Source organism: Myotis myotis, unplaced genomic scaffold (genome assembly GCF_014108235.1).
Source record: "Myotis myotis isolate mMyoMyo1 unplaced genomic scaffold, mMyoMyo1.p scaffold_m19_p_4, whole genome shotgun sequence".
NCBI classification, from domain to species: Eukaryota; Metazoa; Chordata; class Mammalia; order Chiroptera; family Vespertilionidae; genus Myotis; species Myotis myotis.
Window position 1 is genome coordinate 3,924,031 of NW_023416346.1, and position 72,089 is coordinate 3,996,119.

General features: G+C 39.6%; 1 protein-coding gene across 1 annotated transcript; it reads right to left on the minus strand.

Annotated features, from left to right (window-relative positions):
- Positions 1–1,807: 1,807 nt before the first annotated feature.
- On the minus strand, positions 1,808–29,018 carry LOC118654132 (norrin cystine knot growth factor NDP). Its single transcript, XM_036305401.1, has 3 exons — positions 28,691–29,018; positions 14,149–14,529; positions 1,808–3,031 (listed from the first exon to the last, which is right to left on the minus strand). Exons 2-3 carry the CDS (start codon positions 14,320–14,322, stop codon positions 2,804–2,806), a joined length of 402 nt encoding a protein of 133 aa, XP_036161294.1. The 5' UTR covers positions 14,323–14,529; positions 28,691–29,018; the 3' UTR covers positions 1,808–2,803.
- Positions 29,019–72,089: the final 43,071 nt, after the last annotated feature.

Consider the following 72,089-nt stretch of genomic DNA (forward strand, 5'->3'; position numbering starts at 1 on the left):
TATGGATTATCATACAGACTTTTAGGATGTAAGCTACTAAGATTATAACATATTTCAGTCTGCCTTTACTCATGCATAACAAATGGGAAAGACGGGTGAACATTCCTTACACATTCCAGCAGTAGTGTTTTTAACCAATCAATGTTTTCATTTGGTTCTCTTTCAATCCCTTAAGGGTAGACATTAAAATAAGGCTAAATATGTTTAATTTTTGAAAGATATAATACAAATTCCATAGTAAGCTAAAATCCAATCATGTCTAAATTTTTTCAGTTCCCAGGGTTATTTTTAGGTCTTTGGGGAAAATATAAGGTTTTTTTCTCTCTTTCTCAGCCTTGAAGTGCCCCATTTAAACATGACTGTCTCGTCGCACCCTTTTCCAGCCCATTCACCATAGTCAGCATCCAAGATCCTGGAAAGAGTGAGACTCCTTTCACTGGTGGGGGGAAGAGAAGCAGCATGCTGTGGAGATGGAAATCTGGGTTCTAGTTCCAAATCCACAACTACTAGTAAGTCTGGTACTTTGGGCAAGTTCCTGGCTTTCTGCAGGCCTTCATTTGCTCATCAACTTAGGGAGGAAAGAGAATGGCTGCTTTTTAATGGCCCTCCCAATGCCACTGTCCTATGATTATCGAATATTCCAAGCATATTCTGCTTTGACAATAGACCATGTAATGGGATTTGAAACGAATATTTTGTATGGCTTCCTGGGAATTTGGAAAATCTGAGTCATATAACTACCCCCTCCAGTCTCAAAATGGAGGTAAGGAAATAAATACTGGAATTTGGGCCATGTGACTCTTAAAGCAAATTGAGTTTTCAAAGCCAGAAAGATATATTTTAAGGCTACAGTATTATTTCCCCTTTTTGATTAGTGACATGAAAGAATAGCTGTAAATGTGACCAGCGGTTAATACTTTCATTATCAGTTAAGAATTATAACCATTTAACTGTCGGTATTAAATTTAATTCTTTTTTATGACAAAAATTTTCTTCATATAATGGTCCAAATTACCATTTCACATTTGCCTTCAGAGTGAGACAACCGCCAATTTAGTGGACTGCCTGGCTCTGTCACAATGAAGGTTAAGATTAAGGTCAAGGCTTAATAGCATTAGATTTTTTCTGTTCCAAAGTCGCAAATACAAATTTAACCCTGCTGGATTTTTTTAAAAAATGTGTGAAAGCTATGCCAACGAGTTTATAAAACCATCATCTCTACAGGAAAAGTAATTCACAGGTTGGCTGTACTAACAGTGGGGTGCATTGGCATTTCTGGTGAGCCAAGACAGCATGGTGTCAAGGTTGCCCTGGAAACTGAATTGCCAGTCTGGGTTAGTGTTGAGATGCCTAAAGCAGACATAGCACTGTGCTGGCACTGGGAATGTTCTGGTAATGCTCAGGAGATCATTGGACCTATAGCACTGGATGGTCAATGACACAGAAACCATAGCAGTGAACAATTTATCTTCTTTCTGGTTCTTCGGACTTCATTTATGAATACTTATTCTCTTCTGAGTAAAAGGAAGAGATTAAATAGGCGATAACTTTTCTATTGTATTTCGTAGTGCCTATTGTATTTCGGAAGCCAGAATGCATTAGATTTTGTGCTCATTCAATAAACTCAATTCTGAGGCTAAAAGCCAAATTTAAAAATGCCCCACAGTGCATTCTGGAACCCTATATCCCTCTTTTTCTGGACTTCCCACCACCACCACCACCACAATGCACACACCATAGGGATGCATCAGAGTAAGATATTTAGTAGGAAAAAACAATGCTTACACAGTCAGAATTTTGACGTTACTCTCTTTTTATTTCACAACATGGGAATAACTCAAATTTGGAGCCTCAAAGACCAAAATATATTTAAACCAAATGTTTAGAAGATGAGCCAGGCCACCATTTTGGCAGCAAACTTCACATGGCCCGGTGGGTGTCGGAGAAAAATGACTGCAGCATGGCAAAAGCTATAGCACACCCACAAATAGCTTCATGCTTGGTTGTCTAATTTGCATGCATGAGTATAGTGCATTCTCCATGCCACTAGTACACATATGCCTTTTTCAAAGTCAGTGCAGAATCCGTATTTGTGCAGGTCTTTATAAGTCTGCTCCCTTACAAAGTTTTACCATAATTTATCTGAGAGAACCTTCAAGTGACAAATTCTTATACCACTTTTATTTTCCAAAAGTCATTTCTGAATAGTAATTACAGGTATCAGGAGTCCCAGCATTGTATAGGAGAATCTGTTTAATTATTTGAATGTCAGCTGGCTGTGACTGAACTTGAATAAACATACCCACATGCTTGGTGCCTGGAATTTCAAATTGGGAACCTTTAGCAGCAATGGCAACTTTAGACCGAATGACAAGATAAATAAAAATTAGCTGATGTCCCAGAAAGAATCGGGCATTCCTGCTTTCCAAAGTGAATGCTTCCCTAATTTGCACCAAACAGTGCCAGTCTGACCCACCCTTGCCTGGGGGCCCACTTTTTCCACTAATGCTGAATTGTTGGAAACCCAAACAACATTCAGCACCAAAGGGGAAGATGCCTGAATCTGAGAAGGAAGCAAAAGAAATTGTACCAGGGAAAGGAGACAGGAATTGACAACAGGTTCCCGGAGTATCTCTGTCAACAAGCATGTAAAGTCTTTATTACTGGAATATGCAGAATCCCATGGGAATTGCTGCATCTTTTTTTGCCTTAACTTCTTTCTTGCCAGTCGGTCCATGACTGATTGAATTGTCTCACTGATGGGGGGAGGTTGTCCCATCCAAAAGCCACTCAACAGCAGGTCTCAGGAGCCACATTCCTCGCAGTGACAGGAGAGGATGTACCGGTAGGTGGCCGTGAGTCGCATGCCCCCTGAGCAGCGCAGTCGCAATGCTTTCAGCTTGGAGGTCTGGGGACGACAGCAGTGACAGGAAGAGCGGAAGGGCTGCTTGAGGACAGTGCTGAAGGACACCAAGGGCTCGGAGCGTGATGCCTGGCTGCAGTGTCCCTCGCACCTGGCCAGAAGCACCATCTGGGGAGAGAAGAGAGGTGGTTACCTTGTGGAGATGCCAAACCCCAGCCAGGTTGCACAGCATCCTTTACAAGGACCTAATACTCTTTGCCAATTCCTGCTGGATTAGATCAGTGACTCTTAACTCTGGTTGCATGTTGGAATCATGTGGTAAAACTTGTTTTTAAAATGTCCACACCCAGGTCTTGTCAGACCAGTTGAGTTAATATCCTCGAAGACAGAGGGAGACTTCTGTGGTTTTCAAAGCTCCTTCAGTGATTCTTAAGTGCACTCACAGTTTAGAACAACTGAATAAGGCCTACCACCATGATGTGCAAATAAAAAGCAAAGAACAAAAGAAATATCCTCAGACAGGTGGCAGTCTTCCATTGGCTCGAAGTCAACTTTATGAGTCTTAAAATGCAGAAAGTCATTCCAAATTAAAGTCAGGGGGCAAAGAATAACTACAGAAAAAAATTTATTCAAGGAAGGGAATTTCTAAACAAAAGGAATATGGTTTCTGAAGAAGAAGAAAAAAGAATAATCTGAGTGATACTTAGGAAAAATAATTCTAGGTAATACAACTTGAAACAAGAGCATGAAATAGAAACAAGGTACATTTGGGGCCTTGGAATGACACTTCTGGGTTTATACATTGAGGGAGCCTAAGATTTGTGTAATCACATCTTCAGGTCATTTGGGGAAAATAATTCATCCTAACCATCTCCATTTCTAAAGGTAGGTTAGCATGGAAATAAGACTTGGGCTGAAGTAACAGAGGATGTGTATTCTTTATAATGTCTCTTCATGTGGCTTTAGTAAACAGACTTCTTTAAGCATCTGATGCAAACTACAAAAGTTATCCCCCCAGAACAATGACATAAGCACACACTCAATATTGTGCATAAAGATTAAGAAGATGGAGCTGAGGCTCATTTATGTATCTCATATATAAATCCTGGTGTCCTGAAAGTGGCAGCCATGGGTGGGGTGGGGTGGGCTGCTTGATTCATTAAGCTATATAATCCTATTTAGTGGGAACAGAGGATGAAGGGAGCCTGAGTCCACATTAATGTGGGAGGATTTTGCTTGTTGAATTTCATATTAAGTGATAGAAAAAAGTTGCCCTATTATTCCAGACCTATCAATAAGAACATAAAAAGTGGAACTGTTTAAATAAAAAGAATAAAAGATACATAGATACATGAAACCATTTGACATTTACTTCATGGTATTTAGGAGTTAACAGCTGATATTAAAATCACACCAAATCTTAACTATTGTAAATTGCCCAAGGGCTCAGCAGCAGATGAGTGGATAAAAAAGCTACAGTATATGCACACTATGGAATACTATGCATCTGTATAAAAGAAGGATTTCTTACCCTTTGAGACAACATAGATGGACCTGGATATTATTGTGCTAAATGAAATTAACCAGTCAGAGAAAGACAAGTATCACATGATTTCACTCATACGTGGAATCAAATGAACAAAATAAATGATGAACAAAATAGATCCGGCCCTAGCCAGTTTTGTTCAGTGGATAGAGTATCAGCCTGCAGACTGAAGGGCCCCAGGTTCGATTCCAATCAAGGGCACATGCCCGGTTTGCGGGCTCAATCCCCAGTAGGGGGCATGCAGGAGGCAGCCGATCAATGATTCTCTCTCATCATTGATGTTTCTATCTCTCTCTCTCTCCCTCTCCCTTTCTGTCTAAAATCAATAAAAATATATTTTAAAAATTAATAATAATTAACAAAATAGACCCAGAGACATAGAACTATAGAACAGACTGTGGAATCTCAGAGGGAAGGCGGGGGGGGGGGGGGTAGGTGGGTGGGTGGGAAGAGATCAACCAAAGAACTTGAATGCACATATGCATAGCCCATGGACACAGACAATAGGGTGGCGAAAGGCCTGGGAGGTGTGGGTGCTGGGAGGAGGTCAATGAGAAAAAAACAAACAAAGGGGACATTTGTAATAGTATCCACAATAAAGATAAATTTTTTAAAAAGACTTGTGATAAAGGTAGTTTTGTAGGTTTAAATATTATCTTTAGAAATAAAAAATATAAGAAGAACAAAAAAACTCCACCAGCTATTATCTTTGACCTTATCCTATAGGACAGAATTAAACACCCAAGGATTCAAAGGAGGAAATGGCCTGCCCATCTTTCCAACAGGAAGAGAAGCTGACTTCTAATAATTATAGATCATTACCTGAGAAGATGTTGGGCAGAATCCAACAGTCTCTGAGCAACCAAGAGAATATGAGATACTAGGAAACAGCCAGCAGTGCTTGGTGAAGATAAACTGAACGAGACCTATTGATTTATTTTCTCTGAAAGATCAGAGGTAGAGAGAAAATGGCAGCTGTAACCTGTTTGGGTTTTATTAAAACTTTGATTCTATACTGCCTGCTCTTCACATTGATAGTTGAAACTAACATGATCTGAAATAGGTTTTGAGAGATTATGCCATAGGTCAGTAGTACCTTGGCCAATCCTATCCCCCTAATGAAAGAGAGTCCAAGGTCTTCCCCAGTCCCTTCTTCACACACCCTCCAGTACATGGGAAGAGCTCTTTGACATCTCATTTTGAAGAAGTAGTGTTCAATTTACTCATCTCTACTGCAGATCATCTATTAGGCAGATTAAGCAGTTATTCATAGAATAACCTCCTAAAATGGAGTCTGGATGGATACAGTGAACCTATACCAACAGACTTAATTCAGAAGCAAAGACATGGTGGGGCATCATCCCCAAAGGACACACATACAGGGGAACCAAATGTAGACCTTGAATGACCAGGCAATTAGCCTTGGTCTGTAAAATGACAAAGTCAGCAGTGTAGGGCCATTTGTATAAAAATTAAACTGGTAGTAATTTCACTAAAAGTTTTCAGGGTCTTTAAGCTCTACCTTCAGCTCATTCTGAAGGACAAGATCTCCAACACTGACGACCGTGGGGCCATCTCCAATGGGCCCCTCTTTCTGGGCAAAGAGAATGCACAGACATACAATAAACACCTTCAGTGGCTGCTCCCAGCCTTCAGAATAAAATTTAAAATCCTGAACAGGGACTAAGGCCCTCTATGACATGGATTGCACATATCTTTCCAGTCTTTCTTACAACTGTTTTCATTCACATCACCCACTCCCTATTCTGATCAAGGTTAATTACTTAGGAGTTCATGGAACTATACTGAATTTCCCTGCCTCTTACTTTTGCTCATGTCTTTACTCTTTTAGGAATACCCTTTTCTCCTAGCTCTGCTTAATGAAATGTCAACTACCCTTCATTGCCAAATTAAAATACTCTTTCCTTGAAGAAGAGACTATGAAACAATTATTGGGCCCTTGATGTCCTCAACACACACATATGTGCACACAAGCACAAATCCACTCTCTTAGAGATTACCAGTATATAGATATTATCTGAAAGCTGAAAACTATGTTAAAATCTGGGTGTGTTTTGTGTATGTTGGATAGGTGAAGTGGGGAGTGTGTAAGATAAGATCCATAATGTGTGTCGTTAAGGAATGAAAGGGGTAAATATCTGCTCTCCAGGTTCATTCTTGATATTCCACATTTTAGTCTCTGCCATGCCTCACCTGTGTTACAGATTTAATAAATGTCTTCTGACCCCTTTTAGACCAGAGCTTCTTAAACTATAAAATGCATGTAAATAATATGTCGTTAAAATGTATAATGTGATTGAGTAGTTCTTAATGAGACCAGAGATTCTGCATTTCTCATAAGATTTTGGTGTATGTGAGCACTGCAGTGCTAACCTCCACACTTTGACTAGCAAGGCCCAGATAGTGACCATTTAATTCATAATAACAATAGCACTAAAATTTATTGACTGCTTACAACATTTAATCTCATTTAATCATCGTAACAATCCTATGCTAAAAAGTAAATCTGTAGTATTGTTACAGATAAGGTAAATGAAGACTTAGAAAGTTTAAGTAACTTGCTCAAACTCATATATCTGATAAAAGGCATAGCTGGAGTCAAACTCAGGTCTGTCTAAAACCAAACCCCTTGTCTAAATCACTATAATATCCTGCCTCCTGATAAAGGGTGTCCTAAAATTCACACAAGAAGTAATTTTGATAGAAAACACAGGTTTATAATTAAAAATTATAAATTTTTTATTGATTCATAAAGTATACAGTACAGGGTTATGTATGGAATAGCAAACTGGATTATCATGTTGCAATAGTGAGCACCATTAACTGTTATTGCCTGAGCAGCCGCATCGAAGCAGTTCGTGAGAGTGTTGCTGAGAGTCCAGGGACATCAATTCGGCACCGTGGTCAAGAATTGGACATTTAGAGAAGTTCTCTACAGCATATTCTCATGAAAGATTTGCATCTTCATGCTTACAAAGTTCAATTGACTCAAGAATTGAAACCTACTGACCATGCACAGCGAATAGAGTTCATTGAATGGATTATGGAACAACAACAAGTGGATGCTGATTTTTAGAACAAACTCATCTTCAGAGATGAGGCTCATTTTCATCTTGATGGCTTGGTTAATCGACAAAATTGTCGCATTTGGGGTTCAGAAAATCCACGAGTGATTGTTGAGAAACAAATGCATCCACAACGTGTCACTGTTTGGTGCAGATTTTGGGCTGGAGGCATCATCGGACCATTCTTCTTCGAAACTGCAGCTGCTCAGGCAGTAACAGTTAATGGTGCTCACTATCGCGACATGATAATACAGTTTCCTATTCCATACATAACCCTATTCTATATACTTTATGGATCAATAAAAAATTTACAATTTTTAATTATAAACCTGTGGTTTCTATCAAAATTACTTCTTGTGTGAATTTTGGGACACCCTTTATTAAGGTGTTTTCCTGAGGTATGAAACCAATTCACCATTCTCTAATCTACTTTGACCTGCCTCTAGGAGCCCAAACTATATATCATTTCCATACAAGTCTGACCCTTGTCTTATGGGCCTCTTGGGACACATCCTTACCATCTCCAAGGGTACACAGAGCTTAATCTTCTAAGATCCATGGCAGTCCTAAATAATACCTTCTTCACTGTCAAGATCCTCACTCAGCTCTATCCCCCAGTGATTTGGGGACTCCCAGAAATCCTCTGGATAGTACCACACACTCTCTAACTCCTAACCAATTCCTCCTTCAGTTCAATAAACATTTGACACCTTCAAACATCAGGTCACCTGCTAAGACACGGTGGCCCCCAATTTGTGGTTGACATATATTCCTCATGCTTGGATGACTTCTCACAGCCCGGGTGAGTGACAGACACATGTTATATGCTTTGGATCCAGTTTAGTTTTTATTATCTTATGTTTCCCAAACAAGTGGCCTGATGCTAGGAAGCTAGGCAACCTCTCCAGTAGCTCCCTTGTATTCCCCAACCTTGTCACTTGGCTCCAGCTGGATCTGAAAGTCAGTTTCTTCCAATATGAAGGTTCAGAGCATTTGCTCAAGAACAGGCTCCTTCATGCTCCTATCTTATTTCCATATGCTGAGGCTAAGAGTAATAGAAAGGTCCGTGGGTAATAAAAAGAATAGTAAGGATGATGATTTATAACATGTATTTAATGTGTACCAGATCCCAGGCACTGTGCCAAGCCCTTCATATGCAACTTAGTTCTTAATAATCATTTCAGAAGGTAAACTCTCCCTATTTTACAAATTAAGGAATTAAAAGGCAGAGGATAAGCTGCCAGCCTGAAGTCATATAGCTGTACAATGGAGAGTCAGGCTTATGAAGCAACACAGCCTAAGTCCTGAACCTTTTCTCCTAAATGCTGTTAGGCCATGACAGTCAGCCTGTCAAGCCCTCAGTTTTCATAAGACGTTCAAGTTCATCATGGACAAGTTCAAGTGACATTGTGATGGTTATAGCCTGCAGTGATTCCTGGGTCCAGACCAAAGAATGCACTGGAGACCTCGGGCCTCCGCGCCCTCTGGTGACCCTATCATAGTTCTTAGACAGTTATATCTTTTCTGCAATACACAACTCTCTTCTGAATGAGAGAAATCCCAAACACAGATGGCTTTCATCACCCTTTGTTGAAAGATTATTACCATCCCTAAAGTCACTTTCCTCTTCTGTCACGTGGAGCCCCCGTGAATCCTGGCTCAGGCCATGACTGACTAGATGTCTCCATCAGTGTAAGAATACAGATACACCTGTCCCATTCAAGAACAGAGTTTGGGCTCTTTTTTTACCTCAATTGAGTGAAAAACATATTTTGCCTTTTTCTCAGTAGTAAACACTGTACACCTTACATTCCATGACACCCTATGAGGCACCCCTTTTTCCTCAGGAACAAGATTTACACATGTTTCTCCTAAACCTTCTCTTACCAACACCTTCAACAAATGACTGTTCAACTCGTTTCCAGGGACCTAGATAGACCTTTAGACCTTTGCAGGGGTCCTCAAACTACAGCCAGCGGGCCACATGCAAATACAAATATTGTGTTTGTTCCCGTTTTGTTTTTTTTACTTCAAAATAAGATATGTGCAGTGTGCTTAGGAATTTGTTCATAGTTTTTTTTTTAAACTATAGTCCTGCCCTCCAACGGTCTGAGGGACAGTGAACTGGCCCCCTGTTTAAAAAGTTTGAGGACCCCATCTAAAGTGTCCCTGCCAGGCTCAGGGCATCAGCAAAATTTCAACCAAAGGAAGGAAACAGTATTTATTGGGGATGTGGTGGTAGTGATGAGAGCTTTGACAGGGTGGGTGTGAACTTTGCAAACTCCAACTGAAATCTGGTCCTTTCACTCTGGTAAAAACTCAATCGGACATTAGGCCTTCGCACACATAACACTTCCCTTCCCTTTCTCCTCCATTTACTTGTAAACATGAGAGCTAAAACTTTGTCTTTTTTTTTCTATTTTTGTGCCTCTGGAACCTACCACAATGCCTGCACATAGTAAGCATTCAGTATACATTCAGTTACTTTTTTAAAAAAAAAAAAAAAAGTCGTATCTCCCAGATAGTTAATTGTGTTATAAACTCAATATTCCCGACTTCCTCCCAACCCCAAGGCTCAGTCCTTGGCATGCCAGGTCCTTTGTACTCTGGGAATTCTCCCAGGATTTGTCTCCTGAATCCTCCTCCCCCGTCTCTTTTGTTGCAGCTCCTGTGGGCCCTTCAGAGTTCAGACAACCTTATGTCATGGTTCCACATCCCTGTCCTAGGGCCACCGTCTCTCACTACTCACCCAACTCAGATTTCACAGAACTGTCTTACCAGCTTGCTTTCCCGATATCAGTTCCTGAATACCTCTCCCTGGACTGAATCCAAAAGTGACCCCCCTCCAGCCCCTCTTTCCTCTACTCACCTGGGAAGGGAGGTCAGACAGCAGAATCTGTTTCTCTTTGACTTTATCCCTCCATGCTCCCCCCATCACTGCCAAATTTCTCTGTTCAGCATGAACTACAGTGAGGTTTATTTTCCTAATCCTTTAAGGCTATAGGAGATCCCAACAATTATTGAGGTCACAGTAGTGACAGAAATAGAAAAGTGAGCTTAAACACCTGTCAAGTTTATAACTTCATCATCAAGATCATAATATCATTTATTAATATCTATCATGCCAGACACTGTGCTGGATGCTTTATAAATATTATCACCAATATTCATGCCCACACATTTAGGTAGATAGCAATAGCTCCATTCAACAAAGAAACAGAGGCACCAAATAATTGCTTCTTTCCACAGTTGGCAAACTGTGGACCTTGAATTTGAAGCCAGGTCTCTCTCATTTAAAAGTATGGAATGCCTCAATTCCTTTAAAGATGCCCCAGACAGCTCGTTTCCACTAACTACTGGCCTTTTGCCTGCTTATTCTATAGCCTTCACTCACTTAGAATTTCAGGCAAGATTGTAAATGAACCTGCCACTCTGCCACTCCCAGAATTTTTTGTACCCAATCGTAGGAGGTGTCACCACTAAATGCCACCAGGCACATCACAATCTGTGGCCACTCTGACCTCCTTGGTGGACCAATGTAGCCAGTCTTTTTTGCCTGAATCCATTTCAGCTCTTTCCTAAGTTGCTGTGAGTGGGGCAACAGACCCTTGGGGCTGGCCAGCTGCAAGTTTAGAGCTAGGGGAACAGGCAGTTTCTGGAATGCTCCCTGAAAAGCTTTCACTACTAGTTCCAGTTCTAGAAAGATTACTGAGTATAAGTCATAATTTCCAGCAGATCAGAAGTTAAGCCTGGATTTCTAAGTACTAGCTTCTGCATTCTGTTTGCTTTCCTCCAATATGAAGCCAAGTTGCTAGATGAATGCTCCGAGGCAAACATTGCTACTCCTGGGCTATATAACACTGAGCAATGGACGTAACACTTCTTCCAGATTTCAGTTTTTCTTGCCAGTAAGATGGGAATGATAATGCTTTCCAACACAGGTTTGTCAGCAATGATTAGATTATTTATTATACAGTGCCTGGCATATATTAGCTGTTCAAGCAGGTGCCCTCTCTTCGATAAGCCTGGGTAACAAGCTCCCCTTCATCTGTCTTCCTAAGGGCACATATTGGATAAATGTAAGTCAGGAGGGATTAACAATCAAGAAGCAAATAGTAGGCATGTATTTAGTAAATAATGGCATTTGAATATCATGTTGAGAGAAATTTTGCAGAGAGGAAAAATCTACCCTAGTCTCCTCTTTGTAAAAACCCCTGTTGGCTATCTTCTAAAGAGAGGTTAAATGCTTTATCCCAAGTCTAGAAAGATAAACAGTTTTGTTAAGTGAGACCCATTATAGAGAAGACCAACCTGAGTCTGTGAAAGTTAAAAATTAGAAAATAATTCAGAAAGAAAACTAGTTTTTGTTCCTGGATACATAAAGAAAATCAAATACAGGTAAGGTCTGGGTAGTTGAGATTCTGCCAGGCATATTTTATGGCCAAAGAAGAAAGGTTGCTAATTATAAGCACCATATACATAAAACTATTGCTATATTTGAGATAGTTTGGGATGTTTGAGAACAGATTGTTTCCATGAAATCACAAACATTTCTCTTACTATCACAATTTTGCACTATTTACATAGCATTCTGGAAGAAACAGAGGTGAACAAAGGTAGACTAAAGTCTGTTTCTAAGATTCATGCTCAAACACTGTGAGTTTGTTGGGTTGGAGTTAGTGACATCTCTTCTTTGACCTTCCCTTAATGAATGTGACCATTGCTAAGGCACTCCTCCATCCCTTCACAAAATATTTCCAGATTGTTCTTTTGTTTTTGAAGATGATCCTGTTTCTCTGTTCCTTCTTATTATCACATTGACACTTTCTTTGAAATTATTTTAATTCATTTTTTAAAAAAGAATTATGATTATGAAGGACAACTCAACAGAGGGAGAAATCACCCATGGAATAAGAAACACTTAATCCTAGCCAGTGCTGCGTGGGCGTGGGGGAAGAGAAGCTAATAATTGTTTCAGTCCATTTCTGAGCACAGTTGTAAAAACATATCCCATCTTTATTTTTCAATTTGTTTTAGTTTTATTTCCTAAGAAGGGACTGTGGTCTTGCAAAATTTTAAGTTTATTCATTTTTTAGCTCTACAAGTACAAATAAGAGACAGAAAGTTTTTGTTAGGTACAAGCAGGACTTTGGGACAAATATCCTTTGTGCTGTTTGGTAACACAACTCTTTTATTTGTTGCAATCTTTCTCCTTATGTCTAATTTTTCCCACAGTCGTAGATCTTACTAATATAATGGTTAAAATGATTTAACTCAAATTTTTATTCCCCCCAAACTTAAACAAGCCATCATCATTGAGCTATAATCAGACAAGTTATGGAAATTTTAAAGGCAGACAGAAGTTGTAATGTTTTTAGATAGAGGGTAGGGAGACTTACTTATATGTTCTTACTTCTAAGGGTTGATATTACAAAAACTTCTTAATTATACTGGTAATTTAAACAATATTTGCCATATGAGAATATTTAAGTGGTTTTAGTTCCAGGATTAAAAGTGAAAATCTCTGAGGTTGACCTAAACAAATTCTTATTAACCAAATGTGGGCAAATTTCTTTCATGTGACTGTTTGGGGCAGTGACGGCCATGAGAATTCTCATTCTAAGTCTGCTCTTCTCTACTACGAGCTTCCCTTCTGGGTGGTCCATGTGGCTGGTCACTCTTAGTGATTTTTGAAGCATGGTATTCCTTCCCACAACTTGTCTCAATACTCAGACATCAGTTGCATAGGTTGCCTGTGCAAAAATCATACAATATGCTCCAAACAAGAGTGATTTGGATAATCAATGTAAAAATGACAACTGATCAAATTGCCATTTATCTTCTGAAAGCATCTCTATATATAAAAGCCTAAGTGACCAGCCGACCAACCAACTGGCCAACTGACCAGTAGCTATGACACGCACTGACCACCAGAGGGGCAGATGCTCAACGCAGGAGCTGCTGAAAGACAGCAACTTTGCAGAGTGCCCTCTTGCACTCCGGGACCTCTCGGGGGATGTTAGACTGCCGGTTTCAGCCTGATCCCTGCAGGCCAGGCTGAGGGACCCTGCCAGTGCATGAATCCGTGCACTGGGCCTCTAGTTTTTACATAAACATAGAAGATGAAGAAAGACTTGGACCACAAGGCCAATGACCAACGATTTCATCAGGAAACTGTGAAGAGCCCCTCAAGGAGTACATTTCACTGCTCAACCGTATTTCTTACATTGCCTCATTCCTTTCTTCTTTATTACTGGCGGAGGTACAAAGTGTTAAAATAACTTGTAGACTCCATTTTTCTTTCTTGAAAAAGGACACTACCCCTCATAAATTTCACAACCAAGGATGAAACACACCCCTCCTATCTTTTGTTTAACAACAATTTTATTGTGAGAACCTTCCAGCCTTTCCTATTGACTTTAAGCAGCCTGAAAAGAGAGAAGCTGGCTGCATCTACACATGCTTAATTAGACAGCTTTACTGACAAAAGTGCAAAGCATGGTGAGAAACCGTAAGCGCACGATCCTCCCAAAAGCTCTGTGGGACAGCTCTGGTTTGAGCTATCATCATAGTTCTCCATCCCCTGACAAAGGAATCTGGTTTCTCTCCTGTTTCTAGAAGTAATGCTACCCTCACAGAGATCTTGGTCTTACCTTTGAGCTACACTTGTACAGTGGGTGACTGATAGAATCGACATAGTGGTGCCTCATGCAACGCCGAGGGTCTGAGTCCATCATGAAGGAGCTGTCCGTTTTGCTGTCTGTATCTCCCATTAGTGCCAGCAGGGAGAGCATAGAAAAGGATGCAGCTAGTACATGATTTCTCATTGTTGTAAAGAAAAACTTCTCAAGAGGAACAGCAGAGGGAGGCAGAGGACTAAAAATCGGAAATGCCTTCACCTCCTAGGATCCAGTTCCTTCCAAGGAAAGGGCAGGATCTGGCTGGAGCTTTCTGGTTGTCATTGTCCTTTGTATGCCAGAGTTTTGTCTTACTCTTTGCACTTGCAATCCATCATCACTCTATCTGCTGCACAGCTGGAATGAAAACAGAAATTATTTTCCCCAGAAACATTTACTGAGAAAAACTAACGGAACCCAGGAGGTACTGAGTAGAATTTTTCCATGTCATTTCAAGTAGAGAATACTGGTTTCTAGAGTGTCATTAGCATAAACTGTCATCCTTTCCACACCCCTTCCATAGCTTGTGCTACATGTTTATAACCTTTTGGAAGTGGAAACAGTGGCTTAATGGAAGTACATGTTGACTTTAATTGCTGGAGTCCATGTTCCTACAAGCAAGAATAGTTTGAACCCATGGTAAAAATGAAACATGTGGTTCTGGCCACAACATAACTGAATAGGGTGGTCTCATCCTTATTCCTGGTTGCTGGAATCTATTCAGTTTCTCAGTAAGCTTTTTGTCAATGTCAGCTTCCAAGGACAGAAAGGAGAAAGGTCAACACTAATGAACACAGACCATGTCCCATGTGAAGGAAATACATTTTCCACTTCTAAGTCCATACCCAGCCACCCACCTAGTTTTCCAGTTCTGTGATCTAGGCTCATCCTGTTTTTGTTTTAAGCCCCGTGGCACCCAGTATCAATGACAAACTGCATCTGATATACACATTATGCCAACTGGCCTCCAGTGTGGTCATAACAATATGTGTATTTGCCAATACAGTCACACATTTCTGCAGTCTCTGTAGCCTGAGCACGCGGCATAATTTGAAAAAAATAAGTGGTCATTGGAATGGAAAATTACCATTAAAATGGGATCATGCTATACCAGTTTTCCTGATATTTGCTTTGTTCTTTTAACCATTTACCTCTTGGACTAAGGACTGGGGTCCAGAAATCCCCCCAAATCACTTCAATAACCCACAAGGCATAGCCAACATGGATGCTTTTTATCACAACAGAAGACATAGAGTATAAAAAATATTTTCAAGCCGAAACCGGTTTGGCTCAGTGGATAGAGCGTCGGCCTGCGGACTGAAAGGTCCCGGGTTCGATTCCGGTCAAGGGCATGTACCTGGGTTGCGGGCACATCCCCAGTAGGAGATGTGCAGGAGGCAGCTGATCGATGTTTCTCTCTCATCGATGTTTCCAATTCTCTATCTCTCTCCCTTCTCTGTAAAAAAATCAATAGAATATATATTTTTTTAAAAAAATTTCAAGCATTTAGGAAAATTGGGGGCAATCTAACATTACATCCAAAACAAAAGGAACATGATAATCAAAGCTTCAACAAAAAACTTCCAAACAAATTTCAGATAAAAGATTGATTTTTGCTCATAGTAGAATATTTTTTAAAACTTCTTACTCATAGACCATCTAAATAAACAGGACAAAGTATTGATAAGATCAAGATTAGACTTCAAGCTCATATAAGTCAATTAGTTTTGCTCTAATAGAGTGACCCCAGACCCACTTAGCCTGTTAGCTGCCTTGCGAATGTGGGGCAGAGGATCCCAAGCAGGAAAGTGTGTTCCATAGGGCTATTTTAGAGCACCACATCCTTGGCAATGACAAAACCTCAGCGTGTGTTTCACAGTTCTTTAAATTGAAGAAAGGGTAAGGATCAGTAACAAGGGGACCCACCTGGATTCTAGCACTGTCATTAATTATCTGGGGGACCTTGCACAGCTCATTTAAACTGTACCAGCCCCAGTTTCCTCACCTGTAGTGTAGAGAAGTTGGAAAAGATGGCAAATGAAGTTCCCTCTTGCTCTAAAATGTCACTACCTGATACTTATAGATTCAATCACCACCGTCTTCATATGCAGAAGAAACCCTAAAGTTGAGGAGACCATCTTTTCATACAACTTTATGCCATTTTCTTTTATGTGCATGCTAATGGAAACATCTTATTAAATTTGATCAAGACTAAGCCTAAAGCTCCACATCAGCAAAGGATAAGAAGAGCATTTTTTGTTTTCATTTCAAAAGTCTAGGTTTTCCTATGCACATTACACTGAAATTCACCAAGACTTCAGTTCAAAGAGCCAGTGTTTGGCGGGGGGGGGGGGGGGGGTGTTCGATGTTCAGAAGCTGCATTAATACTGACCATTTCCTGAGTTTAAATATGACTATGTTATCCCAAGTGGGTTATCTGTCTCTTTGAAGCCTTAATTAGTCTCAGAAAGAGAATTTATTAGATTTCTCCTTTCACCACTCCAGTTTACAGATATTTCCCCCAGCAGTCAATGGCAAGGGGATAAAGGAAAAAGCAGACATTCTAGTCCTGCCCCTCCCTTCCCACTGCCAGATCCTTCTCTTCAGAGCCATGACCAGCAGATATGGTCAAATGAGCAAAACAAATGAAAGAAAAACATGGATAGCATGATAATAAAAAACAAGCAACATCAACAACAAAAGTCCATATATAGTTGTATTTGTTGGCGTTTGCATTTTCTCCACAGAGAAGAACATATAAAGATATAAATAGTCTTTAAACATAGAAGATGGGTATGCTCACTCATCTGGAAGAAATGAAAATTAAAAGTACTTTGGGATATTTTGTTCAACAAATCAGATTTAGAAAGATCCCAAAGTCTGATCATGCACCCTGTTAGCAAGGCTATGGGAAAGAGACCCATTTTAGAGATAGTGAAGTATAAATTTATACAAATTCTGTAGAAGCCCATTTGGCAATATCGATTAAAATTACAAGTCTATATAACTTAGGCCCAGAAATTCCACTTCTGAGAATTAGCCTACACGTGAGAACATGCAAGCATATGGTTATTCACTATAGCATTGGTTGCCATAGCATAAAATAGAGGCCAAAATGTCCATCGGTAGAAAACTGGTTAAATACATTATACAACATTCATACAATTGAATACTATGCAACTACATAAAAAATAATGCAGAAACTCTACAGATTTGTATTGTTAAAACAAGGAGGGACAAGAATATATATATATTTGTGTCTATTTGTATTTGCACAGAGAAGCTCTGGAAGGGTACCTAAGAAACTATATAATTAGTTAGTTACCTATGGAGGTTGGAGGACAGGCATGGGAGAAAAACTTTACTGTGTACCCTTTTGTTAATCTGTAGATTTTTGAACCTGTGAATATATACCTATCCAAAATTTTATTTAAAAGTAATACTTTCTATTTTAAAAGCTAGGTTTAAAATAATAATTAAGTTAGTGGATGTTTAAATCTGTCACTATTATTTAATAGTATCATATTTTTATTTCTTATAAATATAGGAAGACCTGCTAGTCTTTTCTTCGTTCTTATGCACTACTGCCACCTAGTAGCAACATCCTGAATTGCAAGTACAGTTTTTTGTGGGTTTTTTTTTCTGAAAGTATAAAAGAAATGACAGAGGAAATGTTGCTTCACCACTAATAATAGGTTTTTCATTTCAACACATTCACAAAGCATGATACTTTTGTTCAGTTTTTATATTGACTTCTGAAATAAAATTGCAAGTAGCAATATAAATGTGCCACAGAATTCATAGAACCTCAAAGCAGAAAGGTAAGATTCTTGCAGCATAACATTGGGATTTTTGCTTTAAGTGTTCAAATTGAATGATTCAACATGTTGTGCTAAAGAGGGAATAAACATAATTCTCAAGAAAATAGGTATGTTAAGTCAAGTTGTCCAAACATTGTGTTGGTTGGGGTGTATATAGGTGCGAATGTGCAGAGTGCTGAGGGAAATACAAAGAAGAAAATGGAAAATGAAGGGAATTTACATCACTCAATATTCCGACTTTATGGAAGTCTAGGGATATCTATGTTTGTCTTGTAGGAGCTTCTGTCATTTTTCTCAAAATTAAATCAATTCCAATTTGGTTCATTTTTTTTTAAAGCCACACAGCATAAAATCAAATGCTGCCTATCAAGACTTAGAACCTTTGCCCAGCCAAAGATGGATTGAATAAGAGAATTACTCTCCTGCTGAACTCAGTTGCCCCAAGGGCTGCTCTGTGCTCTGGGTACAGTCTCTGAGACATGGACTTGGCCAGTGTACAGAGCCCACATACTAATAGTTTCAATGCGGACCTCTTGCCGACAGGAGAGGCACGTAGGATGGCGTGCCCGGCTTTGGAGCTACCCTTCAAATGATACCAGTGGAAAAGAACAACTGGTGCCCAGATTTTCCCACCTGTCATCCTCAGCGAAATAATATAGCAGAGCTTACAGTGGGCCCAGCCTCCTGGGTGAGAGATGGTGTTATGTCTACACATCAGCTCCCTCTTGGGCTGACCTTCTGCCTGGCAGAGGGTAAAGTGCTGGTTTCTTGCAAAGTTATTCCAGCAACAGGCTAAGACAAGTGGCATGTGCCAAGAATGGCCTTAATCTTGCCATGCTTGCCAGGTAAGTGGGTGGTGCTCTAGTAGTCAGACCTTTCCCCCACCTGCCCAGGCTTTTTTCAGTGCTAATATATGCAGACATTGCCTCCTGTGGTTTCTTTCAAGAAGTATTTACTCAACACACTCGTTGCGCACCTACTATTTGTCTGCTTGTGTTCTAGAAGATAAAAGTTAAGGGTCAGGGTTAAAAAGAAATCCTATTTTAATTCCCTCTTTCAGCTCATTGCATCTACCAGCAAAGAGTCTTGGCCTGTTGTTATCCTGGTTTATTCTTTGGACACATTGATAAACTCCCTTAACATCTAATTTGTGTCCAACATGCACTGCATCATTTCTAAGAATATCAAATTAAGCAGATAAAATATAATAACACTGGAATGGCGTCAGTGTAACAGACAGAATTATTTGATATTGACTATAATTTAAAACAATCATATCAGGCATGAGTAAAGATGACAGAATGTAGAGCCTCTCTCAAAGAAATTGCCAAAAAAAAAAAAATTCCAAGATTTAAGTGTGAAAGAAAGGTTGCCACTAGATAACTCTCCATACTAATATTAGAAAAGCAAGAAACTCAAGGTCTAATCAGGGATTGTGAAATGCTAAGTAGCCCCTTCCCAGGAACTCAAAGAATTCCAATTGGATCTAGTCAACTAGATGCCTTGGATAATAAGTCAGAAGTCTCTTCCCACTTAATTTATAAACTGTAAACAACATGTTGGACTCTATAAAGCATCCCGTGCACTCAATGAATGAGTTTTGACATTATTTTTATCGGACAGCACATCAGTAGCAGCCAAGAAGCCAAGCCTGGGCTGAGCCAGAGGCAGTAGTACTGACAATGAATGCTGCCAGGCCTCCAGCCTGCCAGCCCCAGGTAGCTCCAAGGATGGGGAGCCACAAGGTCGGTGTGTGTGGGGGGGGCAGGGGGAAGCTGCTCCTGCCCCTGCTGTCTTATGGTGTCTCCACTACAATCAGAAGTGAAGGAGCATGTGAGGCAGTACCTACCCTAGTTAAGAGCAGTCCTCCAGTCTGGTATAGGACCCCCTGTTCTCCCAACCTGCATTACTAGCCAAACATGGCTAACCTTAACAGTGATGATGAAGAAAAATGATGGGAGAAACAAAAGGAAAGGAGAAATATAGCTCAGAAAAGAAGTAGTAAATTATAATCCTGGGATAAATAGGGGTGCAAAAAAGGACTGGTACTAAAAGTAATTTCTGGTGATGATCCTTGGATTGAATCAATTTACTGTCTGGGAAGGAACTGGTGTGGGAGGACTCAACCTTGAGATGCCTGAAACTTAAAATTCTGATTTTCAAGAAATCCAGAGGAACATTTCATTATTATTTAAATTCTTACTTATCTACAGCTTTCATCTTTCTCTCCCCAAACCGATTTCTAGATGACATTGTTAGTATCCCATCTGCCAGTGTTTTACACTCATTTGTCAGAAATATTAGATAACTATTTCACTACATTCTGAAACCTAAAGAGCACTCTACTGTTACATGATTTGAGGAGCCTCGAGCCTTGAGTCCTCCTTTCCATCATTGACTTCACAATCTTCAACAAATCACTTGACTTCTCTGGGATTTGGGTTCCTTGTCTACAAAATGAATGGAAAGGTCATGCTTCTATAGTTCTATACATTTCTAATATTCTCTAACTATATCTAAGCTTCTCAGAGTATAGCACCTGCTTTGTGGCTATATAGTCTCCAAATCAATGCTACAGAAAGAGTTCCTACCTTACTTAAGAAGTTAATGATTGTAAAAAAGTCCAAACAGGTTCTAATGCAGTGCCTGAGGCAACACTGAAGGCCAAGCTATAAGAATTTGCCCCTTGGTGAGATCATATTAGTGGCCTGAAATAAAAATAGCACTTAAAACCAATATGATTCATAAATTAATATGTGGCTAATAACAGGAAGCAGTTAGTGAAGATATTTCACCAGTTCCCATTTCTCTTAAAGCTGTCTTAAAATGTGTAGTGCTTTTTCCAGTATCTACCAAATGGAGAGAGAAGAAAGACAAATAGTAGTCAATCATGCTAGAATTAAACTTTTTTCATTTGATGATGATGATATATAGGCTGAGTTCAACACTCTTGTACCTTTCCTATGAATGAATCATATTTCTAGACTGAGCTTGAGACACAAGTCATCATCTGTGATGCTCTGCTTCAGGATAGAAGAGAAAATTGGTTGGAGTTGTCTTCTTTGCAGATGTAGAATGAATAAGGAGCTAGTGGTCAAGAGCAAGGCACTCTGCTGGGTGTGGAACCTTTGTGCTAGGGGGGTACATTCATGAAATCCTGGGCTGGAACTTAGGTCTATAAGAGTTCCCATTTTGTATGGCACTTGGATCTTGTGCTGGGCTTTTGTGGGCTTTTATAGTTTCTAAGGAAAGACTCTGAGTTCTTAACAGTTGGCATAACTAACAGACTTTTAGAATGCAAACCTTTTATAAGTTGGAAATGACCAGGTCTGGTTGCACATGTGTCAAAAAGCATGATACAGTTAAAGACTTTTCCTCCAGGAGTTTAGCTTAGTTTTGTAAATCTGTAAGCCCACTAAAAACTGTGACTGATATGATGACACACTGTCAGGAAATGCTTAAGGGTGGCCTTTCTACAATGTCACAAATCAACAATAGCACTAAGTAATAAATAATAAATATCCTTTCGTTTCATCAATAAATAATAAAAATAGGGAAGGGGGAAGCCACAGAAGAAACAGAAGGGAAGGAGGAAAGATTATTTTTATAAAAAAATGTTTGTATTGATTTTTTTTAGAGAGAGAGGAAAGAAGGAGAAGGAAGAGATAGATAGAAACATCGATGTGATGTAAGAGCAGCACACCAATCAACTGCCTCCTGCATGCCCCTGGGCACGTGCCCTGACCAAGAATCAAACCAGCAACCTCTTGGTTCATGGGTCAATGCTCATCCACTTAGCCACACCGGCCAGGCAGAAAGATTATATTTGATGTTCAAAATCTGCCACTGCACTTTCAATGATTTGAAATATACAATTTCAGATAGAAAACGTTTCCTTTATTTCACCCACTTCCTCCTAGGAAGGGGGTTTCACATGAGGAATGAGAAACATTTTAACCACTCCTCTCTGTATAAAAACAATTTGGAGGAAAGAAAAGAGGAGAGTTCTGAGAACCCAAGCCAGGGACTCAGTCCTGCTGAAACACATGAATACAGTATCTCCCTGTGGAAAATAAAAGGTAGCCCAGTGTTCTGGGTACCCTGGCCTGATGTGATTTGACACTGGTTCTGCTACTGGACTGCTGGCTGTGGTATGGCCTTAGGAGAAGAGAGGTGACCAGTGTTAGCTCAGGGAACAAGCTCCCATTTACCATGGAGCCAAATGAGTATGTTGGCTTTTCTTCAAAGTCTCCAGCAAAGTGTTTCCAAAGCTTCATTTGAATCTCCTCACCCATAACAACATTGTGGAATAATGAGTAGTGATCTCACTTAACAGCTGTAGAGCCCTTAGTAAGAAATGGGGCATAAACAATAGGACCAATGCAGTCTTTCCATTTCCCATTCAATTTGCTTTTCTTCCCAATGGTAGGATTTGAATACTGAACTCAATCTTATTGCAATCAGGAACAGTTGTGGATGCAGACCTATGTCCAAGGAGTAAGGTTAAAATAATATCACATAAAAATATGTATCCCTATATTGCTAATAACTCTGAACTTCTTAGGTTGTTGGTTTTCTGTTTATATCTTGCTTTGCTTAAACCATGCACATTAAAGCTATCTGTTCTGCTGCCTTTAGATTTCAAACCTCAAAAAATTTTAAATTCTGAAAAGGAGTAATTTGTCATAATTCGGGGGGAAATCATAAACTGTATCAGGTCCTAAAACATTGCCTTGTGTTTGAAAGAAAAATTGAACTTTGATTAAGGATTTGATTTCTTTGATTCTTCCCATCCATTAAATGGAGGATATCTTTTTCACTTGAGGAGTCAAGTAAGAAGGCAACTTCAGAGTTCAAACTCTTCCTGGGAGGGAGTACATGAAGTTAAGGGAAGCTTTCCTTTCTGAAATTGTGCTATTTGAAAATCTGTAGTGGAAAAGTTTGAACATCAAAAATAATCTTTTCCCTGTTTTGTTACTTCTCCCATGACCTGCTTTCTTATTTTTATTCCCTATTGATGAAAGAAGGGAAAGAGACTCCATGTTTAAGGCTATTGTTGGTTTGTGACCCTGCAGAAAGGTCACCCCTGAGCATTTTCTGACAGCTCATCAACTTTCTTCAATGTATTAACCTGCTGCCCTTTCATTTTTGAAGGATATTGCAATTGGTTGGATCACAGCTTAAAAGAAAAAGTTGGGATTGAGCCAGTCCCCTTGGAAGAGAGAAAATTACATGAAAAATTCGTAGCTTTTGTAGAAAAACAAAAAGGAAAACATATCTAAATTGTATAGAACTGAGTTTAATGTTCATGTGCAGATTTGGACATGAGGGTGAAGTGGACCCCGATTGGATGAATTCCTGATTATAAGCACTGGGGATATATCGTCAACTGAAGCTACCCACTTTTTGAATTTTCTGAGTCAGCACTCTTTCTAACAAGAAAGCAGTTGTTCCAGACTTTGAACCCTATCCAGGGTGTTAGGTTCTGGCTATTGAAAATGGGTCTAGGGGGTGTGACTCTCAGCAATATATCCTCATCCATCAGACTCCGATGAAGGGGACAGTAAGCATGAATGCTACTAAGAAAACTATTGGTAGGCGCGCACGCGCGCACACACACACACACACACACACACACACACACAAAAGCTTTGCAGACGTGAGGGCAGTTGGCACCACAAAATAATGCCTTCGGCACAATCTTCCTGAAAAACTCAAATGTGTGGGCATGTGAATTTGCCACGTGCAACCTGCACAGACAAACCAGCATTCATTTCAGTAACAGCTTCTCCCACCCTGCTGTACACACATAGGGGTCTCAGAAGGATTCCCCACTCTTTCTTTTCTGTTGGAATAAAACATAGAAGTTCATGTTTGCTGATCTGATGGGTGAGGAGTGGGTACTACCAGCTGGAATGTTGCCACTGGCAGGGGCAGACAGGAAAATAAGAATGCTCTTAATGTCCTCCCAAAGAAAACCTTTGATGGACAAAAGAGTGGTTGTATTTTTACCCTCTCTCTTCATGCTGCCAGGCGTCTTTAAATAGATCCTCTAGCCTAGGGACTTGTATGGAATAATTCATATTAAAACCCAAGAAGTGGCAGAGGAGGGGAGTTGGTTCTCTTTTCTCTTTCTTTTCTTTCCTCCCCCCCTCCCTTCTTGTCAAGCTAACAGGAAAAGACTCATTTTAATTCAGCTGTGTTAATTTTTTCTTTTGGGTCTTTTAATGAACTTTAGCTAATTCAGAAAGACTACCAAAGCCCCCAGGAAAAGAAAAGGAATAGGAAGCTGCATTGTAGATTGCTGTTTAATACCTTTTGGTACCAAGGACATTAGCAGCATCTTTTAAGGATGCTGCACAGAGGGGGTTACTTGAGGCTCTTAAATTGGAATGTCTAATTGAAAAGTCCAGTTTTTTTCCATTTGCAACTCATAAACCCATCTGTTGTTCTGTGTTAAGAGAAGGGACAAACAAAACAAAACAGAAAAAGTCCTCCATCTCCACAATCCCATGCATTTTTAGTTTGGCTCAACCCAGGATTCATTCCTCCTTCTCCCTTTCACCAAATGGGTTTCATAAAGACATTCAGGCCCATGCTAACTAAATTAAAAGTCCTGTCTCTCCTTCTTTTTCCTTGGGATGAGGAGAATGTGGGAAGGACAGAGAAAGGGGGGCAAGGCAGGGCAGGGCCCAAGAATCCAGGGAGCTTTGTTTCAAGTCACTTGTCTCTCCCTCTGAAAGAGAGAATAACCACATTTCTCTTACTGTAGGCCGAAGTGCACCCAGGCGTTCCCATAGCACTCCCTCCCATAGCACTCCCACCCCCAGCCCTTTGCCAGAGATGTGGGGGTCACTGTGATGGTATGCTTCTCCCTGCCAGCCCGGGTCACTCTAGCCCTGCTCTCAGCAGCCTATAGGGCAGCCGAGCCATGTGGCTGCTCCTCTCCGTGAGTGGGTTCAGGCTCCAGGCTCCAAAAGCCCCCCAGTGGTATCAGCCCTGCAGAGCTGCTGCCAAGAATGACATCCTGGGAATACTATGGAGATGGGGAGACCTCAAGGAACAGGACCCAGGCTGTCAGGAAGGGCAGAGCAAAGGGCAAGCTTACAATGGAAGGAGCTCAGGCAAAGGGAAAAGGGGGCGGGGCGGGAGTGGTGGAGAGCAAAAGAACAGAAAAGCCACATGCCACCCAGGAAGATTCCAGGGAGGGCGGGAGAAGGTGGTGGAGGAAGCACTTGCAGGAAACAAGTACCCAGACATGGCACTGCCAGTCTAGCTGGATTCTTTTCTGAATTAGATGATGCGAAAGAAAGAGAGGAAATATATAGCCTGCCAGCTGTTCAAAGGCTTACAACCTTGCTTTTATTGTCCGGGTAAGTTGGTGAGGTGGGGCATCAGAGGAATTCCAAACATACCATCCCAGAGAAATTTTAATATGTTGCACAGTGTCATACACGAAGAGGAAATGACAGCTGATCACGGCCACGGCAGGCCACAGAAATCTGGGTCCTGGAGCTCACCCACCCTCGCCTTGCCCACCTTCCTTCAGCTTTAGCACTTCTCAGTCCTCCCACCTGCCTCCCCATCCCTTCAGCTCCCACTGGCCCAGCCAGGGGGTCTGGACAAAAGTAGCACTAACTGGTTCATGGGAAGAGGTGAGGATGGGCTGGAAGGCTGCTGGCCAAGAAGCGGAGGGCTGGCTAGGGTGAGTCAGGCACCCCAGGGAGTCAGAGGCATTTAATCCAATCACAGGGGTGGGGATGATGATCTGCTGATAAGGCCCAAATCAAGGACCCTGGTGATGCTGTCCTCCGGGTTTTCTCCCAGTAACCTACCCATGTCAGAAAGCATGAGAGTGGATTCTTTAAAAGCAACACTGCGTGGGTTGGGAGTACAACTTCTGGCAATTTCTTCCCAGGGGCCTCTTGAATTTAGGCGAGGCCCAGAGGTCATTGGTTTGGATCCTGGGGTAGGACAAAGTGACTGCATCTTCTTCTGTACATGTTTCTTATTCAGAAGCAGCCCTCATGTCAGCTTCTGAGTAGGTGATGCACAACTATCTGAGATAAACACAGCATGTGGTCCTTTATATAAACAGTCATCAAGGGAGCAGAGAAAGGTTTAACTGCCCTTTTCCCAGGTTTCTTGTACCGAGGCAGGAAAGATACAGGCCATGACAGCTATGCAAGTGACGTGAACCCAGAATCCAGTGAAAGGCCTAACAGGAACGCCTTAATCATAAATGGTAGGAAAACTCATTGATAAGCGGCAATCATTTCAAGTAAATCTGAATAGTAGCAGATTTTTCAAATGATTCCTTGTAATAAGGAATCATTGCCCAGTTTACCCACTGGCAAAGTCCATTTCAATTCCAAAATCTAACTGGTGATAACATACAGACCAAGAATGAGGGCGTGGGATAATGTCTCATCCACCTTTACATTCATCAGGACTAGCATCATTCATTAGAAGAATTATGGAATGAATAATCTATAATAATAAAAGCATAATATGCTAATTAGACTGGACAGCTGGACATCCTTCTGGACCAAGCTGGGACTGTGAGGGCTGAGGCAAGCCACTATGGCTGCGAGGGCCGAGCCCCTTGCACGAATTTCGTGCATTGGGCCTCTAGTTAACCAATAAGAATAATAGTACTTGAATTGTGAGTTACTGAAATGGAGGAAAATTGCCAGCTGCCATTGGTGGCCATAATTCTGAGAAGCTCACCACATTTTTCAAGGACCCAGGAAAATAAAAGAGTTGGAAATTGTTAACTGTATTGAAAAATTATTAATTTTCCCCTTGTCATTGGAACTCAAATTAAAATTGAAAACTACAAAGGCATGTTTCCATCTGTGGGTGTCAACTGCTCAGTACAGAGTCATCAAGAAGGCCTCAATCAGTTTTCCCTTTACCTGAACTAAATGTACTTTAAAGTATATACTCAAAACATTGCTTTCTTTTCAGACACTCTTATGTAACAATCTGAATAATAGCTTAAGAAAATTGTTGTGATTCGGCTAAATTCCTTGTTAACAGCAGCAGTTCTTAAAAATCACCAGTAAAGTGTATAGCAATAGAATCCATGCCATGTTTAAAGGCTTTCTCAAGCAGACAGCATCCCAAACTTGTAAGTTAACTCATTGAAAAGCCAGATTTTCTTTTAATAATACCTGATAGGCTAGTTATTAGAGAACATTAGAAAGCTCCCAATGTCTGTGCTCCACAATGAAAACTGGTCGGTAGAATCCTAAAGTTACTTTCAGAAGCCAAACTGGTGAGAAGAAAATGGGCAGATATTTGCATTTGATCTAAAGACACAATCAAGAAACATTCTGTAGTCCCCCCCCCCCCCGCTATATTTGGTTGACACCCACAACCAACCCTGCATTTTAGGCACCTCTATGTTTTCAAATCCACCTGGTATTTAATATTATGTGTTGGAGCAATTAAAATTAAATTGAATTGTAATTAAAATTCACTAATATAAGGAATGAAAAGAGACATGTTTCATAGCATCCATATTTGTTATGAATGACAGCAGCAAAGAATAGAACGCAGGACTCTCATCTTGCCAAATAGCTCCCTGTCCTGCACCTGAATCTCAGTAGAGAGGGGAGTCTGCCTCTTTCATGCAGGTTTATCTGGGCTTCTTGATTACAATGAGCTTCATTTACAGGGCATTTCTGAGTCATTAACATTCTGTACACAGTCAAACTTCCCGTCCCCCAAGAAAGAGTTATGCACAGGCCTACTGCAGCCCAATTGTTCACTTAAACAGAGAACTTGTATTCAGGAGATTGAAAAAAAAACAACCTTCAAATATTCCTCAGGTGAGTCATTGCTATAGGTCCTGGTCCCTACGCTGGTGAGAGCATCCTTTCTCAGTCACTGCTTAGACTGTGTAGCATTGGTCCTGCTGCAGGGACAAGCAGACTACTAAAAATAACCCTTTGCAATAAGGCCAAGTCAAACAGCGTGCATTTCCTCAGCATTTTTGCCCAATCAAAATCATATAGTAAATCCATCCTTTCTCCACAGTGCTCCTGACGGCATCGATGGGAGCAAAGTCTTTGCAGTTTGGGAGAAGAGTGCAAAGGAACAGATTCCTGCAAGATCATGACACAGAAAGCTAGAAATAAATGTTGCCTATTGTTTGAAGTCATTCTAAGCACTCCGGCAGAGCCCTGGCAGGAGATCAGCAGCATACATAAGTAGTAATAAAAGTAAACAGTGCACTTTTAAACTCGAAGGCTTGCCTTCCTTAATAGTGCCCCATTGTAAGGGGGATGAGGGTAATGGGGAAGATACTGGGGAATCCGGAATCCATGTCTGCGACTGGCTGCTTCTCAGTCTCCTTTCCCGGGGTCAAACAGAAAAACCATTACAAAGTTCCATCCAACTACGCAGAGAGTTTGAGAATTAAATCTATTTAAGTCAAAGCAAAAGAGATTTTCCAGCCTCTCTGTGAGCCTTCCCTGTTCTGTCACAGACTTCAAAGACCCGTTTATTTAAAACACACACACACACACACACACACACAATGCTAGCATGCTACAGAATAATGCAAATTAAATGAATGCAAATTTCAGTGGTATTTAAAGGTTGTCTCTTTGTCTGCGAGGAGGATGAAATGCTCGGTTTGGAAAGAGTCATTTTCTAGGCAAGCCGTCAGCGCTTGTTTTCCTGCTTACCTTGGGGGAAACGCAGGGCTCCCTTCTTCTCAGACTTTTCTGAGAGCTAGAAAGAGGTCCTGTTACTTCCAAATGCTTTTGTTCTTCTGTCCCTCTGTCACATGGCTTGCCTTTTATATTTGCAACACACAAAAGTTAGGACTGTTGTTTAAGCGACACGGGGAGAGGGAGAGAGGGAGAGAGAGAGAGAGAAAGAGAGAGAGAGAATGTCAAATGGAAAAGTGCCATTGCAGTCATATATCAATCAGGCGTGCGGCCGCAGCAGCGCACTAGCAAATGGAAATGCCAGGGAAATGTGAGGCGCTCGTTATCTGGGACTCAGCCGCTGCCCACCGCTCGGCTCTCTTCCACGGAGCATCTTGCGATGGGAACAACAGACAAGAAGAAGGGCAAGGAAGTTTCCCCCTTTGGAGGGGGAGGGAGGCATTATGGAAATATTATGGGGATAAATGAATATTCTGGATTTAATTCATTGGAGAGAATGTGTCTGCAATAAAGATGTGCAGTCTGCAATAGAGACACATAGGTTCAGAAACACAAAGGCAGAATGGCATTCTGTTTAACGATTCCGCAGCTGATTAGGATCAAGTTGAAATTCTAAGTGAGAGAGAAGGATGGGAAGGAGAACTACTTCTCAGGCGATACTGTTGAAGCAAGTGCAAAACTCTGCCCTATTTTATCCTGATGTGTGTGGGTGGTGAAAGCTGTTCATCCATTAAATGATTTTTAGCAGTGCATCCATTATTAACTCCACAATGGCACTTTAATAAGCGCCTTCATTTGCATCATCTAGAATAAAACTTTAGATCCGATTTAGAAACAATGAGAAAGTGTAATCTTTGACTCCTTGAGATATGGGAGTGTGAGACTCACAGGTAAGGCTAACTGACTACACCACAATTAGTAGAAAAATGGCAAAGGTGACTGTGTGTGTGGGCTCAGCACTTGCTAGCTGGGTAATAGCTATGAGCTGTGGGAATACAAAGAGAAATATTTCACAATTCTTTCCCTTAAAAAGCTTAAAATTAAGACAAAAAAATCAGCAATTTTTGTGGAAAACACAAAGTACCATTAAACCATTTATAAATTCTTATGTCAAATGAATCCAGCTCCAGAATAATGTTTTTATTAAGTCCAATGAAAAATTAAACTGAGACTATTAAAAATGGTATTTCAGTGGATAGTAAATACCATAACACTTAAAAACAAATTTCTCTTGGGAGTCCCATATAATTGTTGATGCTGAAACATTCATGTTTGGCTGTATCACATCATTTATTATTCATTAATCGGTATATAATCACATTATACTTTTCTGCAGAATCTTTACTCCAAGCAGTCACTAATGTTTAGGGTTGCCTCCACCCTTTAATAAGAAGCCCCTTTTCTTTTGCTCTACCAGTGAAACCCTGTCTACTTGTGACCAGCCAATCACAAACAGAATCCACTTACATGGGATAAGGAATAAAAGACAAATTCAAAGCCTTGAAAGAAAACCTGGCACTTGGCCCATAATGATACTGGCTAAATGTCTTAAAAGAAGAAGATCAGAAAGCAAATGGAAATTCAGCCTTAAAAATGGAAATCATCGGAAAGGGGAAATGACTTGTAGCTGAGTAAGAGCCATGGAAATAGTCATGAACACATTTTCTGGCTCAATATTGTGGTTCAGATTGGGAGAGAGGATAAACTCTTTGGCCACCAACATTTTCAAATATCAGAGCTTGACATCCACCCACCTTTTCATTCTTTCTACTAAATATTTTGCGACTTTCTCAATACATGCTCACCACTCTACCCTGCTACCTTTTGCCTTTGGGTTCTCAGAGTCACTCTATCTGCTCTGCAGTCACATGACAAGGTATGATTCTTCCTGGTTGGGATTTTCCAGCCTCCTACAATCTGAGCTTCTGCAAGAGCACCACAGAAAGTGTAAAGATTGCAAACACATTGACTGCTTGGCTACAGAAGACAGGCTCTCTCCCAGATGGAGCCCCACTGCTTCCTCCAGCCGTTATTCTGTCAGGGGGGGCAAAGAATACCATCTGCTGCCCCTTTCAAGAGGGGGGTTTTGACTCCACCCATTGGGCTCCAAAAGACCCATTTCTGAGCGTAGCAATAGGTATCTGGCAGCAGCAACTCTTTTCATCACATTATCATGCTTTATAGAAAGGTCACTGAGCCCTGTGTGGTTACTTTACTGGCCATCATTAATGTCTCTGAGAAAGAAGGGCTCTCTTGGAAGTTCTATCTACACAGAAAGGGATGGAAATGCTACTGCTGTTATTTTATATGCACTCAGAGTGGGAAAAGTCTGGAGAAGGAGATGTCTGTTATCTGGTACAGTTTTAAAGTTGCCTCTCTCTTTCTTGGTGGCTGTACTGATTATTTACAAGAAGGATGGGTAATCCCAAGGCAGGTGGGAGCAGATTTTTCCTCTCCCCTCCTCAAAGCAGCTGGGGAGAGAGGTGTAACCAAGCCTGGCTCACCATATAAGCCATCCAGGAGAAGTGGCCAAGGCATGCAGACATTCAGAGGTTATATCCTATAGTCACACTGGAACGCTGAGCCCGGGGGTTATAGCAGCCAGTGCTGGAGGCAACAGAGCCCACTCCTGTGACAGTGGGCGATCTGGAAACACAGGCTCTAGTTATGACAGCATCCTTAGTAATGTGATCATTTTGACTGCATCTGTGTTTGCTATAATTTTATGAGACTGGAACGCTAGCTTTCCTGGTAATTCTGTGAACTGCCCCCATCACCACACCTACCCAAATCCTGCCAATTAATTCATGTCTGCTTTAATTAGCTAGAGGGAGTTTTGGAGGTTGGCAGCCAGGAGTTCTGACCTGAACATTGGATTTTCTAAAGCTAGGCAAACTAAAATCATTAGCATACAAATGGAAAGCTAGCCTAGCCTCTACTTCCTCCTAGCTACTTTCTCAAACAGATGGTTTCAGATTCATTGCCAGTTTGTTATTGTCTCTGCTATAACATTTGAAAGTAGAGAATTCCTATGTAAATATATGACAATATCCATATATATACTATATATTTATATATATATTTATTTATTTATCAGGATTACTCATTAAAAGCCAATAACATTTGCCACCATATCTACATGGATACAGTAGTGTTTGTGTGTGTGTGTGTGTGTGTGTGTGTGTGTGTAAAATCCCAACATACCATCATGGTCTGCTGAGCATGATTTATAATTATCTTTGAGAATTCGAATCATTATCATCAACATAAATATGATAGTATTAATTCAAAAATACCAGCTATTTAATATGTGTTTACTAATAATAGCAGCTATTTAATATGTGTTTACTCTCTGCTGAGCTCTGTGGCAAATACTCTATATACATTATCTCTTTTAGAGACAGACACAATAGTCCTACTTATAAGATAGGTACTATTTATTATTCTCTATTATATAAAAAGAGAAACTGGGGCTCTGAGAAGATAGGTGATTTCCCTGTGGTTGACAGCAAGAAAATAGCAAATATGAGCTCTGAATTTCCTGTTTCCAAAAGGCCATGGCTTAGCCACTATACTTTGCTGCCCTCATTCAACAAAAATTCACTGAGCAATGCTTTTATAATAATGCTGCTATTTGCGAGGAATACAAACAAAAGTAGGACTTAGATGAGACTATGCTCCACATCATATGTCATCAGGGAAATGCAAATGAAAATAACAATGAGGTACCACTACACACCTGTTAGAATGGTCACAATCCAGAACACTGAAAACTCCAAATACTGGCAATGATGTGGAGCAACAAGAACTCTCACCCATTATGAGTGGGAATGGAAAAAGGAACAGCCACTCTGGAAGACAATGTGTTAGTTTCTTACAAAACTAAATATAGTCTACTCTACCATATTACCCAGAAATTATCCTCCTTGCTATTTACCTAACAGAGCTGAAAATTATGTCCACACAAAATCCTGCACATAAGTGTTTAAAGCAGCTTTATTTTTTAAATTTTTTGTTAATCCTCTCCCAAGGATATTTTTTTCCATTGATTTTTAGAGAGAGAGGAAGGGAGGGAGAGAGAAAAAAAGAGAAGCATTGATGTGAGAGAGACACATGTGATTGGTTGCCTCCCAGACAGAGCCTGCAATGGAGGTACATGCCCTTGACTGTAATTGAACCTACTACCCTTCAGTCTGCAGGCTAACACTCTACCCATTGAGCCAAACTGGCTAGGGCTATAGCAGCTTTATTAGAAATCTTGGAGACACCCAAGGTTTCCTTTAGTAGATTAATGGATAAATAAACTGTGGTACATCCAAACAATGGAACATTATTAAGCCCTAAAAAGAGCTATCAAGCCATGAAAAGACATAGAGGACTCTTAAGTGCACATTACTTGTATATAGGGTGGAGCAAAAGTAGGTTTACAGTTGTTGAGTATGAGAAACACAGTTTATTCTTGTTATTTGTTAATTATTGTATTATTTTCCATATGAACAACTATAAACCTACTTTTGCCCCCACCCTATATGCCAATTATACTTCAATAAAGCTGAATTTTTAAGTGAATATTACAAAGTAAAAGAAGCCAATCTGAAAAGAGTATATACTGTATGATTCTCACTATATAAAATTCTTGTAAAGGCAAAACTATGCAGACAGTAAAAAAAAATTAGGGGTTGCCAAGGGTTGGGGTGGATGGAGAACAGATGAGTAGACACAGCACAGAGGATTTTTAGGGCAGTGAAACTACTCTGTTTGATACTATAATGATAGATTCATGTCATTATACATTTGTCCAAACCCATAGAATGTACCATACCAAGAGTGAATCCTAATGTAAACTATGGACTTCGGGCAAAAATGGTGTCAGTATTAGTTCATTAATTGTGATCACTTTGATGCAGGATGTTGAAGTTAGGGGATACTGTGCATGTGCTGAAATAGGCAAAATATGGGAACTCTATACTTTCCATTCAATTTTTCAGTGAACCTAAAATTTCTTTAAAAAATAAAGTCTAGTTTTAACAACAACAACATGGCACACTCCCTTCTCCTCACCCCCAAAATATTACCTGACTCAGGAGACAGCCTCAGGAAAAAAACAAAAACAAAAACATCTCCCCAGGCAAATCCAAAGCATAGCTAGAGTTAAGAATACATATTTAGCTATTAAAAAACTATCTGGTCAATCAATTCAAGAAATAATTTCATAATGTAAATTCAAGCTAATTAACTACTAGATATGTGCTAATTTTAGTGAATAATATTTTTGGCAACTTTTCCACCATTTTATGAGCATCTTCAAAGTATTGAGAGAACATCTTTGTCTTACAACATACTGTACATCTCATCAAAGGCATAAATCAGTACAATCTCTGGTTCATAAAAAAAAGATGATGAAAGAAAAGAGACTCTCAGCTCTAAATTTAAGCACCTTTTGAACTTTATAAAAACCACTTTAAGAGCAAAATTGTTAGTATAGTAGAAAAATTAAGATTTTTATCTGGCCCTTTTAAAAAAAATACATTCTTCTGTGCATGAGTTACTGCATAAAGATAATGAAAAATTATTTTATACACAAAATTAAAAATACAAGGATTTAAAGCAATCTGAAGAACATTTGAGAAAAAATAACATATTTAAGGAGGTAACAAATCCTCTAACAATATGTGTCATCTTGCCTCTAAACTTAACCCTTCCTCAATTAGGTGAGAAAAAGGGCTATTAAAATCATCACTTGGTACTCTGCCAAACTTCTAGGGATGCTCCATGCTAGAGGTAAGGGCCCCAGTGTTCATTTTATTTCAAAGGTCTTATTCCTTACTCCACGGGACATCTCAATAGTATCCGACATAAATGAGTAACTCTTCCTTAAAAATTCTTTCTTCCTTTAGTGTTCATTATGTTTTAGAATCCAGTCTTAGCCTGGCATTCTTTCCCTCACGGCCTCAATTGTCTTCTCCACTAACAACTACCTGAGTGATTTATCTAGTTCAGGGTTCAAATGTTACCTTATGGTCAATTTCTGTTCTTGGCATACTTTCTGAACTTCAGAGCAAGAGTTTCCACTTATTCCAGAAAGACCAAAAATATCCCATCGGCACTTCTCACTTGGGTACCAAATACAACTGATTGTCTTTGCCTCTAATGCTGCTCCATATTTTGCACCCTTAACTCAATTTCACCACAGTTTCCCCAGCCTGGAAAATGGTTTTAGCTCTATAATTTTGGTAAAATTAACTTCTCTTTTAAAAAATATATATATATGTTTTTATTGATTTTTCAAAGAGAGGAAGAGGAGAAAGAGAGAGAGAGAGAGAGAGATCAGTTGCCCACCATATGCACCCCAACGGGGGACCAAACCAACCTGGACATGTTGGAATCAAATTGGTGACTTTTGGTGTATGGCCAGATGATCAATCAACTGAACCACACTGGCCAGGGCTGTTAACTTCTTACAACCTCGGTTACTTCATCTGTTTTATGTGTAAAAAAAAAAAAAAAAAAACCAACAAGTTAAGGGGTTTGGAGTGAAGGTAATTTGAGACATTGAACTGACATTGCTTTAGATTTCAAAGAAGAACGCCCTGTGTTGTTGTTAGACATGGTCCTGCTGGAGGAGACCTAAGGAAATGGTGAACTGGGCCTTGGCTATAAACAGGACCTGAGGCTTTGACTCCCATATTATGATGCCTATAAAACTACTGGCAGGCTAGGAAGTAATAACTTTCTCCATAGAATGAAACAGAATGGTTTCAGTTAGATTTAACTTTTAATTTCTTATGTTCATGCTATGAAATAATAGATTATATTGTTAAATCTCATTTCTCAAGTTCTTGTATCTCACAGTATTAAGAAATATTCACTTCCTTTAAATGTGACATTCATTTAAAAAAATATTTTTAAGCCCAGCTGGCATGGTTCAGTGGTTGAGCATCAACCTATGAAACAGGAGATCATGGTTCAATTCCTGGTCAGGGCACATGCCCGGGTTGCCGGCTCAATCTCCAGTAGGGGGCATGCAGGAGGCAGCCAATCAATGATTCTCTCTCATCATTGATGTTTCTATCCCTCTGTCCCTCTCCCTTCTGCTCTCTGAAATCAATAAAAACATAAAAAAGAAAAAAATTACCAAACATAATTAACTTTGCATGTCTCAATGATCATGTACAAACTACATTCACTAGTAGCTCTACAAATTCATGTTAGGTCTGTTTCAATCCTACTTAAGGTCAATTTTACACATAAAGAATTATTGTAAGAGTTTGTACTGACAGCTTGTAATTAATGTACACTTTTGAAAGGATGACTAGTCATTGACTAAATATTCAAAGAAAAACTATATTTCTTGATCTCCTCCATACAGAAAAAAATGATACTCTTCATCATATTTGACACTCCTTTGTTTTTCCCAGAAGAATTTTTTTACACATTGAAAAGTTTGCCCCCAAATTTTTCAATAAAACTTAATTTTACAAATCATTTTTCTAGTTTGAGTCAAAATAACAGGCTTAGAGGAATTCCATAATTGTTTTGTGTGATAAATAAAGGCAGCTTCGTTTTATCTATTTGCTTATTTAATCTGCATTTATTGAACACCTATTGAGTGCAGATAACCTTACCTTTTCTTACTAAATTGATGAATAATATATTTTCAGAAACATCCCCTGATTTTCCCAGATGTCTGAGAAATTATTTTCATATTTTTTCAGTCTTATTCATTTATTCAACAAATAATTTTTGAACGGTGCCAAGCCCTGTTTTAGACCTTGGAGAGAGACAAGATAGACAAGGTCCCAGTTCTCATGAAGCTGAAATTTCATTAGAAAGGCAGGCAACAATCTCATAAATAAATATAAAATACACTTTCAGGTGATGCTAAGTGTATTACAAAAGTAAAACAGGTGTAAGGGGATCCAGAGCGAAGAAGAATGCTGTTTTAGATTGTGTGATTGGAAATGCACCCAGGATGAAGTGGTATATGAACAGAGTTAGGGGTGAAGTGAGGAAAAGTTGTGGAAGGGCTGGGAAAAGACAATTCCAGTCAGAGAGAATAGCCTTGAGGTGACAGCAAGATTAGCATGTCCACACGAAGAAAGGATGCAACTGTGGCTTGCAGCAGGGTGAATAAGCAAGAGTGGAAGAAAATGAAGCAAAGGCCAAATCATGTAGAACCTTGTAGTCTAATGTGATGGGAAGCCACTGGGGAGATTCAAACTACAGGGTGACATGAACTGAATCATGATTATAAAAGATGACCATGGGCTTTTGTGGAAATAGGCAATCCGGTTAGAGAGCTAATGCAGTAAAACATGGTAGTATTCTGACCATATTTTGAAAGTAGAGCTCTTGTGGAACTTGCTGATGGGTTGGATTTATGGTGTGGATGAAGAAGGGGAATTGGCAATGACGCTTTTAAGTTTTTTGTACGAACAACTGGTGATGGATGAGTGTTCCTATTTAACTGAAATAGGGAAGGCTAGAGGATAATTACAATGAATGGGGGAGGCAGAACTGAGAGTTCTGATTTGGACATAGTAGAGCACCTATTGTGCAACAAGGAACAAATGCTCTGCTGCCACATAGACCAGACCTTGGGACATCATTTATTGGGAAAAACTCATGGAAACAAGATCAGGGCAGATATGTGAGTTCTCCACTGCTCCTTACACTCTGGGGTAGCTTCATTTCAAATGTCAGATGTGGGAGAGGGATATCACTTTTAGAGGTGAGGCTTTTAAGATGAATGGTTAGGAAAGAGTCAGACTTTCCCTGATATAGTGAGGGGCCAGGGTGTAATAACAATGTGATGCAGTAGAACCACACTTGATCCCTATACTGCCAGTCCTTCCTCTGGGTGACCAGGGACCAGAAACTAATAACAATTGGATATAACAGAACCTTGTCCCATCCGTGTCCTGCAGTTTCTCTTCTAGTTTTATGGAAATGGGAGGAGGATCCAAGCAACCTGCTAGAGCTATATGACAAAAAAAGTTAATATCAGAGTTTGCTTTATCAATACTCATGACTGGATAAGCACCAGTCCCTATCAGGGCATGCTTGGAGAGCTGAGGTCCAGACCTCCTGGTTAATCGGGATTTGTTGTTTTAATTGCTAGCTTTCTCTACAGGGGATAATTCGTGGACAAATTAAATACCTCTTAGCAAAACTGAGCTGGTTTGAGAATCCAAGAGTCAAGTGAGGCTGAACAGGTCCTATGATGAGGTACTGGCGATAGACATCAAAATCCACTCAGACTCTTCTGTCACTTGTGTTTGAGCTAGAGTTTACTGAGTCCTTAGTCCCAATGTGGGCTCAGTCTTTCATTACTGACTTGATTTCTTGATTGAGTCCCCACTTTATAAAAAGTCTCTTAAATCACAGATACATGATATATATTCTCTACTTTTCAAACTATTCCCCACTTCCTGGTGTCTCTCAAACTTATAGGTCACTGCCTAATCCTGGTGAAATGCATGCATGAAGGAGTGTGGCCACCAAGTCAGCACTTGGCATAAGGAAAGTAAACAGAACGACTGTGACCCCATGGTCATGTATGGATGGAAGTTTGCACCTGGGAGTTTCTCTAAATAAATTCCATTCTCTTCATGCCCCCACAGTCATCCATTAATCATGCAAGCTCAGTCAATCAATTACATACCCCCCTCTTTCTGTCAGTGAGGACTTACCACCTCATTTTGCTATGAGGTCTAATTCCCAGTCATCCCATGAAGCTGCTATCCAGCTGTTGGGCAGACAGACATTTAATTTGGCTCTACTAGTGTCCTCTGACACAGAGCAAGATTTTATTCGTACCACCAAGTTCCAAAAATGTTATTTGATTAGCAGCAAATGTCCACCATGTTGTTACTTCAAAATTGATGTTATTGAAGTTTCCATCACATGTCAAACTGATCATTCAATAAATAAATTAAAAAACATTGGTCCTTTAAAACTATAGATTTTTTTTATTTCTGTATTTGCAGTGCAAAGATGAGACTAAAATGACTTCAAGACATTCATTTTAGTTAAACCAAAGCTCATTTTTCAAATAATCTAGTGAAAGTCATTTTTCTTTTCAAAGAGGTTGAACAGAAAGTAATTCTTCAAAAAAAAAAAAAAGAAAGAAAAGAGATCCAAGAATGTTATGAATTCGCAATGAAATTTAAAATGTAATACTGCAGCCCTAGCTGGTTTGGTTCAACGGATAGAGCATTGGCCTGTGGACTGAAGGGTACCATGTTCGATTCTGGCCAAGGGCACATGTCTGGGTTGCAGACTCGATCCCCAGGAGGGGGTATGCAGGAGGCAGCCAATCAATGATTCTCTCTCATCATTGATGTTTCTATCTCTCTCTCCCTTCCTCTCTGAAACCAATAAAATATATTTAAAAAATAAAATAAAATGTAATCCTGCGGATTTATTTTCTGCTAATCCTTTTTTTTTGAGAGCCCCTCTAGCATGTTAATTAATAAATAATGGTTAAGCACAGCTCATAGAACAGAATAAAGTAAGTCTGATTTTGAATACACTATCCTGCCAGTTTGTAATAGGATACTAGTATTATTACTCATTTCTTTTCATTTGCATGCTTAGTAAGAGCCAAATAACCCCCACCCTTAGGTATATAGTTATGGGTTCAGAGCCCCAGGGACCAGTACCCATGAAAGGTGGTTCTAGGTCAGTGATCGCTTCCCAACATTTCCCCTTTCATTGTCCACTCCTACAATCTCTATTGTACTATTATATGTCAAGTTGTATTGAGAAGTCAATAGTTTTGAAATATTAGAGAATGTTACTTGATGCACTCCCAACACCAACACATGAGAACATTCCAACTAACACAATAGCTTTTTCTCAATAGATATTTAATTTTACTTCCTTACAGCTTTTCCTTAATATTTATTATTGAGAGTATTACAGATGTCTCCCCCTTTTTCTTCCTTGCCCCCCAAACCCCCCTGGTTCCTACCCCACCCCAGGTCTTCACAACCCTATTGTCTGTGTCCATGCACAATGCATATATGCATATAAGTTCTTTGGATAATTTCTTCCCAGTACCCCCTCTCCTTTTCCCTCTGAGATTCATCAGTCTGTTCCCTGTTTCCATGCCTCTGGTCCTATTTTAGTCATCATTTTATTGTGTTTATTAGATTCCACATATACGTAAGATCATGTGATATTTATCTTTCTCTGAGTGGGTTATTTCACTTAGCATAATATTCTCCAGGTCTCATTTTAATACAGCTTTCCACTTATTCCTTGAAATCATCTCCTCCCACAGCTTCTGTAACACCACATTATGGCACCAATATTTTTATAACTACAAGCATCTCTTTCATGACCTCACCTTGTATATTCCCATCTCTGTGATTTAACATGGAATTCATTAGATGTTTCTTTCCACTGATTTACATATTACAATCAATGCCCCTGTCCTTTTTGAAAACTCCTGAAGCCATCCCATATAGATTAAACTATATAGTCAAGTCTGACTATATAGTATTTGCATCATTTTGGTCAATAACCAAATATAGCTCTGTGACATCTCTTGTAATGTAGCTCTATTTTAGTTATTTCTTACACTCTGAGAGAGAGAGAGAGAGAGAGAGAGAGAGAGAGAGAGAGAGAGAGAAGTTAATAATTTGAAACAGGACCTGAGGGTCCTCCTGTTTGCCCTTCTTTGTATACATTGCCTGTCTCTTACTTCCAGTCCCAGGCATCATCAACTCAGGGAAGAAATAATTGTTAGAGCAGAGTAAAGGGGGGAAATGCACTTAGTGTTGCTTTTTAAATATAGGCTTTTGAAACTGTGGCAGAGACAATAGTTTGAGAACAAAGGATTTGAGTTCCGAAGAAATAGTCTCTTAGAGTTTTATATATATATATATATATATATATATATATATATATATATATATATTTGATTTTTTACAGAGAGGAAGGGAGAGTGATAGAGAGTTAGAAACATCGATGAGAGAGAAACATTGATTCAGCTGCCTCCTGCACACTCCCTACTGGGTATGTGTCTGCAACCAAGGTACATACCCTTGACCGGAATTGAACCTGGGACCCTTGAGTCCGCAGGCCAACGCTCTATCCAGTGAGCCAAATCGGTTAGGGCAGTTTTGTCATTTCTTAAACAAATATTTGAAATCTGAGAAAAATGAGTTTTTAAAAATATGATAGGAATAAATTTTAGTGCATTAAAATAATGTTTAATATGAAAGCTTCCTAATACTTGATTATATTTTTAAGGTTGAAACTGGTTATATGTATTTGTGACATGTTTCTTTGTCTGCACATCTTGGCTGCTTCCCTGTGTTTGTCTCTATTAAGTAGAGCTGCTATGTCTCCTTGAATTGGTAGGGTGGCCTAGTGTAGTAGGTGTCCTGTAAGGCCCAGTGGCTCAGCCTCCCCAGTGATCTGAGATGGACACTCTAGGTGCACCCCTGTGTGGGCTGTGTGTAGAGTCTTGTAGCTGAGCCTTGTTTGCTGTTGGTGTCAGATAATTGATCAATCTGAGGAAAACCACATACATCTGGTGTCAGAAATATTCAGTGTGAGAATAAGGAAAAATAGGGAGTTTTTCCTGGAAACATGGATTCTTATTGTATTCAGTGGGCTATAATCTGTTGTTATTGTTGTTTATCCTAAGCTCAAATTGTCTCAGATTAGTCAGTGGTAGCCCCTTCAAGGTGGCTTTTGTGTCCTTTTAACATGTCTCCGTAATTCTTTGAGTTTGTGGCTTTCCATCATAATGAGATGTTCCAGGCTCATCTTGTACTTTCTCTGCCCCAACCCTGGAATTACTCCTTACTTCCTAAGGAGTCCAGATTTCTTCCTTGGAGATAGAAACCAAATTTAAGTGCAAGGTATGCTCAGTCGCTACTAGGATGTCATTGCTTCTAGGTCTTCTAACAGGACAGAGGTAGCAAATAGATATATGCATATACATATACACATACATATAGGCACATATAACAGAATTTTTTGAGGGTGGACAATGCACAGAAGAAAAGAAAAAAATGACTGAGGTAGGAAGAAAATGGTCTCCCAAAAGATGTCCATGTCTTAATCCCCAGAAACTATAAATATCTTGGGTCACATGGAAAAGAATTAAAATTACAAATTGAATTAAGGTTGCTAATCAGCTGGCCTTGAGATGGGGAGAAGGAGCTGTATTATCCAGGTGAGCCCAGTGTAATCACAAGGGTCCTTTAGAGCGAGAGGGAGGTGGAGGAGAGAAGGCGGCATGAGCAGCATTTAGCTTGACATTGCTAGCTTTGAAGATGAAGGAAGTGTCCCACAAACAGCAGCAACAGCAAAACAAACAAACAAAAAAAGCCAAGAGTCTCTAGATGCTGGAAAAGCAAGGAAACAGATTCTCCTCTAGAGCCCCCCAGAGAAGAATACATCTCTTCCAACATCATTATTTTACCCCATTGAGACCCACATCAGATTTCTAAACTGCATAACTGTAAGCTAATAAATGTGTGCTGCTTTCAACCACTATTTGTGGTAATTTGTTACAATAGCTATAGAACACTAATGGTGACAGAAACTTTGTTGTCAAAGCAGAGCCTACAAAAACTAAAGTTATCTCTGGGCAAAGCAGATAAAATCACAATTATTTTGACTTGAAAAAGCCTCAACCAACATCTCTGGTGAATTATTCAGTAGTGTTTAGGGCTTGGAAAATGAGACACATAATAATAGTAGAGAAAGTTGTATCTATTTAAGCGCACAGGAAACTCTCTGAGAAACCATCAGTGACCCAGGCTCCTTCTATATTGTTGCCTCATTGCAGGATTCGAGACATCTCACCACCATATCCTCATTCCAGCCAATGGACAGGTAAAACAGTGACAGGTGTAACTCTTCCCTTTGAAAGCGTCCACACATCACTCCAATTCACATGCTATTGGCTAGAACTGAGTCACATGGCTACCCCTGTATGCAACTGAAGCTGTATAGCCCTGTGCCAGCATAAATATCTACTAGGATGGAAAAAGAGGAAACAAATATGGGAGACAACTAGCCATTGCTTCCATACTGTGTAACTGGCACTCCTCAGTTATGCTGATTCATCTATTTTACACTTGTAAAAGTATATTGTTTCTGTCTTGTGTAAATCTTTGGAAAGAGAGTTATTAAAGTCAGGGCTACTTTTATGCTATATGGTGACTCTTTTGGGGGGGTAAGCATAAATTATTTTATTTCTTTCTATTTTTATTATTTATTTATTTACTTATTTATTTTAAATATTTATTGTTTAAAGTATTACACATGTGCCTCCCCCCCCCCCCCCGCCATTGACCTCTTCTAGACTGCTCCTGCTCCCCAAGGGTCACCTGTATGACTCTCTCCCATTGGCATTCCTCCCTCCCAGGGTAGCTTTTCCCCCTTCATTCAAGAAAGCTCATTGTGTAATTGGTTTAGAGTAACATTATTATAAGCATAACCTGGATTCTGCACTGGTTTATTTTAAATAAGCTACGAATTCACAAGTGTCAGCACTTTATTATTCATAATGAATTATTTGCACCATATCTTAAACGGATCACTGTATACCAGAATGGCCCCAAAGGGTGGTAGAGAACCATATGAGACTTGGGGTAAAATTTCATAAGGCAAATGGTTCATCTTACCCCAAGCACAATTAACACAGGGGGAGCAAGAATAGACTATAATCCAAATACGTTTTCTTTTTTTAGCAAAAATGTATCTTTTTATGAAAATATGAAGTAGAAATATTTAAGTATTAACTTGAACCATATGAAATCTCCATCAACATTTTCATATGGTTCAACCTGCCACTAATTATGAACATTGAAAATGTTATAGATTTTATAGGTACAATATAGATTTACAAAGGCCCTGCCTCACTCTTAACCTTGGTCAGATACCTTCTCAAATAAACTGCACATAATCTCAAACACTCTTATCCAGGAATGTTCACTCCAGCACTAAGTAAATGGATCGCAATCATTTTCATAGATCCCAGGCCTTCCTGGAAATTGCAGTGAGCCCCAGTCTTTCTTCACCCCTCAGGCACCACCTCACTACTAATGCCTTACTACTCACCTGGGAATGAGATTACAGGACATTTCTCAGCATTCCCTGGTATTAGCCTCTATTCAACACTTTCCCTCTACTTATTTTGGTGGTGACCTTGTGAGATGAGCATCAGGCACAAGACAGAAGACCTACCCGTGAACCATGTTCCGACTCTCTGAGTATAGATTTCTCTTAAAAAAACCCTTCCCAATTTGAATGTACATGTTATCTTATTCTTTTAATTAATGGCTTAAATCTCCATTGTATTTCCTTCCTTCAGATTGACAGAAAGAAACTATTACCTTTCAGCATAATTGATTTTCAAGTTATTTTCAATACTAAAAGTAGGAACAACAACAACAAAAAAAGATAACCCTAGCCGGTTTGGCTCAGTGGATAGAGTGTCAGCCTGGGGACTGAAGGGCCCCAAGTTTGACTCTGGTCAAGAATATGTGCCCAGGTTGTGGGCTCAACCCCAGTGGGGGGCATGCAGGAGGCATCTGATCAATGATTCTCTCTCATCATTGATGTTTCTCTCTCTCTCTCCCTCTCCCTTCCTCTCTGAAATCAATAAAAAAAGGCAAGATAAAGCAAAGCTGTTGGGTGCCTATCCTCAAGATGGTATATTCAAATAGCTATATATTTATTTATGACTGTTATGAAAAGAGATGGCTTTAAGTATTGGTTGTATTCCCAATGTTGTACACAGCATTGTATTATTTTATCTCTCTGAGAGGTCACCAACTAATTCCATACTCCAGTGTCTGTAAAGTAGGGAGAAAATGTGTCCCTACTCATTTTCCTTCAGGAGATTTGCTCTGTTGTGGTTGCCCGACTTAACTCAAATGATGCTTTGAGTCAAGTTGCTTTTTCCTTAACTGAGAAACCAAAGACAGACCACAGTTAACAATAGTCTTAAAAATAACTTCTTGGGAATAATCATCACATGTTTCTTTATTACAGGAAATGCATACCAAATGTCGCCTTGTGTTTAAACCTGAAAAGTGGGCAGAGTGTGGGCAGACAATTACACTAAAAGCTATTTAAGGAGGGCAGGTTTTCCATGACTGGCAACGGTTGGCCTTAGAACTCCATCTGTTCCTAACTTAATTCACATGTAACTATTAGCACAGGTGCCATTGGTTAATATTATAGAAGCAAAAGTGATTGTCATGTAAGCTTTAGAATGTGAGTGGCTAATTCAAATCCCTCTGGCCTGACCACATGTCCAGTATGGATGAGGAGCAAAAATAAAGAACAAAGTTTTGTGGTTTTCTTAGTCCTTGGAACCAGAGACATGAATTTAATTTCAAGGCCCCATGAACACAGAGGCCCTTTGACAATTCTCCACTTCCCTGAAATGCATGCTAGCCAAATGCTGTAAGGGACATTAGAGCCAGCGACACAATTTGTGGGGCCCAGTGTGAAATGAAAATGCAGAGCCCCTTGTTCACAAAGCGGGGGAAAGGTGCCTTTAAAGGTACTAAAATATAAAGCTTTTTTATTTCTTCTGTAGTTCCTCTCTTGCTTTGTCATTAAGTTTTTTACTTGTTATTTAATGTCATTTTAAGTAAAGAAAAATTAAAATTTTAAATTATTAGCATGAGTTTACCACTCTTCTTCCATTGCGTGATGCCAGTAATCAATGCAAATATAAGAATATTTAACTAAAATGTGGAATTAATGATATTACTCAATTCAGATTTCCTAGCTCATACATAGATATGTATGTTTTCTTACCAGAAGAGTAGAACTACTGCACAAAACCAACTTACCTGTTTTGACTTTGCTTCTTCATAGGAATATATTCTATCAGCACTCTTTATCTTTGGTTTACAGTAAGTAAATAAGGCCTGGAAAAAAAAGGAATTATGGTTTCCCTATATCTCTCTTTCCTTCTATCTTTTCCTCTTTTCCTTTTCTATGTGAGTGGTTGACTACTACAGGGAAGTAATAAAAGCAACAACATGATAGGGTTCCTTGTTCCTTTATGTTTCTTAGAACATCACTGCCTCCATTCTGCAATTGAAGCAAATTCTGGCTCAAATGGAAAGCATCACCCTATAGAGCTGTAAGCTACCCACTTACTCAAATGTAGATGGGACACACTTTGAGTCTCTCTGATTCACATCATGGGTCCACTGAAATTCTGTATTCATGGAGCATCACGAATACTATTCATTAAAGGAGTGACAAGGAACAGTGAACACTTATATCACTAATATTTTCTCTACTTACACTCATGCTCCATTGTTCCATTAGATTCACTAACAAAACACAGGTTCAAAGGTAAAATTATCAAGAAAGTAACAACAGGGCTTTAAACCAAAGTGCGAGACATTTCTGAGTATGGGCCTCTATGTACATAATTACCAGATTGCACACCCTTGAAGCCAGCCCTAGGGGACATTTCTTTTCATACTTTAACATTTATTGAGCATCCAGTATGTGTGCAAAGAATGAATAAGACAGACAGACAATGTGCTATCTTTTAAGTCTTTGAGTGGCTGTTCGGGTGATTGCTGTGTTCATGTTTTCAATAGAACAGTTCCTTGGTTAGCTCCTAAGATGATGCTAAAAGTGGCAAAAGAATATCTAGCACTCCCGGGATAAGACTTATTCCCAAAATTGCAATCCCTTGAGATAAACAGGGGAAAATAAAATATCAGTACAGCTGAGACTTACACCAAACTTATGAACTCAGAATGAATTTAAGAATATAATGGCCAGGTATCTCATTGTAAACAGATTACAGACAATAAGGTGACCAGGCACAGCTCCCAGAACTTTGCCTAAACAGCAAGCTAGTGAGCCCCTGCTGCAGAATTGTTGAACTTGAAGCAGTCCAAAAATATATTTTACAGTTTTATTTTTTTAATTGTGATAAAAGACACAAAACATAAAACATCATCTTAACCATTTTAAGTGTACAGTTCAGTAGTGTTAACTATATTCACATTGTTGTGCAACCAATATCTAGAACTTTTTGTTGTTTTATTGTTAATCCTCACCCAAGGATATTTTTCCATTGATTTTTAGAGAGAGTGGAAGGGAGAGGGTGAGACAGAGAGAAACAGTGATGTGAGAGAGACACACCCATCGATTGGTTGTCCCCTGCACACACCCCAACCGGGGCCGGGGAACCTGCAACCAAGGTACCTGTCCTTGACTGGAATTGAACCTGGGAACCTGCAATCTGTGGGCCGATGGTCTATCCATTGAGCCAAACCAGCTAGGGCATATCCAGAACTTTTTAGTCTTTTGTGACTGGTTTATTTTGCTTAATATAATGTCCTCAAGGTTTGTTTATGCTACAGCATGTGCCAGAATTTCCTTTCTTTTTAAGGCTGAATAACATTCCATTGTATGGCTATACCACACTTTGTTTATCCATTCATCCACTGATGAACATTTAGATCAGTGGTTCTCAACCTTCCTAGTGCCGCGACCCTTCAATACAGGTCCTCATGTTGTGGTGACCCCCGACCATAAAATTATTTTCGTTGCTACTTCATAACTGTAATTTTGCTACTGTTATGAATCATAATGTAAATATCTGATATGCAGGATGTATTTTCATTGTTACAAATTGAACATAATTAAAGCATAGTGATTAATCACAAAAACAATATGTAATTATATATGTGTTTTCCGATGGTCTTAGGAGACTCCTGTGAAAGGGTTGTTCGACCCCCAAAGGGGTCACAACCCACAGGTTGAGAACCGCTGATTTAGATGACTTTTACCTTTTGGCTATTGTGAATAAAGCTGCTATGAACATGGGTGTACAATATCTCTTCAAGACCCTGCTTGCAATTCTTTTGGATACATAAACAGAAGTGGAATTGATGGTGAAAAAAATTCTGTTAAATCACACTTACAGGTGCATTTTGGGAGATAACATGATGTTTGAAATTGTCAGGAGACTACCTTGATAGTTTGAGGGGTAAGAGAATTAACATGGAAGTATCAAGTTTGAAAAACTATGAGCATATCCCATGTAGCTATTCAAAAGTGTGGCCTTTCCTACTAGACAGACAAAATCACTGGCTAAAATAAGCATCAGACAAATACTCAAACCAGAAACTTTGGATTGGAACCAAGTGAAACTAAAATAAGTACACTGAAGATGTGTAGAAGAAATGCTCGTTGACCATCCAATTGTTCTTGGAAAGATAAACATTTTAAAACAGTGCTTATGGGTTTGTAATACAACATTTGGAACAATGCAAAAGGACTCACTGTGGCAAAATACCAATCTTCAGGCAAAAAAACAATGTCCCCAGTGAGTATCTCTGCAACATCCTAAAGTAATCTCACTGAAAATACATCTGTGTTTAACACTTAGACAGTTAATACCCTAGCAGGCTTACCCAGTGGATTTTAAAATTATAGAACCTTCAAGCTTGTAAAGATGTTAGACATCATCTAGTGCAACTCTCCTGGTTTTAAAAATAAAAAACCAAGTCTGAGAGAGGTGAAGGTACTCTCCTGGGACCACAAAGCTACTTGGTGACAGAGGGAGGGCTGAATTCCTCAATTCTAGTGGTGAATCTGTTAATATTCTTAAGACCACCCTTATGACAGCAACCTCACAAGTATCTGACAGTATAAATAAAATAGCTCAAGCCTGTCTTTGGATCTGTCCCTGTTCATCAGTCTATGTTGTTCTCTGTATTCCACAAAGAATTTAAAGATAAAAAAAAAATAGCTCAAGCCTGAAAAGGCAAGAGCTTCTGGATTATTCTCTGTAGCACAGCCAAACTATCATTGATGTTGTCCAAGCACACTATCCCAATCCAGGAATGTAAAAGCTGTTTTTTCCAAGACACATCAAAATGTTTGATGTTGCAGACAATCAGCGGCATAAAGGCAATAGTCGGTGCCTCAAATGGATATACAAATATCTCCCTCCCCTCCTTTGAGTTAACTTATGACATCAACACCTCAGAAAGTTTCTGTTAAAATGGAAATATATTCCCCAAGAGTGATTATACATGAATTCATTATGGACATTAACAAACTAGGAAGTATTCTTTGATTGGATTAGTTAGTTGTCACCTTGTCAAAAAAGATATCTCCTGGCATTGAAGGACTGAGTCTTAGGACCCATAAATTTTTGTTGGGTGTAGAGAGAGGTTGGGGAGAGAAAGGTTAGTTAAGCTGGGATATACAAGTGTGAGGGTCTCTTTGGGACCATGCAGAGGAGGAAAGTATTGGACAGGGAATGGAGAACACCTAAAAGAAGGTGTAGAAGTAAGAATTCACTTACTTAACAATATTACCATGAAGGGTTGCTAAGAATGCTACAATTGGGAGATAAATGTCCACATGAATCATAGTGCAGCATGAAATAATTTTTGATTGTCCAACAATTTCTAACATGTGAGCTTTTAAAATTAGCTTCCAGCCCTGGCCAGTGTGGCTCAGTTAGTTGGAGCATCATTCCATATACCAAAAGATGGCAGGTTTGATCCCTGGCTGGGGTGTAGGGTGTATGTAGGAGACAACTGGTTTATGTTTCTCTTTCTTCTCTCTCTCTCTCTGTCTCCTTCTCTCTTTCTCTTCCTCCCTCCCTCTCCCTTTTTCTTTCTTTCTCTCCCTTATTCTCTGAAAAATCAATAATAACACTGGCCTCCAAACTGTCTATATCATCCCGCTGTAATATTTCTATTTGACAGAAAATAATCTAAACTTGACTGAGATAGCATCCATGTCCTGTAAAGGGAAGGAAAGGGAAAATGTAATGGAAAAAACCTTTGATATTCCACCATTGGTGGACTCACCCAGTTTGAGGGCACCATGTCCCCTCTGTTACTAGACAATTAGGGCCAATGGATATGTGAACAGACCCTTTGGGAATTGGGTAAGATTAAGGCAGAGTGAATATTTGTTTTCTTTACCTTATCTTTATTTTCCCTATATCTCTGTAATGCGTGTTGATTCAGCCATTAGAGACTGTGAAGGTTCAGATAAGCTTGGGGAAAACCCACAGGAGTGGTAGTTATTTTCCATTCTCTGTTTGGTGTGTGTGTCTGTTTTGCAACCAGCCATTCTGGGTGGCTGGTTCCCTGGACCCAACTCCTGGTACCCAGGAAATTCCAGAGATGCTGGGATCTTTGGGTTGTCACAGAGAAACACAAACACACCTGATCTATATATTTGTGTGGGGAATTTGGTCCAGACAATTCTGAGGACATCCAGGAAGGGCAAATTGGTTCAGGGGTAGCTCCCAGAGACTTACTCCTCAAAGAGACAGAGAACTCTTAAGAAATTTGAATAAGAATACTGTAACTAAAATGTTCACAAGGGCAGATTCCTGGGCAAGCCAGTATTCCTTCGTGGCTTTATAGGACTTCTGCTATCCTCTGGTTAACCCCTTGTCCCTTTCCTGTTCCCCCATCCAACACTAACATAATAGACACCTTAACATAACAACAGACACCGTTTTGAGCACCAGTCTAAGTGGTTACTTAAATTATCTCATTTATTTCCACAGTAACCTTTTAACCTCTTTTTACACAGGAGAAAACTGAGATACAGAGAACTGAAATGAATGCCCCAGGTCATAGAACGAAGGGAGGTAAGACTCATGCCTAGCACCATAGAACTACCAAGTTCCTGGTCTTCACCACCCCCTTTTTCGTTTCTTAAGCACCTTGCTTTCCTTAAGAAGTGGAGGACCCCTTACTCCTCCACTTCATACTCCATTTCCCCAACCCTGAACTTGGGAGCCTCAGCAACGAGGCCTCCCCAGGAAGGGCTGGGCTTTGAGGACAGAATCCTTGCTCATATACTCACTAAAAGTTCCTGAAGTTTAACAAGGCCCAGGCCCTAACCGAGGCAATGCTCTGCACTGGGCCCACAATGTAGAGTCTGGCTGCCTGCTGGAGTTTCCATTCCCAAGGGGAGACTGCCCAGGAGAGATGGCCATCTGGGAACAACCTTCCTGATGGTCCTTTGGCCACACATTTTGTTGATTTCCTTAAGAGTGTTTTCTTATGGGGTTTCTGTTTCTTTTCTGGCTTGGTTTGTTACTTTACTTCATTTCTGTTTATTTCTTATTATTTGGCCCAACACACTTGTTTTCATTTTATTTTTTTTCTCAGACTTCTGGCATATACGACCTGCAGCTCATTTTGCTGTATGATATGCCACCCTGTGTGTGTGTTTTGTCTGAAGTCCTTGGAAGATAAAACTTAAACACCATGAAAATGAGATGGGGAGCATTATTCAAACCCTTTGACTCAAGTAAAGATCATCTTGTTAATAAAATCCATAGCCACTATTTAGATCACAGTGTGGATGACCTCAACTCTTCATTAGTTTCTTCTATATAACTGATGAAATCTGCCATTGAAAATGTGGCATCAATAGCCTTAAAAAGAAATAAAAAATATGAAGCATTTCTGACCCTTTTTACTTTGGCCATCCAGGGATGGGGCAGGGAAATCTGGGTGATCACCAGCTCAGAACCTTGTGAACAAGGAGAGACTTACTTCCCAGCCACAAAAAGTGGACTGGGCCAGCTAGGATGAAGTAAGAAAAAGCATAACTGGGCAGGGGCACTCAGTCATTTTCCGTAGAAAATCATCTGTCATGCTGAATAAAGCGCATCATGTCCAACCTCTAATCCAAGATAATGTTCTGAAATTTTTAAAAACCAAGCTGGTTTGTAATCTGTGTTTAGAAGACTTCCATCAGAAAAGATGGAATACAAAATAATATTACAATAGATTCCAGTTTTAATGCCACTGAAAGAGACAAGGGAAAAGCCACATAATATGCTTTCTGGGTTACAGTGAGAAAGATCTTCCAAATATCACAACATTTTCCAAGGAGAAGGCCCTGTTAAACAGATCCCAAGTATAAGTTAATACATAGGACAATGAAGTCTATACTGTTCTTGATTTATTTAGAAGTGTTGACAATTTGCTATGTGCTAAGGCTTTGAAGTCAGTAAGGCCTGAGTTCAAATCCTGGCAGTGCAATTTACTGCCTGGATCCTAAACTGGTGTGAGTTGTGTTTCTGTCACTTGCAACCAACAGCCTTGACTAAAAGGGAAAGAAAACTCAACCAGGTACACTCAGGACACAACAACTGATAAAACTAAAGGAATAATAGAAGTCATACACACAGTAGGGGAGAAACTATGGGGACTATGTCCAGCAATGAAAACAAGAAGGGTAGAAGGCAGATTAGAGGTACCTTGACTCTTTGTCATATATCTATTCAACATTTCCTAGACCATAGAGCAGAGCTGAACTTCTTAACAAGACAGCACATCTGTAGATCTTTCATGTCTGCACTTGTATATACACTTCCATGTTATGCAAAGTATTTCAGGAAGTCCACAAACCTCTCATAGGTAATTAAGAATTGTCTTCCAAGGGCTATAAGATGCAGCTAGTGCTAATGATCATGCTAGTGATTCACATTTCGTCTTGCAAACTGTGTGAAATGTCATAGATATTTCATTTGCAATATTGAAATTATAAAAACACTGAATATAACAGAAGAGTTGATAATGTTAAGTTGGGTCATATATTTAAAGACCTGGTACTGTGAGTGACACATCATTGTGATTCAATAAATGCAGCTTTCATTATCATCATTATCATATCATCATCAAGTTAATTAACAGATGCTTATGTCTGAGGATGCACAGACATCAAGTATTTAAATTTCATAATCAACTTTATATTTAATTTTGAACATGTCATTCTAATTATGTTTTAGTAGAAGCCCAGTGCATGAAATTCGTGCACTTGGGGGCATCCCTCAACTGGCCTGCACCCTCTCACAGTCTGGGAGCCCTCGGGGGATGTCTGACTGATAGTTTAGGCCTGCTCAGGGGAAGCGGGCCTAAGCTGGCAGTTGGACATCCTTAGTGCTGCCCAGGAGGCGGGAGAGGCTCTCTCCACCTCCACTGCGCTCGCCAGCTGTGAGCCTGGCTCAGAGCTTCTGGCTGAGCAGTGCTCCCCCTGTGGGAGCACACTGACCACCAGGAGGCAGCTCCTGCATTGAGTGTCTGCCCCCTGGTGGTCAGTGCAGGTCACAGTGAGCAGTTAAGTAGCCTTAGCATATCATTAGCATATTACTCTTTGATTGGTTAAAAGGCTGACTGGACAACCGGACACTTAGCGTATTAGGCTTTTATTATATAGGATTGCCCAATTACAGGATCCCTCTGGTGGTCAAAACCACTTTTAGAACATGTTAAAAACACTACCTTTATTTAAGCATAAAAAGGAATCACATGAGGGTATTGCTATCTCCATCCCATTATGATAAAGCAGCAGTTATGGGCTTATGTGTGATGTTATGGGCTGAGTTGTATCTCACCAAAATTTATATGTTGAAATCTAACCCCTACTACCTCAGAATGTGACTATATTTGCACATAGAGTATTTAAAAATGTAATTACGTTAAAATGGGGTCATCAGGGTAGGCCCTAATCCAATCTGACTGGTGTTTTTATTGAAAAGAGAGCAGGACACAGACACATAGAGAATACATGTGAGGACACAAAGAGAAGGCAGCCATCTGCAAGCCAAGGTTAGAGGGCTCAGAAGAAACCAACCCTGCTGACAACTTAATCTCAGGCTTGCAGCCTCCAGAAGGAAGAGATATTTGCCCAATGGGAAAATAAATTTTTCTTGGTTAAGTCAACCAGTCTGTGCTACTTTGTTATGGCAGCCCTGGCAAATAATTCATATAGATTGAGATACCAGTCCATAGATGACATAGATTTTTCCTCTAAGTATAAATTGTGTCAACAAATATAACTTATTTTCTCTGAGGTCCATTTGGATGTAACCTGGGTTGATGTATGTCATAAAGCATAGCACTAAGTGAGGGTTTCTTTCTGGGTTTAGGCCACACAAGATTTACCATGGTTCGTGACCAAATACTAGCCATTGAAAACCAAGCCAAGGAAACCTACCTGAATACTGGGGATAGCTAGGTCAAATCCAATAAACATTAATCAAAAGTTATAGAAGCATCATATTTGTTGACAAAGTTCAACACATGTCATAAAACTTAATCCTATAAATAATTACTATTTGTAATAACATTTTCATAATTGGATGTAGTTTTAGCGTATTTTTCCAAATGTTACAGCAACCTCATTATGATAGCTTTTTTCCACATTTAAATATAAAAAAAATGAAAAGTCATAGGTCAGTAAAGGTTAGTTGCAAAGCTAGAACGCAAACCTAGGCTTTTTGACTCCAGATCCTATGCTCCTTTCACTACTTTCTGCTGCTTCTCCACATTTTCCATTTTACATGAGCCCCAATTTCTGAGATCTTCTTAGGGCATCTTTATTAAATCTGAGGGCTGTTGTTTTTTTGTTGTTGTTGTTGTTGTTTTATTTTTTCACGAAGAGTGGCAACCATTTGTTCTACAGACTTGTGTTTAAGATCGAACACATGAAAAAACTGGATATGAAACAAGAAACTGGGTACAAAGATGGATGTGATATGCACGTTCCAGAACCTTAAATTGATTAAAAATGTAGAGATCTGAGAAGGTTTCTATACCAGGAAGGGAGATGAGAATAATTTAGAAATGTTTTTATCCTCATAATTTCATGTTATTCTGTGCAGTTGGTATTTAATGAGAATTGGTGTGATCTCTCCAAGTTCACAGAAGTATACTTTGATTAAAGGAGTGAGTCCAACATTGCCTTTTCTTAGTTTGGAGCTTATCTCTTGAATAACTGACCCTCGGTGCATTTTAATACAGAATATCTAGGAGAATGTAAATAAGAATTGATGGAAAATTAATTAGTAGAATTCAGCACTAGCAAAGTGTTGCCACATCAAATAATTAAATTCAAATGTACAAAATTTCTGCATTAAATGCAGTAAGGTTTTATTGATTTGGAGCCCATTAATTTATGATAATTTAAGCTAGGTCTAAGGATGTGCTAAGGAAAATCCAATAGTGTAAATAAGAATAGGTGAAAGCACCCTAGCTGGTTTGGCTCAATGGATAAAGTGTTGGCCTGTGGATGGAAGGGTTCCAGGTTTGGTTCCAGTCCAGGGCACATGCCCAGGTTGCAGGCTCAGAGATTCTCTCCCATCATTGATGTTTCTATCTCCCTCTCCCTTCCTCTCTGAAATCGGTAAAAATATATTAAAAAAAGAAAAAGAAAAAGTGAAAGCATTTTCATCTTGCATAAAAAAATTATTGCTTTATGAAACCCTGGCACACTCATTGTAAACCAATTTGATCTAACCCATGATGTGGGCATAGAATAAGCTACATGTTCAATTTGTTAACTCAATCAGTGAATACATGAATTCAAAGTATGCAGATTTTCTGCCCCTCAAAGAAGGCCCAAGAGTATGTCTGCCCACCAAGACAGTGGTTCTCAATGTGGTCCTCAGACCAGCAACATCAACATCACCTGTAAATTTGGTGGAAATGCTCATTTTCAGGCCCCAGCCCAGGCCTACTCAATCCAAAACTCTGGGGGTGAGACTGAATCATCTGTGTTTTAACAAGCCCTCCAGGGAATTCCATGTGCGCTCAAGTGTAAGAACACAGCACCAGAAAAACAGTTGTTTGTTAGATGTGTGAGTGTTCCTAATTACACTCCAAAGAAATAAAGCTGTCTTTCTTTATGAGTAGTCTATTAACTCTTTCGCTAATTCAGAGAGACTGTCTGCCCCATGAGTCTCAATGAAGAGAGAAGAGCTATAACTGGGTATTTGTTTATAGTGAGGCTAAGTAGCAAAACGGATGCCCATTGTCCTGACAGAGGAACGAAGGCTCAGCTGTTGAGCCTGGCGGGCCTCCTGCTGATGGGAGATAATGGAAATTACCCAGGACCTGAAGCTTTCAAATGGTTGCAAAATTTTTCAAATATAGTTTTTATTTCTCTTATTTAAGTTGTGTTTGAAATGCAACTCAACCCATATTTTCCCTAATTTACATTTAAAATTGTCCAAATGTTATGTTGGTAGGGGATGAGTGAGTCCCCAAGAGACCTTTTGAACCTACTAAAACTTGTTCTTCAAAACAGGAAGTTGCACTTTACCCAGTGCAAACAAAGTTTAGCTTGAAAAGGCCTGATTTGTACTTAGTTTTCTTAGCTGAAAAATTTGGAATGTATTTTAACTTTCAAAATGCATTTTCTCCCATTTTCCTCGCCATCATCAATTTCTATATATAGCATCCTAAAGCATATATGCTGCCTTTTCTTCTTCTCATATAAGCTAAGTTATGAGAGCTCTGACCTTATTTTCATAATCATATGCTTGTCTTTTATGGCTAAGGGATTATATAATTCTATAAATGTATTAGTTACACCTAAGTTTAGTTCAATTCAACAGCCATTTATTATTTCCTGTGCAGGGAAATAAGACTGCCTGTGGTGAAGGAGGAGACAAAAACAAATTTCAGAAATAATTTTATCTCAACTGAGAAATGCCTGAGTATCTGTTGTATTAAATATATTTTGATCACCCTTTGCTTCCCACGTTGTCTGTGAATTAGATATATAGCCTCCATATTAGATTTCTGAAATTTACTGGAGATACTAAAGAACCTCTCCATATTTGGGGATAAGCAATTTAATTAGTGGTCTGAGGAGGAGGGAGAGATGGAGAGAGAACTGTGGCAACCTGCCTGGGTCAGAGCAGAATATAGTCAGCTCTCTTGTGCCCAGCTCTTCTGTGTTCCCACAGCACTTTGTACATACCTCCATTTAGCACTTCCCCTCAAGGCAACTACTGATTTACAAGTTTACTTCTCTTAAAGAATTTGAGCTCTTGGCCAGGGGATTGTCAAGGGCCGGGGGGGGGGGGGGGGGGGGGGGAGACATATGTAATACTCTTTGTAATACTTTAAGCAATAAAAAATAAATAAATAAATAAATAAAAATAAAAATAGAAATTATTTTTTACATAAAAAAAGAAAAGAAAAGAGCTTGAGCTCTTGGAGGGCCCAGACTGCTTCTTTCTCAATTCCTGTGCAGTTGCCCCAGATGCTTGATAAAGCATGCTTCTCCAACTGGTTCTCTTAGCTACTTTGTCACTTGAGGCCTCGTGGAGGATTACAGAGATCTTGCCATTTGGGCCTTATATGTATAGAAGAGGCTCCCAGCCAGTTTAGGCCAGGGCCTTTCTCATTTGAAAGAAGCTAGAATGGAGCAATAAAAGAGTAAAGTCTCTAGTAACCAGATGTGGAGGCAAAAGAGCCCTGAGGAAACAAGGTGAACAGTAGAGAAGAGAGATAAGAGCCTCCTCCACCCCCTCTCCTACCCCTCTTCATTACCACTCCATTCAGTGCCTCATCCTGAGCCAGTGTGCCTGCGTTCCAATCACTATTGCTGCAAAACAACCCTCCCCCCCAAAAACAAAAAACAAAACTTGGGCTCAAAACAATCACTTTATTATCTTCCCTAGTTTCTGCAAATCAGAATTCAGGAAGGGCTCGCTGGGCAGTTCTAGTGTGAAATTTCTGGTGCAGTTGCATTCAGACAGTGACTTGAACTGGAACAAAATGGGGCTGAAGCAACCCGGACTTGGCTGGCATCCCTCTCTCTCCATGAAGTGCCAGGGCCCCTTCACACAGTGCCTCCATGTGGGCTGATCTGAGATTCCTTAAAGCATGGGGACTTCAGGGTAGTCCGTCTGCTGCCATTGGGGGCTCAGGACTGCCAACATAGTTCCCACCTTGTGAAAGGAGGAGCGTCAAAGCCACACTGGAGAAGAGCATGTGCCACAGCCAGGAAGAGAGCTAACAGCTGTGGGGATTCGTTTCTTCCCACCAAAATTATTTCCCTATAACCCTCTCCCCGCCTCCCAATACACATAAACTGTATTTCTTATTCCATTTATATTTTTCCTTTTGTTATACACGGAAGAAATCTGGCACAATATTAATCTTAAATACCTTAAGGTTTCTGTCCAATACATGTGAATTGAGGTTTCATAAAACTTAAAAATACCACTGATTTGATTGTTCACACACATTCCCAAGTAATTTCCTCAAGGAAATGCTATTTCAAATTCTCTGTTAAGGAAAGAAAAAGTTAAATGAAAATCAATAGTGATGGGCAGTGCTGCATGAAAATGTGTGTTGTAAGTTCTTTGACCACAGAGGTAGTTTCCTGTGGAAACTGTGACTGGTAGTAAAGCTCAGTTTTAAAATATTTTGAGATACAGGCCAAAATCGTGGGTGGGGAGAAATAATTTGCTATTACCCAAAGAAATGTCAATTACTTAGTAGTAAGCTTTTAAAATATATGATTAAAGTATGCATGGTTTCTAAAAGCAATTTGTAGCATGTTTAATTGTAGCTAGGGCGTACTGGCAATTAATTACTAATATATTTATTCACAACTTGTAGGTAATTTTGTCCTAAAAATTTTCGTTTTCTTAATAAAGAACTACTGGATTTTGAAATTTTACTATCTCAAGCAGTGGTTCTCAACCTTGGCTGCACATTAGAATCACCTGGGAATCTTTGTAAAATCCTGATTTCTGGGCCTCATCCTCCGGAAATTCTGTTTCTTTGTTATGGGGTGGGGCCACAACATGAGTAACAAAGAAACAGAATTTCTGGAGGATGAGGCCCGGAAATCAGGATTTTAAAAAGATTCCCAGGTGATTCTAATGTGCAGCCAAGGTTGAGAACCACTGATCTAAAGCAAGCAGCAAGTGACTATTGACCTTGGTGAGATAGTGACTGTTATCCTTAATTACCTCACTACCAAAATCTGGCGCCATTCAACATAGTTTATACATAAATTATTGCAAAGGAAAGATTCAAACCATCACAGAATTATATTTCAAAAAGAAATATAAATTACCCTTGTCTCTGTTTTCTACATTGATGACCTGTATAATGAGCTAGAGAGGTGAAATTCAGGAAGCCATTTTCATTAACAGTTAAACTAAGAACAATTAATAACAATTTTTAAAAGGAGAGGGAGAAATCATTGCCCAGGGCTACATCATTAAGAAGTATAACCTTCTCATGTTCTCATCCCCCTGTTGTCCAGAACATGAGTGTGTGTGTGTGTGTGGGGGGGGGTTAATGGAGGGGATAAGGACACATTTGTAATACCTTAACTAATAAAGAATTTAAAAAAAGAAAAGAAAAGAAGTATAACCTTGTTGAAACTGATTGTGTTTATAAATGCATACCTACCTCTAACCAAACATGTATTTGCCAGTAATTATCACCACAGCATAGAAACTGTAATATCTACCTGAGTCAACATTACTCAGATTTGCAAAGCACCAAAGAAAATAAGCAATTAGTTGATTCCTCATCCAAGAAAAGCATATTACTTAGTTACAAATAATTCCAAAATTCCCAAAGGAATGGGTGGGTGGAGGTTGGTTCTGTACAACCATGATCCAACTTCAGGAGATGTGGCAGGGGACATGTCAATCAGAAGGCCATATTCTGATAATCTGTGGCTCAAGCTTCCTTTACTTTTCTGAAGGTCCATAATCATAACAGAGTTTTATGATGTTGAAGTCTGAGGGCTATTACTGTATACCGCCCATGAATAGAACCTGAAGCACAACTGTTGATGAACCTCAGAAGCAGGTTTCCAAAGACCCTCTGTCACATCATCAGGCTGTGAAATTCTGGACTAATTAGTCATTTCAAAGCAAGACAGTAGGAATGGAAATGCTGAAATAGCTTATAAACTATTCATACATTATCATTGCATGCTTTTTAGTATAAATGCATTCATCTTCTCCCTCCCTACCAAAACTTCTGGCTGTTTTGCTGAATCCTATCAAATAATTATGGGGGACTAATTTTTCTAGGTTAAACAGAAGGCAGGGCCAACCTTTTTAAAGCTCAAGTTCAGAAGAACATTAGTGTTTGACCTCTCACTTGTATAACCTTCATCCACCCACTACCCAGGAGTTTTATGGACAAGAAACCAGCCACAGCAGGTGTTGGAATGATGATGGTCTCTGGCTCTAGCCTGAGATTGGTAAATTCCTGGGTACATATGAGATGTGGTGTCCTAGCTCCTCCTGGGAATGTGAGCCTCTGAGGGAAGGAAACATGTTATCACCTTCCTATCTGATTATATGTTTATAAATGCATACCTGCCTCTAACCTTGTCCACATGCTGGTTCTGGATCCTCACAAGGCATTCATTTGTTGTCTTAAATTTAGAAACTCTGTTTCACTAATTTAAGAAAGCCTAAATCAATAAGAGCCATGAGATTTCTAAGGAAAATATTTGTAATACACAAGGTGTTGTTAAGCAGAGTAAGTTAGTCTGCATTTCTTTCCTTTTAGTCCTCATCCACAACTGAGAGTGGACTATAGTAAGACAAATTGCCTGCCTACCAACTGTTTTGTTTTTCCCTTAGTTCTGTGTGTAATAATCCTCTGGGAAACTGAGGACTTTCCCTCTCTCATTGTCAGTAAAGATGCTCTTTGATCTTGAGAATTTTACTGTCAGAAGAGAGTAAACATTAAACACAGAAGGATCCTCCTGTGTAGTAAAGAACTCCACACAGGAGTCCAGTTATATTGTCCTGGATTGTTTATTTGCTAAAGATAACTTCATGTCTCAAAGTTTCAGACCCTTGAACTGACTCACTTAAGTTAAAGTAGAGAGCTGGAATTCGTCAAAGTAATATACAAAAGACAGCAATATTTTTGTGTCAATTTGTATTTAAAATGTTATATCTGTTAAAAATACATATATACATTAGCCATTAATTTTCAGCTTCCAAATTACAAATTATTATTATTATTTGCATCTATTTTTCAAATTTAAAAACTGTTTTCATACTTGCTTAAAGGCCTACTCGTGAGGTATTAAAAGACACAAGAAGCTGAAGGTCTGTGAACTGGCCACCCTCAGGCACCCTGATGGTACTCTCTGAGTAACATTGGATATGATCCTTTTTAAAACTTGGATTCAGAGGAAACTCAGATTTGGGGCTTGTGGTTGGCATAGGGATAAATATTGAGAAATCTTCATTTGGTTTGCATGAAGGAAAGAATATGGCCACCTGGAACCTTTAAAAAAAACGCACACACAAGCCCTTAATTGTTCAGTTATACCCAATTTCCTTTTGTATAAGGAGCATTGGGTTAGAACTGCCTTTTTGAAAGACCTACAAGGAAATAGTGAAGAACCATGGGAAGGGGGCATGACTTGGGACCCTCTATTAGTTACAATTCTTTATGCAATGCATACAAAGCATGTGTGTGGGGACATGTGTGTGCACATACACATTTTCTTACCACTACACACCATCCATTGTACATTGTGTTCATCAATATCCACTGATCTCAATATCTTTTCTTGGCTTAGTTCACTCACACTGACTGTACATTTCTGAATCAGGTACAACTACATTTTCTACTTGTATCCCTATCCTCAGTCTGTTTCATAAATATATTTCCTGACCACCAACCTCTCCCTTTTCTCCTTAGGACAAGCATGGAGTCTGCTTCTTTGGTATCTCCTATTGCTAGTAGGACAATGGTGGAGACAAACGTACTCGAGACATGCTTAAAGAACAAATGACAATGAATACATTTCTTACTTGCCATCAAAATTCTGGGTCTAAATTCCCCCCAGAACGCTAATCATTTCCTAGATGATACCTGACACCTTCTCAGGACATGATACCTATCGAGAGTGCCTTAGGACAATTTGTATGTGCAGAATGTGACATTTGCACATTTTTACCTTCATCCAGTTTAATCCTACCCCAACTCCAATTTCAAATATGACATTTGATTCTTTCGTTGATGTCAACATCTAGCAATACTGGACCTCTGCAGTAGGGAGACAAGGGACAGTCGCCTTGTGGTAACATATTTATCACAGTAGACAATGAACTTGGCAGTACTTGCACAATATCTATTGTATTTCCTAGGGGTCATTCATGGATATTGCTGTATTACTGTAGTTCAGGAGGTGAAGCAAACAGAGTTAGGTATCTGCCTGACTCAACTTTGTCCCAGAAAAGCATGCTTCTTGTTTCCTTGATATTTTTAAGCATACTTAACGAGACTTTTCTGTCCACATTTATTAAACCTTCATTTGAAATCAATAAATGACATATCTAAATATTATTTTTTGCTGTCATCTAGAGGAAATATTGACTTCTAAATACAAAAGCAAAATCAAAAATTAAAGTCTCAGGCAAAGTTAGCATGACTCATCCAGTGTAACCCTACCCCAACTTGAATTTTAAAGTTAGCAAGGCTCAGCAACACAAAACATGCACCTCTAGCAGTTTCAGTGAAAATCTTAGTCCATCTAAGAGACTGACACAGTTCCCTAGAATCCTGACAGTTAGAGCACCATGTATGCCATGTATGTTCCTGGCAGGGACAGTCATGTTCCACACCTTAAGCTACATAATTTTCACCCAGCCCCAACTGTAAAATATTGGGAGAAAGTGGAGGAGATTTGCATATATATATATATATATGATATAAAATTACCCACACAATTATTCTAACATCAATTACTGAAAAATGACAAGTCTTACTACCAGGTATAAATTATACTTGAATGGTTTAGAAACATTTTATACACTCAAATGTCGTCAAAGATGTGCAGACAGTCATAATGCATTACTAAATCCACTAGTCAGATATCTTCCCTGTGTCCCTTTAGCTCTACTCCTCACCCTTTTCTTCCATGCTCTGTGCCAGGACCCTGGCAATCCGGACTATAGTAGTCCCCTTATCCAAAGTTTCAATTTCTAAAGTTTCAGTTACACAAGGTCAAATGTGGTCTGAAAATGTTAAATAGGAAGTTTCAGAAATAAACAATTCGTAAGTTTTAAACTGCACACTATTCTGAGTAGCATGATGAAATTTTGTGCTGTCCTGAACTCCATCCTACCCAGAACATGAATCATCCCTTTGTCCAGCACATCCACACTGAAGATACTCCCTGCCCATTAGTTACTTAGTAGCCATCTCAATCATCAGATCAACTGTCTTGGTATCACAGTGCTTATGTTCAAGTAACCATTATTTTACTTAATAATGCCACTTTCACATAACTTTTATTACACTATATTGTTATAATTGTTCTATTTTATTGTTGTTGATCTCTTACAGCTTCCAAAATTAAAGTTTATCACAGGTATGTATGTATATATGTATGTATGCATTTATAGGAAAAAACCATGGTATATACAGACATAACCTAGTCCAAATCACAATCCAGTATAGACTATGCCAACTAGCATTTGATTAGATAGCTTATTGGTATATTTAAGTCCAAAAAGAATGACAATTGGATAGCTACTGAATTTATGAGCAATTTATTTTCTCTTTGAACTTCTATAAGGTGACATTTAAATACTGTAGAGGAAAACTCTTATGATAGCCTGAACCTGTTCTATTTTTTCTCACTAGATTATTACAAAAAAGACATTATCCATATAGAGCACCTATATGGATAATTAACACATAGCACATGACCTATAAAAGTTAGCTATTGCTATTTATAAAGTAGTGGGTATGGATATCCTTCTAGCCTCTAAGGATAACTTTATTTGCAATCGCTGTTACTATCACACAAACACACTATTCTCTAACCTCTTCACAAAGAGCTTCTAGATGGAGTGCCTCTAATTTTGGGGTCATGTCCTTCTGCCAGGTCTTGAACCAACCACCAAAATTGGAGGTTTTAAAAAATGCCTATAAAATTAAATTTTAAAAAAGCAAAGTTTGATATGACTTACTTCCTCTCCTCAATACCTTTCCTACCTCTATCTCAAAGAACTATGTGCAAATGGAATTTTGGATAAAAGAATATAAGTTAAGTCTAGTTTTTTTAAATAAATCTCTCCAGATGAGTGTGAAAGAAAAAAGAAGAACTGGGAAAGTCCAATCCAATTGCCTTTATTCTAGAGGTCAGCTGAGGTCCTGTTTTTTCAACTCTTTTAATAAATTCTTCTGGAAGGAGTTGTCTTAATTGGGTTAACTCTAGAAAACAAGGCATACTGTATTTAACATTTAGAAATAGATATGTTCACAGAAGTTAAATACAGTTAGAAAACCAAATAGGAGTTTAATCGAATATATTTATACCTTCCACAGAGAAATATTTGTTTGCAAAGGTATCAAGTTTGCCATTATATTTTTTCCTAAAACCAAGGAAAAAGTTAATCAAAGTTAGGTGTTCTTACCCAAATAGTATTAAAAAATAAACAGACTTACTTAAAAGTAATGTGTTTCCAAGTTTTTCATCATATGCTCTTTCAATGGACATCAACAACACCATCACTCCCTATAACAGATATAGCTAAAATCAAATTGAATTTAGAAGTCAGACTTTCAATAAAAATTTAACTAAATCTTAGGTAATCAAAGGAACAACATATTTTAATAATGATAATTAACCTTATTAAGTAACCATTTGCCAGAAAAAAAATTAAAAATAAACACTTAAATTTTGCCCATTTTTGAAAACGAAGAAGCATCAAATTAACTGATAGTACTGTATCTTTTAATGAAATTGAAATAAAGAATTGTAAAAGATCATCATGTTTATTTCATCCAACTCTGTCTACCGTAGAAGATCTTTAGGGAAATGATAACAGTCTTTCTTACAATCCAGGTCTTCATTGAAACCAAAATGAAGAGTTAACAGCTATTTTTGTAACTGTATAAAGTGGTGACTATGGGGTAGGCCAGATGATCAGCACTCAGTCTCCAATAGAATATTTTCCTTCCTGTCCCTCCTATATTGCATTGGAATTCAGGAACTAGACACCATATATGAATTCAGGAACTAGATACCATCTGGGCTGATGAGAAAGTGTCTTAGGAGGAGTTTCTGAAACTAACACATAATCATCATGGTGCCTCCTGGCTTAATTTACCCATAGGCCATACACAGTGTTTGACTACACTGTGTATCCAATGTTTATACAGCTATGACATGTGATTGTTTAATTGGAAAAGTGTTTTCTACGTAAAATTAAGGATTGATTTTATCATGATGTGAGGATATAGGAATTTGAGCTTTGACTCTGCCATCTTACACCTGTATCTCAGGAGAGGGTCATCTCACTGCCAGGGGCTTGTTATCTCACTGACATGGCTTTGGCTGTCTCAGGATGGGCTAGAGGCAGATAATAACCAATAGCCTCTTCAGATAGAATTACAATCCTATTATTTGAACATTGGAAGATGGAGGATTAATCAGGTGTATTAATCAGGGTTCTGCTGAAATAATCCTGTGTAACAAATGACTCCAAAACTTGATGATGTATAACAATAAACACTTATTTCTAGCTCAGAGACATCAAGATTATCTGTAGTTCAGCTGGGCTCAGCTCCAAGTTTCAACTTCTGTTCAGGTTTGTTCCACATTTCTCTTCATTCTGGAGCCAGCAACTATCTGGGGCATGTTCTTCTCACAGATTATGTCAACACACACACACACACACACACACACACACACACACACACACACAAAGTGGAAATACACAATACTCCTTAAGATCTCAGCTAAGAACTGGCACCCTTTCACCTCTATTTAGTATTCCTTTTGCCAAAGTAAGTCACATAGCCAAGGCCAAAGCCAATGGGTCAGGGATACTTTTTCTCTCCTGAGAGGCACTGCAAACTTACATGGCAAAGGATCCCGATGTGTAATTCCATTACAAGGAGAGAATTAAGAATTAGGAACACAAATCTAATCTACTACCATCCTACTAGCCTCTTCGTCACTAGGCAAAACCTAGGACTCTAAATCCTCCAGCTCTGATTGGTGTGCTCTCCTCTTGCTCTCATATACAGCAATAAGCCCACACATTATAAGTGAACTTTACCATCCAAGCAGAGTTCTTGCTCCCAGGAAATAGGCTGGTCATTGTCTGGGACAAGGTACCCTGATATTGGCCAGCCAATCCAAGAAGAAGCTGAGTCGACATTTGTGGTCTAAATTAGATGGGAATTTATTGAGGGCTCATGTTCATATAAATCCCAGACAGTAGAAAGCTTTGTTCAGGTCCCAGAGACATTTTATTCACCTTGATGCACTTCCAAATGATTCCACAATGGCCTTTAGGTTCCCCAGTAAAGTAGATTTCTTAGCTCTTCTCAAAAGTTCCCATGTAAGAAATTAAATAGAAAACTGTGGATGTTTCCCACAGTAGCTGTCCTAGAAGGCCTGGCAGTATTGTTGACTGCCAGAAATGCAAATCACCAGACTTACGTCAACAGAAATGAGGAGTTTCATCTCTCACCCAAAATTGATTGAGTCCTCTTGCAATCTGATCTTTACTCTTACTTGTGTGAAGATGCACATCCAAGTCTGAATCAGGAAAATCACCAAGCTACTCTCAGAAATGGCCAGACCCTTGTGGGGTATTCTCTTCCTTGTTCCCATTTTGACCCTTAGAATTATGGGTTGTAATGGGAATGCTGGCACAATCAGAACTCTAGTTGCAGACAGTACAAGGGAGCCTCATGTCTGCATTTTTTTATTTTTTGGCTTGTAATCTGCCAAGACATATACACAAAATGTAAACTGTCTTGGTTTAGGTTTATAAATTGGATGTGTTTGACAAACTCTAAGACCTGCAGGGAAATCACTCTGTCATTAACAATTCAGATTATTTAATGAGCCATTATTGAAAGAAAGGGTGGGAAAGCTCAACTTGTATCTATCTTCCAAGCCTCAACCCAAGAAATGCAATTCCTTTCAGATGGTGAGACCTCCCTTCCATGGACAGTCATTCAACAAACCTGTGAGAAACCATCATGGGTTATTACCAGGCTGACTCACAGCCATGATTTCATCTAGCTGCTTTGTTGCTGTCAGACCAGAAAGCTTCACTGGGATTAACTTGCTTCCCAGAGATGGGAGAAAGGATCCTACTAACAGGCTATTGACTGTGGACCAGCAAGGTCATCTCTTGAAAAAAAGGATGTGGAGATGAGTTCAAACATGAAACTTGTGCTTGACTGTCGTGAATCAGCAGTTGAACATCAACCTATGAACCAGGAGGTTATGGTTTGATTCCCGGTTGGTCCACATGCCCAGGTTGTGGGCTCCATCCCCAGTGTGGGGCGTTGGGGAGGCAGCTGATCATGGTTCTCTTTCATCATTGGTGTTTTTTCTCTCTCTCCCTTCCTCTCTGAAAAGAATAAATAACATTTAAAAAAAACATGAAACTTGTTCAAAAACTATGCTGTTTATATGATTGCTTTAATTAGTATCCTCTCTGGAATCCATTCCAGTGTATTCTATTGATGAAAATTATTTTTTTTAAATTCTATAAGATGAAATTAGTGAAAAATAACTTATCCTTCCAAGAGGTAAAAAAGAAAATATGGAATAAAAATTGATCTGTGCCCCTAAGAAGAATATTAGCATTCTATGATACCAACAATAGGCATTATTGTAGGTAATCATCTTACTTTTTACCAGAACTTCCTGGTAGAATTGTTCCCCGTGATTGCTTAGTCCCTTTAAGAGATTTATTCACTCATATTTTAGAATATTTAACTAGGTAGAAATCCCATTATTTTAAATTTCATGTAGATTTATTGGGATAATGTTCTTTATAGGCAGAGAATGGTAGAAAGAAATGTGTCTTTCCTTGATCACACAATACTAGTGATCCTGTATTTACTATTTACTACTGTGTAACAAATTGCCCCTGAATTTAGTGTCTGAAAAGAACAACAGCATTTACATTTATTATAATTTACTATATATATATATATATATATATATATATATATATATATATATATATAAGCCTAAGCCACTGAATGACCTAACAACTGGATGACTGGTCGACTAGTCGCTATGACATGCACTGAATAATATATTTGAGTAATAGAAAGAGTTATTCAGATGCATAAGGTTAGTGATCAAGGCTGGTAATGCTGTTTTTAGTCTTGGTTTTTGTAAATATGAAATCAAAAGAACTAAGGAAACCATCAACAAAACAACAAGAAAGCCCACTGCATGGGAGAACATATTTGCCCAATGATATCACCGATAAGGGTTTAATCTCCAACATTTACAGGGAACTCATGCAACTTAACAAAAGGAAGATAAACAATCCAATCAAAAAATGGGCAAGGGACCTAAATAGACACTTTTCAAAAGAGGACATACAGAAGGCCAAAAGACATATGAAAACATGCTCAAAGTCACTAATTATACCAGAAGTCAGGAGTTGAAGAAAAGAATTCAGAAAATGTATTCTACCTCCACTCTACCTCCCTGGCAAGTCAGTTTCCTTTATCAACTCCATAGCGATTGGTCAGGTAGCCCCTTTCCTACAGCTATAGCTCTTTTGGGTTCCAGGAGCAGCACCCATCCTTTGCCCCTTTAACTCTAAGGTGGTAATGGCTTCCTACTTTCATTGGTCCCTGGGGTACATCACCAACCTTGTTGGTCCCCTTCACTTTATCCATAATTCAATAAATAGTCCTTTGTTCTTCAATCACCCCTGTAGTGTGCCATCTGTTTCTTATGGGATCCTGACTAATAAAGACATGAACTAACAAACAAAAGCCAAGAACCCCCATACTGAATTGGTATCATTACAGCCAAAAGCAAAGTTGCATAGTGAGATAGAAGGAGCAAAATGACCACTTTGTGTTTCAAGGGGAAAGAGGATATGCCTGTCCCTGAGATGCCACAATCACTTCTATGAAAGTCTTGAATCATGGATTTTTCAAAATTTCCATACTATAAATTAGAACTGCCAAATTAGAAACTGGGAATGACACTTTAAATATCCTATATAATAAAAACCTAATATGCAAATTGTCCTCAACCGGGAATTCAATCAGGAGTTCAACTGCTGGCTATGACGTGTGCTGACCACCAGGGGGCAGTATGGAACATGGCAGGACCACAATGGATAGTGGAGCAGGTGAGCAGGTGGTGCCAGGCCAAGGCTGGTGCGAGCTGGGGCCCAATCGCCCCACCAATCACCCTGCAGATGGCGACCAGTGGCAGTGGCAGGGAGTTGAGCTGCTGCAGCTCCCAGGCACTGAGGGAGCCGAGCAAGGGGAGCACTGCCCAGATCTACTGCCCCGCAGATGGTGACCAGCAGCCGGCAGGCCCTGATTGCCTGATCAGGGCCAGGCTTTGGGCTGGGACAGGGAACTGGGGGTGGGTGGTGGTGACCAACCTCCTGCAGCACCCAGGCGGGGCAGAGGGGGGAGTGCTGCGACCTTTTAACAGCTACCTGGGGGTGGGGGTGATGGGGATGGAGTGGAGGTGTGGTGAGAACGTGGGTGTCGGCCGAGCTCACTCTCACTCCCCTTGCTACCCTCCCCCAGGATGCCAGGACTCATGTGCCAGGGAAGTCCCCCACCCTTCTTCCCACTCCCCCACCCACGCTCAGGTGCCGGTGCCTACAAGGAGCCTGCCCTGCACCTGTGCAACGTCTTCTGGGTGAGCCAGGCCACAGCCGCCAGGACCACAGAGACCAGTCGGGCTCCCCATGGATTCATATAGGAGCCAGTCTGCAAGGCCTGCCGGGAGAGAGCGCGCTGCCCACCCAGCTTCGGTGCAGTGCCACTGGGCGGCCCAGAGGCCCACACTGTGACCCGGCCCACACTGTCCAGCTGCCCTCACTGCATCTCACATGGGGACTCGGGCACCTTGACTCAGATGGAGGTGGGTGCGCGGGAGCCCAGGGGCCCAGGTGCTTCCCAGGGCCCAGAGGTCAGCTGGCACCTACCCTTCCACACCAGACTCTCATGCTTCGATAGCTGGACAGGCCTAGGGACCACACCCATGCATGAATTTTGTGCACTGAGCCTCTAGTACAGAAATATATTGCTATAGACCAGGAAATGTACATACATTATCTTTCTGAATCCTTGCAGCAATTGTAAGCAATAGACATTATTGTCTTGATTTTACAAGGAAACTGAAGGATCAGTGAAATGCTCAGTGCCTCAGGACCAGAAAGCAGTGAGGCTTGGATTTGAGCCCAAATTTGTGCTTTTCAACTATGCTACTTTCTAAAAATGCCAAGGATGGGGGGGGGGGAGGCAAGGTGTTGAGAAAATCAAGTAATTGACATTTTTAGAAAGTTAGTTTATGTAACTTTTAAATATTTAATTTTTTAAAAAAATCTACTATTTTGTTTATTGATATTAACACCAACTCTGTATTGGTTTTAATAGTGGCTTGTTGACTACAGACAAACAATTTAGGCATAAAAATGGTAGATTTGGGGGAGTGAGTCTCATCCCAGTAAGCTAGCTGGGTGATCCAACCCCTCTCTCTGTTTCACCTTCTCATTCCTTGATGGGCTCTTAGAAAGGGACAACTTTGCTCCATTTCTGTTAGTTTTGAGAAATGATTTTAGTGCCTGTGCATCAAGGCATTAACATCTAAATCTGCTGAAATAAAATGGTTTAGATATTCATGTAATTGCCCAGAACATTTGTATGAATTCCAGGACAAAAATCTTATCTTCCTAGTGAAAAAAAAAAAAAAAAGCGTATGGATAAAGTTAAAGGTGCTCATTTGCATTGAACGGGAAACATGAGCAAACTGGCATGAGGTGAGTTGGACTGAATTTTTTCCTCTACCTCTCAGATCCAGTCCTCTACCCTGCTCCACTACCATGTCTTTGCTGCCTTTCCTTCCAGGGACACGCAGAGTGACACCATCCAGAAGGCACAAGGGAATTTGCGCAGCCTTCTCTGGACATAAATCTGTGCCAAATCAATAAAGAGAGAGAGAAAAAGGGAGGTCAAATGATTGGGAATGATGAAGTATCATATGCTCAACCTAATTGAACTCTAGTCTATCCCTTATTTTCCATAAGATCATAGACTACGACCTTTGCCATGGAAACTGGGTCAGCATGCAAGGTATATTTTGAATGTATTATGACACCATGATAATATTCTGAGCAGTTTGCTAGGATATGTGAAGGAGGAATCTGCTTATGAAAGTGAAATATTGGTTTCTTCCAGATCACTTCATGCAGATACAAGCAAAGACTTATTTATTCATGTAAATCAAATTACAGGTGTGAAAATGAAGCTGTGGGAGTATAGGTGCATGTTAATGAGGATTAACGCCTGAGGAAAACAGTGTCAGTTTATTTTTTAACATATGTTTAAAAGCTGCGAAGGTGAGAAAACTCACAGGATGTTAGCATGTGTGAATGTGACAAGATTCGCAGTCAAAGGAGACCAGGGTGATGAAACCATTGCAGTGGCATCTTATTGCTCATCTCAATTCTACTTTCAGCTCCAGAGCAGCTGCCTGTGGGTGATGCAGAAGGCCAGGAAAAATATGTTTGATTCTAGGTGAGAAGCAGAATTAAAGCGCTATCACAGACATCTATTTGCATTAGGATGGTCTCTGGAACCAGTGTTGTACTGGTATAACAACCAGATCTCCAGGAAATAAGAAAAACCTTGAACTGTAGCAGCTATCAATTTCCTTGCTATAAATATTCCTATCGTAGTCAATTTCAAGCTACCAACCTAACCTCATTCAATAAGACTTACAATGAAATGTGAAGCATGCTCCAGGACACCAGAGTATAACCCTTTCCTCCTGCTACCCCAAATGCTTCACTTGAATGCGGCTCTCCACTGAGTGATATGAAACTGACCAGTTTCTGTTTCAGAAGAAAAATGACAGATCAGTCTTCTGGGTTTTAGCTCACACTGGTTCCTGCACCTCAAATGCTTTTCCCTACCCTTCTTTACATCCAGTCGTCCTTCAGGTCAGTGTAGAAGTCTTTCTTGGCTTCCAACTCCAAAGCTAGGTGAGGTTCCCTTCCTACAACTCCGGGGTTCCTACCCAGATAACTTTCTGTGTCAGAATCTGGTTACTGCTCTGGGAATTCCTTGAGAGCAGGACCTGATCCCCTTCACCATTATTTCTCTGGGGGTTAGCACAGTACCTGGCACAGAACAGGGGACTTAAATCCTTTATTAAGTGAAGCAAAGAGGGAGGGAGAGAAAGTGAGAGATGGACCTTGATTTACCATCCTTGATCTACTATTTCTTCTGAGAAACACAGCTAAAGAATTGAAGGAGTCACAAAGCATTCTTATGATTTAAAATGTGTTCATTGATTTTATCATTTTGATTACAATCATTTATTTCGCTATCTAGAATTTCCATGAAGGCTGTATAATTCGGCTTTGGACTCAGGCTCCTTGGTTTGAACTCAATTACTTCACTGTAACTTGGGGACCAGCTTTGTATTTTCAATGCTTTAGCTTTCTCTTTTGCAAAATGGGAAGAATTGTAGCATGGAGCTCATAGAATTGTTGCAAGAAAGAGGTAAACAATGTGTTCAACACTTAGCTGAATATTTGACTCCTAATTAGAGCCTAATAAATGTT

Bases quoted from the DNA above. Each gene is read 5' to 3' on its own strand.
- LOC118654132 (XM_036305401.1), bottom strand. From the start codon at position 14,322: ATGAGAAATCATGTACTAGCTGCATCCTTTTCTATGCTCTCCCTGCTG. The intron at 3,032-14,148 runs GTAAGACCAAGA...TTCTCTCCCCAG, and splicing joins TGTACAAGTGTAGCTCAAAG to ATGGTGCTTCTGGCCAGGTG.